This window comes from Chelmon rostratus, chromosome 13 (assembly GCF_017976325.1).
Source record: "Chelmon rostratus isolate fCheRos1 chromosome 13, fCheRos1.pri, whole genome shotgun sequence".
Classification (NCBI taxonomy): domain Eukaryota; kingdom Metazoa; phylum Chordata; class Actinopteri; order Chaetodontiformes; family Chaetodontidae; genus Chelmon; species Chelmon rostratus.
In genome coordinates, this window is record NC_055670.1 from 6,912,543 (window position 1) to 6,984,086 (window position 71,544).

Sequence of the window (71,544 nt, forward strand, 5' to 3'; positions counted from 1 at the left end):
TTTTTTTATACCACCAGACTATTATTATAGTATCAGGAGATGTATTACTTAGCACACTATTTAAATGTTATCTTGCCTTTACTTCCTCTGCATTTTTGTTTCAACCTTTTCACTTTGGATACTGTAAAACTGTGACAAACTTTATAAGCCAGTTGTATTTTATTAAGACCTATTTTGAGTCCTTATTGAAGGATTTGCGACATTGTGTCTGCCTTTGCTATTTAATAAACCAAGCCCAGAGTTGGTTTGTGCTTTGAGGATCTTCCACCGGCAGTGCAGGAATGGTCATCAATCATTTACCTAAAAAGTGAAAGTATCAATACTATACCTTAAAAGTAAATGTCCTTCTTCATACAATTCACTGAAGTAAAGGTACACAAAGTATTAGAAGTAAATACCTGCTATGCAGAATGGCTCATTCCAGAATGTTGTATATATATATACACATCATTTTGTGTATAGATAAAAAATAGACAGCGACCTTTCCACTGCTTTCATATCATTTGAACTCATACTTGAACTTCAGTCAGCCAGATGTATTAGCAATAAATTTTCTTCTGCTTTAGGGTTGTGGTGGGTTCAGGATTTCAATATATAACAACACATTTTCTACACTGATTTTAATCTGTTACCTTAACTGTGATGAAGTAGCTCCTACTACTCCTATAAGGAATAATCATTGAAAGTAATTTTTATGTGAATTCCAAGTTCCATCTTCTCAGCTGTGAGGATTTGGTGATAAATGTTCCCTTATGTGGTTGTAAACTGAATATCTTTGGGTTTTAGCTGTCACTGTCACTTTTAGGAAACTTTGATGGTTGTTTTTCTATATTTTTGACATATAGACTTAACGATTAACTGAGAAAATAAATCATCAGATTAATCGGTAATGAAAATGACCATAGTTGCAAATGTACAAAAATATGTAGTGGAGTGGTACACAATATTTCACACAGAATGCAGTGGAGTATAAAGTAGTATAAAATGAAAGGACTTGTGTCAGGTAGGCCCTCGATTACCTGAAAATGACACTGAAATACAGCACCAAGGTAAATGCACTTTAGTCAGGTGTGTGTTTGGTTGTTAATCCTGGATCAAACCTGTAGACCTCACCAAGTGATGCTCTGAGCTTCATCTCCAAAACATGACATCACTCTGAAAGGACTGGTCCTGTGTGTGAGTGTGTGTGTGTGTGTGAGATTGAGGGAGTGAGGGGCGTTCAAGACTGCAAATCACAGACTGACTGCACGGCTGCTGTTGCAAAGGGCGTGGGCATTGTTTGTCTTTTTTAGTGTGTGTGTGCGCGTTTTTTTCCAATTCCATCAAGCTTTCAGCAGCTACATGGATGCTCCGGGGGAAGAGGGTGTGCTCTCCACCTCGCGGCTGCGTGTGAGCATCGTCACCTGCAAGGAAACGACGAATTACGGATGAAGAAACAGTCTGTCGGCTTTTACCTGCCCTGCCTGAACGTTTGACACTCGAACGCACCATCTGCGACAGATAGTTCCGACCAAATGCGATAAAACAAAGAAACAGACAACTATCTATTGTTCTCCAGCCTCGGCTCGGCCGCTGCCTTTGCTCTCCTATGGCTCGCAGCAGCGGGACGCATTCAGGGGAACAGTGAGGTAATCGCCGCCGGTTGGACTCAGATATGGCAGTGAGCGCATCAGAGCCGCTCTGTCAGCCGTGCGATTACCATGAAGCTTTCAAAGGTGAGTCCCAGCATCACACACTCGTCTTTATGTCAGGCGGTGGCAGCGTTATGTTGAAATCTCTCTGGTGTTTGAATTAAACGGCATCTTGGGAGCAGCGCGCCCCTAACCGCTCCCCTTCAGTCCGCTCCTGAACCTCCATCCTCCCGTGGACCTGTAGCATGATGCCTCATAGGCTGGAGGGGTGTGTTTCTGAAGGTGTGATGGGGGGGAAAGGGGGCAAGTGTCGGACAGGCCTATTGATTGGGCTGCTGTGTGGTCAGTGGAGTTACAGGTGAAGAGACCGCTGATGCCTGTCCAGCTGAGTCCAGAGCAGGTGGGGGTGGAGATGTTGTGTCTTTGCGGGCAACTGGACCTCCTCATCAGGGCGCAGATGCAGCAGGTAGGGTGACCTCAGCGCTGCATGCGTCACTTCCACCACCTGACCTCACCTTTATCTCCTCCACTGTCTCCCCAGTCTCTGTCAGTTCATGGCTGTCAAGTGAAATCTAAGTAAAGTGTCATATGAAAAGCTAATCAGGCCCTTCCTGTGGCTCCATCTATATCAGCTTATGCACCATACACACCCTTTAATCAGCACTGGGTGTGCAGTAATCACATCAGATAATGTGGGCCATAAATCTTGTTGTGTGACGATGACAAGAAATGCACTTCACAGTGGGCTGACGCGCGAATGATTGTCCACACAACTGCAATTAGGGACTTGCACGTGCATTTTCCAGCATCTTTCATTTGTGACTCAGTAGTTTCTTCTTTAGTTTTAAACAGCATTAACTTTTCTTGACATTTGTATGATGATTTACATCATAGTGCGTAAATGGAAACTCATAAAAAAAGTCACACTTCAGCACAACAAATTGAGGGAACACCTCAACTTGTTGCCCTTTAATTTTGAGGGTTTTGAAATCAAACATCCAGATGATTCACATCGAGGCGAAACACCCTTATTATTATTTATTCCTGTTATTTTTCTGCTTATTAAATTGTGAGCAACGGGCATCTGCAAACATCTGCATGTTTTGGGCTCTGCCTTCCTCAGCATGAGTCAAAGTCCCACTTGTCTGCATCTATTTCCATCTTTGAGACGTCCTTGCGAGCCTGTCCCATATTGTAACTCTGAGGTTAAGACAGCACGCGAAGGCAGCATTAGACCTGAAAGCATCGCCATCCTAGACATATGTCAATATCCCAATAAACTGTTAATACTTGTGCAGTCTGTCCTGCTGTTCATAAGCATCACTACGCATAGACGCTCCTCCTTTTATTCATAGTTTCTCTGTCACAGTTCCAGGAGCAGTTAGGACAAGGCTGCAGCCCAGAGGAGTCAGACACTTTCCAGGCCCAAGGTCAGTGTGACGAAGCATCAAAGTGTTTATTTTGATTTGGATAAGCTTCTCCATGTTCCACTTTTTTTTTTTTTTTGCTCCTGTACTCTTAAAGGATCAGAGATTCTTGACCAGATGCTGCAGTGCCTTGAACATCTACCAAAGCCTATGCCACAGCTGGAGGTATTGCATACTAACACAGAGCATTCACTTCACACATGTCCCTAAAGAGCTTAAACTAAGATAATGCAACTGCTACATTTTGTACCAGAGGTCAGTGGGTTTGTGTGTTTCCTCAGGACTACCTGGACATGGTGGGTCTGTCAGCGATGTTTCCTCGTGTAGAGGTGTTCCTCATTCAAGGCAGCCCAGTGGACATGCTGGAGAGGCCGCCAATGGACGGTAAGAGATCCAGCAGAGGAGGATCTAAATTTATCCCCAGCCAGGAGGAGGAAGCATCTTTCAATCCGTCATTGTTTTCTTGAAGACAGACCAGGCATAGATTTAGAAATACATTCAAAAAGCTTCTTTCTCATTTAAAAACATGCACATTGTACCATCCAGCACAGACACCACTATTTTTTAAAGGCAAATATTGTACTTTTTACTCCACTTGACAGCTATAGTTCCTAGTTACTTTGCAGATTAAGATTTGACATAAAATTGTCTTATAGAACATGATGCATTGTTATACAGTAGATTAAATTACACTGTAGCTTATTAAGTATTTAGCACTGCCTCCATCTTGACTTTCCCGGATATTAAATGTGCTTTACATATTAATGCATTAATATTAACAAGTGAATAATATGTAATGAAACACTCACAGGAGCTATTATTCTGCACTATGAGTACTTTGGATACTTCCTCTGATAACACTTCAGTACATTTACTGAAGTAAGATTTTGAATTGAGGGCTTTCATTTATAATGAACTATGTTTACACTGTGATATTTCTTACTTTTACTCAAGGAGCTAAATTTCCTTCCACCATTAGTTATAGCATAGCTATAAGTACGTGTTCCCTCTCCACTTTGATTTTCCATGTAGACGCCTTATAGTTGAAACAATACACTGACAAAGAAGAGGGCTGAAAGAGCACAGTTAATGCAAGCTGATGCTTCTTCTGCAGAATACTTCTTCCACATTGCCAGGCTGAACCAGCTCCTGGTGCTGAGTCAACAGCTAGAAGAAGATATCAGGCACCTTGGAAGTCATAAATACATCGCCCACCAGCTCTCCGTTATATATGTGAGGAGAATAAACACCATGCATCACTTTTTTTCAGCTGTTCTTCTATTATGCATCGGCGTCTATGTATTCATTCCACTGTAAGTCGTGTGCTTTCTATCACCGCAGCAAGTCATCAGCTCTTTCAGAGGAATTCAGGCTTTCTCTGAAATAAAGAAAGATATTGAGGCCAACTTCAAACAGATGAAACAGTGTCTGGCGGTAGAGGAGGGCTCCAGGCATGAACCTCAGCTGGCTGCTCAGTACATCAACTGGTGAGTTAAAATCAAATGTTAAGTTGGCAGAGACGATGACTAATGCGGCAGCGATCTGATAACAATCATACGCTGTTCTCTGCGCAGGATATTAGAAATAACTCAAAGCTTAACCTCAGTGGTGTTGTCACTGCCGGAGGAGTTGACAGAAGACCTTCACCAGGCCGTGAGCTTCATATCACAGTTCCTGTCCTGACTCTCCCTGACTAACACGTTCTGTGTCCGTGAATCCTGATGTCCAGACGTGTCTCCAGGTGTCCAGGTGTCTCCTGCTTCTAAATGAACTGATGTTATGACTGAAAAGGTGCTACACAACTTGATCCAGCTGATTGATGGTGGGATTGGATAGCCTACTTAATTTATGAATCATGTAGGTTTTTATATTGTCCTCCTGAGTGTGGAACATATTAGTACCTGTGGAAAGTCGGTTGTTTGGACATGAATGTACGTTTGTTGAAACCCACCTTGCACTACTGTTCTAATTTTTCTTTTTTTTTAGCCTAAGGTGGAATAATAAAATTGAATGCAATAGGGAAATGTTTGCTTTCTCCTTGTTATGGGATTGTGTTTGTTCTCACTTCAGACATGTTTGGTAGAGGTGACCTGAGAGCAGACCTGCAGGGCAGACTTTTTGACTTGTCATGGCAGGTAAAGCACAGGAGCAACTATGAGCAAAGGCTCATGTGCCCTCATTATGTGTGCATGGGCACAGCTATCCAGCGAGCTAAACACACCCTCTATACAGGCTGATTATGCTTAATAAAGGAACAAGAAAAATTGATTCATTGAAGTATAGGCTTGGAGTCAAATGCAACTTTGTCCCGCAACAATATATTGCTTAGTTTGTGTTATTGTGTGACTTTGTGAAATCCAAACGAACCCTTTAAAACACAGAAGTCACAGAATAACACAAAGAAATGAACTGATGGAGGCAGTGGTAGGACACAGCACTTTTTGATGGCAGTTCATCTCTGCCTTTGCTTGGCTGGCAACCAAACCCAGCCTGTGGTTGAAAGCAGTACATTTATCCAAGTACTGAACTACTACAAATGAAACACTTTTACTTTACTTGAGTATTTCCTTTTTCTGATGCTGTATTATCCGTGTATTTCAGTGCATCTCAGAGGGAAATATTGTACTTCAGTACATTTATCTGTCAGGTGGAGTTACTATAAATATGACCTACTATAGTTACTTTTAGATTAAGATTGCACAAGATGAACATATAAACAGTTACAAATATACAGTATCATGCCTCATGAATAAACAGCCCACAAACATATAGAGCAGATAAATGATCTCTACCTCAAACAACAACATTTATGTACTGCAGTATCACTGAACCCACCCTTGCCTTTAAAACTGCTTGTCTACGATGAGTAAATAACGCCCCCTGCTGTTCAACAGCTGCAAAGCAATAGGCCAGACAGCTCCCTTATGAATTAACAACTCCTAGTGTGGTTAATTAAAATACACCAGAGATACAAACGCGGCTAGCTAAGGCATTTTACACTATTTTTACACTTGTTTGCATACTGCTGTGCGTTGCATGTTACTTGTTGGTGCTGTTTTAAAGCCTGTCGCACAGTGTACTGATCACGTCACCGCTGAGCTCGTCTGTCGCGCGTCTGAAGCGCCTCCACACACGTTTGTTGACAGTGCTGAGGTATGCACAAAACCCGACCGGACGCCGACTGTCTGTCACAGCCACCAGGGGCGGGACGGCAGCGTGAGCGACGTTTGAGACAAACCAATCACACGTCTTCATTTTGGTTCGTCCGCCAATCGGGACCCGGTTAGGCTGTCCGGCTACTTGACTATGAGAGCTGAGGAGGAGACGCAGAGTGTTTCTGGAAATGTTGGACTTTTATTTATGACAGCCCGCGGATTTAACGTTATACACCATTGCGTGCAAGAAGGATGAATCCACGTGAAGAGGGTAAGTCTGAAGAGTTTACCTGTCAGTCAGTTTGAATCTCTGTCACACACCGCGGGACGACTTCAGGAAATGATCTCTGCTGCTTTTGTTTTTAGAAACAAATGTGTTGGCTAGAGCAGAGTTTCTTTCCAGCTGTTCCTCTGCTGTTCAAGTGTCCTGAAGCCAAGCAGCTGCTCTGCCGAAGTGTCCTTGAGCAACCCTTTAAAACCCCTCCCGGCTCCTCCCTGTGGAGGGGCCGCAGAGGAGACCACTCACATGCCCCCATGAGATAGGAGACAGAGTCCTTCCTGGCCAGACACTCACCATCATGGCAGCCTCCTGTCTCCATGGAGATGTGGAGTCACTGTGATGGCACAGGGTCTGAGCCCCCGCCTGTTCTAACTCACTGACTCCCTGTGTTTCCAGATGCAGACCCACACACCTGAGCCCTGTGTGAAGACCTGAGGAGGAGATGATACCAGAGCCCGCAGCCACAGCCGCGTCCAGGCCCTCGCAGCACAAGTAAGAGTGTGTGTGCACCTGTGTGCTGACTTCACCTCCTGTTCGTGCCGTCTCATTCCATGTTTTCGACTCCCCAGGAAGAACTCTCACGATGAGGCGAACTCGTCAGGGACGGCCAGCCACTCGGAGGATGAGTCGGGGAATGAGAATAGACAGAAGAGCGTGGTAGGTGCTTTTCCTGTGGCGTTTAGTGTGCAGGCTGCCCTCCAGAAACGGTCCAGAAAGGCCTGATAGCAGCACTTGTTCTTAGTAAGGTACATTAATTTATCGTTCTCCAACACAGGGTTGTATTCCCTGTATGCTACTGAAAAAACTAAAATGATATAAATGAGTGAATAAATAATAAGTTATAGTAATAAACTATTGTATATGGTATAGTGCTCTGCAGTGGTGGACTGGATGTTTAAAGACATCACCTTGGGTTCTGGGAAATTTTTAAGAGTTTTATCGCTACTTCCTGACATTTTAAAGGCAACACACTTATTTGAAAAATTGAGAAAATAACTGACACATCAGTTGATCATGATAGTTACTGTTACATTTTCAAATTTATTAATATAAAAGTCTCTCACTGATGAAGCCAAATCTTCCATTTAATCACTGATAATAGATGAGAAAGAGACGCCATGTGTTGAAAGCTGTTTCACTAAATGTTGCTAGCTTGTTAGCGCCCAGGTGGAGGAGACAAGCGTGTGGTGCCTGATTGGCCCTCGCAGTTTGCCATTCACGAATTTGTTCAGGATGCAGCACTCTGGTGTAAACTCACATAGATGTGAATCACTCCAAGCGCCCGTCTTTACCGTCCTATCCGTCACACCTTCAGCGCCCGCAGAGACGAAGGAAGAGGGCGCACGAGGGCTCGGAGAATGTCACGAGCGCGAGTGCCAAAGCTTCCCGCGGCAGCGTCAGCAGAGCGGGAGGCAGCCACGGTAAACAGAGGCACGTGGAGGCCGTCACCCTGTTCGAGGTGGTCACCATGGGCAGGGGTGCCATGCAGGTACGACTCGCCCACCCTCACTGTGAAGTGTTTTTCTCATGTGAGAGACAGAACACATCAGTTCAGCTTTGATTTATAATAAAGGAGTCACGATCGATCATTCACAGGAAACACACTAATTGACTCTTGTGTGATGTCTGCGCAGGCGGTGATTGATGATTGGGTCGAGGCTTATGCGACGGATAGAGACACTTCTCTCCTCGATCTCATCAGCTTCTTCATCCAGTGCTCAGGGTGCAAAGGCAAGCAGACACCCCCGTGACACACACACACACACACACACACACACACACACACACAGAATACACACAGTCAGGTCTGCATTTCCCTCCTGTCTTTTCCAGGTGTGGTCACAGCAGAGATGTGTCACAGCAAAGAGGACAGCGAAGTCATGAGTAAGATGGTGGAGGAGCTGGACGAGGTAACACGAGTCCCCCCCCCCCCCCCGCGTCTCTCATCTGTTTTAACACTCTGAACTGAAAGTGTGTGACGGTGTGTGTTCCAGGTCGCCGGTCTGCAGTATAAGAAGTTTCTGGCCTTTCCGTGGATCCTCACAGTCACGTGGCCCATGGATACAGTCAGTAGAGCCTCCCTGCTTAAAGGATTTACATCTTTCACCTTCCTGTATCAGCGGGTCTCATTCATTCTTAAATCACCACCATTTCTTCAATCAGGTTTTTAACAGTGATGAAAATATCATTATTATATACAATACAAATTATTGTATTGTTATGATTCTTCCTTCATTCACATATTTTCTGTACATGTTGATGCACGTCCTTGCATGTGACACTGCTCTGTATTTGATGAGCACAACCACCCCATGAGGTTCATCTGTTATTCTATTTCATCCTGCTGTATTTTATTGTCTCTTGTGCCTCTTTGCTTCTTTAGTTTGTACACTGTAGCGCTTACAGAACACAGTTTCTCTCCCCTGTTCAGCACTGCATATGAAGATGACCAGCTTCTTTCTTTTTTCCCTGCACTGAACTGATATCCTGTTGGTTTTTAACTCCTGAGCGATCCCTCCTTGAGTCATGTCCCGTCCCAACACACTCCCTCACATCAGGAAAGTGAAAGTGCCTGGAAGCGACTCTCCAGCCTTCAAATCATTGCTGCCCTTCAGCGTGTCTCCTCTCCCTCTCTCCTCTCTGCTGCAGGATAGCGTGGAGTATCCCCTGATACAGTCTGGACCGTATGGCCGCTGGTTCCACTCCGAGTTCTGTGACTTTGTGTCGGTGCTGGTGGCTCAGTGTCAGCACGGCGTCATATTTGACAGCTACCTGATGAGCACCCTCATCTCGCTGCTCACCGAGCTGTCCAACTCCTATGTGCGGGCCTTCAGACACACCTGCACGCTGGCAGGTAAGGAATAGGTGACCGACAGGCACGCAGACACATGGACACAGTCAACAAACTAATCTGTGCTTTTTGTTTTTTGGTCTGGACGTCCCTGCTAAGCGGTGAAGCTGCTGAGCGCTCTGGTGGGCATGGCTCTGAGCCTGAGCGTCAGTATTGAAAACAGCCAGAAACTGTATGAGGTGCAGAAGACAAAGACCATGAGACAGAAGAGCACACTGCAGCTGGAGAGAATACAGAAGAAGATCACGGAGGTAAGACCAGCGTCACTTTGGCTGTGTGGAGAGGAAGTCGGTGTGAATGAGTCGTATCTGACTCGTGTGGCTTCTGCTCGCCTTTCCTCGTGCTCTTCCAGCTGCAGGAGAAGAGGGCGGAGATCGAGAGCATGATGGACGTCATCTTCAAAGGAGTGTTTCTGAAAAGATATCGGTGAGTGTTTCTTGCTCTTGTGTGGCTTTAATACATGCATTAGAGCTCATGTAGCTGATTTTGTGCGTGTGTGTCTGTGCAGCGACGTTCTTCCAGAGATCCGCTCTATCTGTATGGAGGAGTTGGGTTTGTGGATGAAGCTCTACAGTTCTGCATTTCTCAATGACAGCTACCTCAAATACATGGGCTGGATGATGTACGACAAGGTAACATGAAACATGTAATGGGGCGTAATGTGATGCAGAAATAATCCCAAAAGCCTGAAAACAAGCTGGACACTGTACACTCTGCGTTGCCTCTGCACTGACGTGTGTATCCTCTTTCAGGTACCAGATGTGCGTCTCAAGTGTGTGTTAGGTCTACAGGGTTTGTATGGAGACCCTCTGCTCCTCCCTAAACTAGACCTGTTCACCAGCCGCTTCAAGGTAAACACTTCTGCTTAAAGCTGCACTAATGCACAATGGCCAGTAGGGGGCAGACAAACACCAGCCGCTTCAAGGTAAACACTTCTGCTTAAAGCTGCACTAATGCACAATGGCCAGTAGGGGGCAGACAAACACCAAAACAAGCTGAAAGGTTCACAGCAATCAATGGTCCAAGCAAAAATGTCCTGTTTGCACATTCAGCAGACACAGAACAACAATAGCTCATCTGGATTAATGTTTCTGACCACCTGACAAATGGAAGACCAGTATTTACTCTCTTTTTACTCTGTTCATCTCCAATAATTCCTGATGTAAATGTCTGGCTCTTTATCTGCTATATGTTGACTTCAGGTTACTCAAAGCGATTCTAATCTTGCATGTGTGTTTTTTTGTAATGACCATGTATCAAATGACAATGTGAAAACAATGTGACAATGTTAAAGGCTCACAACCTTTAAGCACCAGCTCTGGCTCACGACCTTACTGCTTTGGTTCACTCTATCTGCACTCTCAGCATCTTCTCCAGCCACAGCAGTCAGCTGTTTTCAGTGAAAAAGCTCTAAAAACCCACTGTACACTACCTGCTCAGCACCAGACAGCAGACAGACACACTTAGAGACTAGCATGTGAACATAGTGCAGCATTTAGAGGCAGCCTCAGGAGAGGAAAATGGTAGAGACCAAAATGGAGCCAAGAGAGAGTGAATATTGGACATTCATCAGGTGGCCAAAAACGCCACTCTAAATGAATCATAATGTCGTTCTGTGTCTGCTGGATGTGTAAAAAAACAACTGTTTGATTTGCCATATCAACTATATGTCAGTGTTGTGTTCACAACATGTCTTTTTCTGCTGGAAAGGAGGTTGATGAGAATGGACCAGACAATAAAACCGAAACAAATAGGCTAAAAAGCTCTGCAGAGATGCAGAGTTTGTTGGCATTATGTTACTAACCAGAATATGAATAGTGCACATTTAGACGGACGTGGTTGTATGAGTGTGCACTGACGCATGTTTACTGTTTGTGTTCCAGGACCGGATGATCTCCATGACCCTGGATAAGGACAGTGAAGTGGCAGTGCAGACCATGAAGCTGCTGGTTCTCATCTCAAAGTGAGTCACCAGCCTGTTTTTTCATTTTCTGATCATCCTTGATGTTTTCGTGCGACTCTTCTTTTGCGTCAAACTATTTGTGACTCCTCAGAACATCTGATGATGTGCTCAGTCCAGACGACTACAAGCTGCTCCTCCAGTTTGTTTACTCTTCACAGCGCCCTCTTGCGGCCACTGCGGGGGAGCTGCTCTTCTCAAGGTACGCTGATCTCCATCGCTTGAACAAACAAACAGAAAAACAATCAGAACAGTTAATTAGTGTTTGCCTGGTTATTGTTGGTTTCTGTCAGGCTTCTCAACACTGTAGCCCCTGCATCTGATGCTCAAGATGAAATGAATGAGGAGGAGGAGGCACATAAACAACAAGTGTTTGTCAGACTGAAGGCTCTCCTGCAGTTCTACCAGGAGTCTGAGGTGAAAACACTCTGGCTGCTTCAATTCAAGGCTCTTGTTTTAGCGAAGCAAATGATCTGGACTTACTTTATGTCCAGTTGATGACGCCGTGTGTCGTCTTCCATAACACAGACGGACTAACGCCTTGTCTGTCCGACACTTTTAGCTACACAAGCATGTGGTGTACCTGGTGGACAGTCTATGGGACTGTGGTGGAGCCCTGCTGAAGGACTGGCCCACACTCACATCTGTACTGCTGCAGGACCCTTCCTCACACACTCCAGGTAAATGTGTCCCTAAACATCTCAGACCCCCTATATAATGTTACCTTACAACAATGCCTAGCTTTGCCAGCTAGCACTGGCTAGCGACAGCAGGTAAATGCTCATTCTAACATTAGCTGCCGTGTAACTTGTGTGTGTGCGTGCGTGTGTGTGTGCAGGTCTTACTCAGGCAGAGCAAGCTGTGCTTGTAGAGGTCCTGGTGGCGTCGGTGCGTCAGGCCTCCGAGGGACCAGCGCTGGCAGGAAGGAGCGGAGCAAAGAAGGTCAGTGGAGATCTGTCCTCGTGTAGGAGACAGTTCTGTATCGCTGTACGTCTGATGTGATGGTGCTGACATCCTGACATGTTGAATCACGTTTTAATAAATGAGTCTCTGTGCCTGCATGTTTCAGGTGATGAGTGCCAGGGAGAAGAAGATTCTCACTGATGACTGCAATAAGCTCACTGAACACCTCCTCATGGTGCTTCCTAAGTTACTGTCCAAGGTATTTACACCAGACATACCGTAAGTGTCCGTATGTCAGTCAGTTTGATTAAGAAGACCCACACCTCTGTGCTGAACAATTCGATTCTGAGCATTTTTTGTTGATGTTTTTGTCTGTTCAGTTCTCAAGTAGTTGTGACATTGTCGCCTCCCTGATGAAGATTCCTCAGTATTTCCTCACAGAGTGTCCCGAAGCTGAAAACGCACAGGTCTGCATCCCAACCTTCCAACATGCACAAACACTGTCATGAAGAATTGAAAGAGAAATGAGTTGGGTCACACAGGTCCTTCATCTTTAACCAGCTTTGTCACTATTAGCTCTGTTTGGCCTCAAGGCTGCACTGGGCAAAATTTACTGGGCAAGATTACCCACTGATCTACAAATTTAATAAGATTATTCATAATGTAGTCTTTAAAATACTGAAAACACTGATAAACACCAAATGAACCAAATGTGACGCCTTGAAGTTGTTTTTTTTGTTAAATCTCTGTATTTTTAATGAATAACTTACCTAAAATTATTAGTCAGTCGCCAACATCAACTAATTATTTAGTGCTGTCAGGACAGTGTAGATAGATCTTAACTGTTATGAGCTGTTTAGTTGTCCCTGTCCACACATCTTGAGTTGTCTTGTCCTCCTCCTCTTCCTCAGGCGGTGTCCAGCCTGATGGCAGAGATGGGAGCTGTTTTGGAGCTCCACTCCGGCCCTGCTGTTCTGGAGGCTGCAGCCCGCACCTACCTCAGTCTGTGTGGGGAGGAGGCGGCCGGGTGCTCCGTGGCCCGGGCTGCCAGAGACTCTCTGGTCCAGCACTGGGTGGACCAACTGACTGCACTGCTGGGGGACTCACTCAAGGTGAGGGGCACCGCAACACTGTATGTATACCCCTTAAGAAAAGATTAAGGGGTCGCCAAATATTTCTATTAGACAAGCTCTTTTTTTGTGTTTTTTTTTTATTAAATACTGCATACTTTCACCTCTCCATGCCTCTAAAACTCCTTCAAATTAAAGAATCAGACAAGAAAAATCACTCTTTCGTGGAACTGCTCACAGCTGATGTCCACACTAATGCCACAACCTGTGATGAGGGTCGCTAGTAGACACTTTCTTTATACTGAGGTCACAAGTCAAGAGGGCTGTTGGTATACGAGCATGCCAAACACCCATGTCTGCAAAGAATAAAGAGCCTAACCTGACAAGATGACTTTTTTTTTTTGCTGTTTCTCTGTTGTAGGGTGACGGATTTCCTGCTGACAAGGAGAAAACTGGAGAAATTTTAGCCACACTGAAGAAACTCAGAGCTTTCCACAAGTAAGAGCAGTTCACAGTGAAGTTTGAGCCCACAGTCTACTGCCAGTGATATCAATTTATTGGTTGTACATATCGGTTTCTCTTCATATGCCGTTAGCTGTCACGACCTCTTCCGATGGAACCTGTTTGAGCTGTTGTCTCCTCTCCTGTCAGCGGAGAGCAGCCAGGGAGGAGCACCGCCTGAGGTACCAGCACTGAAAACCAAGCGTCTTCGAAATCAAGCCTGGACAAGTCTTGTGCATCCACTGTCTTTCTATTAGAAGTGTCCTCAGTCTTTCTCTTGTTCATTTTTGTCTGAAGGTGCTGCTGGAGGTGCTGCAGTGTCTGTGTTACGCCATGCTCTGGTCCCTCAGCACGAGTAGTGAAACGCTGACCTCCAGAGTGAGTGACTGTGCATTTCAGCCAGCACGAGTATATAGATTTAGAAAGAGGACAAGAAGATGTTCACATATTGTAGGTTTTCTTTGTGCTATCATTGACGAACTGAACAAGACATTTGAACACATCACAGAGGGCTTTGGAGCAAATGTCTGACTCTGTAGCCAATTACTCGATCAATCAATAAAATCATCAGTCGATTTGTAGATTATGAAAATAACTGTTAGGTGCAGCCCTACAGGGAAGGGATGAAAAAAGTGTTCAGTAAACAGAAAGGTGGATGACCGAGATGATGCACAATCAGATGAAGAGGAGATGAACAAAGCAGTATCATGTGTGTCAGTATGCAAAGTGCAGCAACAGACAGTATTTCTGCGGAATTTCTGCAGTTTTAGCGTCCCTGTTACCCTCTGAAAGCCTGCATGTTAATTAAATGTGTGTGTGTTCAGGAGAAAGCTGTGGCCCAGAGACTCCAGCTGCGTCTCTTCTGTGAGAGGGGTCATCGCTGTCTCTCCCACTCTGACCCTGGCGTGCGGCAGCAGGTGAGCCGGACAGGAAGCATAAACTGATGCTTTATCAGCGATGGCACCATTAACTCTTCCTTCTACTCCCTCTGACTTCCTCTCATTGTTCCATATCAGGCTTTTCTGGGCATCTGTGATGTTCTGACGGCTCACTCCTACCAGCTGCACGTGTGGGATCCCACCTCCTTCGGTCCACTGCTCTACACTCCCAGTCCCAAACTCCAGAGGGCGCTGTTGACCTTCGTATGCGTGCACGTTTTCGTCGGAGCGGACTGCGACAGCCAGTGCAGCGGTGAGAGCTCAGCCTGTTTGCAAGAGTATTTCCCTGGGTGGGAATTTGTTTTGCTTACTGTTACTTCACCCGGGTGTTTGAGCTTCACCGTGTAGAATGATTCATGTGCAGAGTTTGACACTGGGAGGCTGTTTTCACGTTCGTCTGCTGAAGGGGGAAAAGTTTCTCTGTGCTCGCGTTAAACCTGACTTCAACACCAGGATGAATGAGCAGGATTTTGTGACATCACAACTAGGTTGGAGACAGTGGTGGTTCAGTATGTAACTTACACAGGTGTGATGTGGAAACCATGAAACCTCTCGAGACATCTCGAGTCCAGCAGTTAAACTTAAAATGAAAGGAAAAATATTTACATATTTGTAGATTTGTCAGTTAGGGTAGTATTCCTCTATGCACATGTAGTATTTCTGTCTGCAGTGTAGCTTTAAGAATAACTTTAGTTTGTTATATAACATTTCTGTTTAATTTAGGGTAAGTTTTTAAGATATTAGTGGCCTTTTTATTGGACAATAGAGAGCAGAGGTGACAAGAAACAAGGGTGGAGAGAAAGACAATAACATGAAATAAAGGCCCAGTGGTGTAAGAGGGTCTCAGAATCATTACAAGAAAAAATAACAATATAAAAATACTACATTGCAAGTAAAACTGCTGCATTCAAAATCCTACTAAGGCACAGGAGTATCAGCGGCAAAATGTCCTGAAGTACTCATAATGCAGAAAAATGACCCCTGTGACTGATGTGTCAGTGTAAAAGTAGGAGGAATACTTCTGCACTATGGAAAGGAAGGAACTGTAGTCCAGCCAAAGTGTCACAAGATGAATCTGAGGGGTGTAAAGGGAAAAACAAAGTGGCGATACACACATTTTTCAGCCTTTTCTCTAATCTCTGCTTTCTCCCGATGGGTAAGTTGACCTCTCTGAGCGTCGAACCGTTATTTAAATGAAGCCATGTGAGAAGTTTAGAGGGGAAATGTCTCTTTGGTGAAACTGCTGACAACTCACAGACATCTGAAACACGACAAGGGGCCCCGAAACGGCACTTTTTGGAAAGGGCCACGAAAGGCCAAACCGTGTGGGAACCACCGGTTTAATTCTCAACAGTGCATTTTATTTTATGCGCTTATCACATTCTGCTCATGTAAAATCTGTATCTGAAAAGTAAAACAGTAACAACATCTGTTAAATAGATATAGTGGAGTGGAAGTATAAAGGTGCATAAAATGAAAATACTAAAGTCAAGTTTAAGTACTGAAGTACTGTCGTGGAGTAAATGCACTCAGTGGTGGCTGCTGGAAAGCATCGGTGTGTTGGACAGAGCGGCGAGCACACCGCAGCGCCGCACAGCAGATGGCACTCTCACTCTGCCGCGGCGCAGCGTCTCCTCTCGGGCCCTCGGCGCTCCGAGCGAAGCGGTGATTGAGTGCAGCAGCTCGCCGCGGTCAAAACATGCAGATATTAAATGCGCGGCCACACGTTTGGCTTAATAACTGACTGCAGAGCTGCCCGCTGACTGTAAATGGGGTCTGATTTCCAGCCCGACCTGACAATTGACCCTCAATTACAAAGGAAGCCTTGTTAATATCGTCAGACTGAGACTGGCTCCGCTAATTTGTCTGAAAGGATGCTGGACTTTGTTATGCAAAGTGCTGCAGCTTGTAAACTAATGACGGCAGTGTGTTCCTGTCTGTTGTAAAATGAGAGAAACTTGACTGACACGCTGGAAACACATAGTCTCCTCTTTGTAAAGTCCTGCAGGTAAACTTATGAATTCATTCATGGCCGTCTATGAGTAAAACATTTTATTACCTTTACAATAGCTTCTACTTTCACAGACATATTGCATCCAAATATGGGCTAGTCCAGAGAAGTCAATAGCTGTCCTGGTGGGAATCCCTTAAATGTTCAACCAAATACAATACAGGATTATTGGTTTTTGAACATGTAATAAAAAGCTATTGTTTTATTGGATTTGCCTGGTAATGGTTTTGTTATATAGACAGTGTTTTCTATTAGCTGCTGGATCAGAGATCACTCGGAGGGCAAGGGCACTGAGTTAAATCATAAAATCAGGGCAATCTCTTTCCGTGAGAAAATTCCATTAACTCTGGCTCACCTCCGAGCCTATTTTATTAGCCTTGTGAAAGATTGAAGCCACATGGTGTCACAACCATAACTCTAGTCTTATGTTATCTTTGATTTCCACCTGCTAAAGCCATTGTCCTGAAACTAACTAAAACACTCTTTCCCGCCTCTGCTTTGTTCTTTTCTTTCCGTTATATGATTTCTCATGATTAATCGCTCTTCTCGCTTCACCCCCTTCCCCTTCCCTCGCTCTCGACCACTTCACCTCCAACCACACACTTCGACTCCATCTGGCTCCCGCAGTCAGTGAAAACTCTGAGCGGCTGGAGGACCTTCACAAGCGAAGAAATGTGCTCGCGGCCTACTGCAAACTGATAGTTCATGGAGTGCTGGAGATGAGCATGGCAGCTGAGGTCTTCATGTACTACATGAAGGTAAAGGTTAGCTCCTTAAAGGCAAAGGTCGACATTTTGGGAGATATGCATATTCGCTTTCTTGCCAAAAGTTAGATGAGAAGATTGATACCGCTCTCATCTGTGCGATATGAAGCTGCAGCTTAGCTTAGCTTAGCACAAAGACTGGGAATGGGGGGAAACGGCTAGCCTCGCTCTGTCCAAAGGTCACCTGTGGAGGTGCGTTCAGCCTTGCGTCACTTGTGCAACATCGGTGGCTGAACAGCCAATAAACTCACTGCACAGGTGTTGGGTGTAGCTAGCTAGCAACGGACTCACCGGCTGTGTGTCGCTCGTTGTAGAGCTGTATCAGCACCGAAAAGGTCAGACTGAATCCATTATCATTCCGGTAGAGGGGAAAAAGCACTCTGGCTTTTTTTTTTTTGATTTCTTTAAAGCAATCACTGTCACCCTGGGCGGCGCTAAGCCAAGGATCCATCGACAGTGCCCTTGCAAAACAGCGTCGGGAGAACTTGTTTTGTTGCATGTTTGCGTGTGGGGAGGTGAGCCCTGGCATTAAAATGCCTAACTCTCTGCAAACCAAACAAAGCAGGCCTGCCTGATCCAAATCGTCGTTAAAACGTACTGTCTTCAGCGGGTAGGGTGGGGGTAGGGTTGTTGCTGTTTCATGCAGTGACGCGATGGGTCATCTTGTTGTTCTAGAGCATCTTTGCTTATACCGACATCCTGCTTCCTGTCAGTCAGACTGGAGAGTGTCTAAATGCATCTTTCCACTAACTCTGTGTGCAATCATCTCTAAATTAAAGCTCCAAGGCTCACATTTCATTTGGTTGAGACGTGCAAAAGCCAAAGTTTTAAAAGGAAATGTTGTGTTTTGTGTTTTTACAAGGACTTCTGTGTTGACTATTTCTTGGTTGGGGGAGACTCCAGAAAGTAACCTGACCAAGAAATAGGCCGTCACAAAACCACAACTTGTAGTTTTCACACCTCTTGTACAGATTGATTGATTTTGTTACCTTTGGACAGAGCCAGGCAAGCTGTTTCTCTTGTTTGTACTCTTTATGCTAAGCTAAGCTAACCGGCTGCTGGCTGTAGCTTCACATGTGACGGACAGGTGTGAGAGCGCCATCGATCTTCTCGTCTGACTCTCGGCAAAAAACTGAAAAAGCCTATTTTCCAAACTGTTTCTTCGATGCTGGCATTAACGACAGATCTGTGCTTTCTCCCTCTTTCTCCTCAGTACTATAACGACTTTGGCGACATCATCAAGGAGACGATGTACAGGACCAGACAGACAGATAAGATAGAGAGCGCTCGTACTCTGGTGCTCTGTTTGCAGCAGGTATGGTCGCTCCGCACGCACCCTAAACGCAAGCTTCGGCCGCGCTCTGGCGTTGGCGAGCTGAGTGATGCTGATGCGCTTTTTCTCTGCTCTGCCCAGCTGTTTATTCGTCTAAAGCGAGAGCAGGAGAGTGGCGGTCGGGCTCACCCTGGAGTCCAGACCTTCACCAGCATCAAAGAGCTCGCCAGGCGGTTCGCCCTCACCTTCGGGGACCTTGTCAAGTTTCGCGAGTGCGTCGTCATGATCCACAGGTCAGCACGGGCTCTTTCCTCTTTACCTGGATTCGTCTTTTTGCTATTTTTTTTTGTTGCGCCTGAAGTTTGTGTGCATGTGTTAATGTATGCAGGAACGGCATCGAGTTTGTGTTCCAGGAGTTTAGTCAGACCCCAGACACACCTACGCCACTGTACCTCTCCTACCTGACCATCCTCAGCGAGTTCTCCAGCAAACTGCTCAAACCGGACAAGAAAACAGTGTAAGTGCTGCACGCAACATTCACAAACAGGCTTTCTGACATTCTGAACTCGGCTTTCTGAAAGTCTCGTCTTGTCTGTGCAGGTTCTCCTACCTGCAGAAGCACACGGCAGAGCACATTATTGACCTCAGGGAGGAGTGCTGGCAGCCACTTATCTACTATCGTGCCTCCCTATTGGCTGTAGCTGAAGGGGAGGACGCCGTGTCCTACGTTAGCTCCGACAGGAAGCCCTACCTGCCCAATCGCCCTCCCTTCCCCAAACAAAAACTGGATGGTAAGACGCTACACAACAAAATCAAGCACCGAACTGTCATGTTTCACATCTTTTTTTGTTTTTATAGGAAGCAAATCCCCCTGCCCGTTCAGCCCCACTGACCCTAGAGTCAGTAAAGTTCACAGGTCGAGCTTCAGTCCAAGGTGAGGCTCAGGAACACTTATTTACATTGTCATTCATTTTAGAAAACTGTGAATCTGTTTCACCTCGCTCATATTCACCACGGTAACCTCATCTAACTCCTCAGCTATCAGGAGAAGGCAGCTGATATGGATCCTTTTTCTCTCCCCGTGGAACCTCCCGCAAGAAGACTGAGCATGGAGGCATCTGTCCTCAGCACGGGCAACGAGGCGGACGACGACACCGTGGAGGTCGAAGTGTAAGAGTCCGGAGGTCGGGGAGAATCGGTGCTTCTGTCTGGATGTCTGGATGTCTGGAATGGACATCACAAACTTTGAGAGAAACGTTTTCCTTTTTTTTCCCACGTCTGTTCTCTTCTACATACATGCCAGTGCTTTTTATTTTTTTATAACAGGTCTGTTAATACAGCTTTGTTGAAAATGCAGTATATCATTGTTTGAAAGGATAAGTCTGTCGTATTCCGTTTTTCTTATTGACAACAAATCCCATGAAAAGACCAAGACCAACGGATATTGACTGTAATTATCCTACAATTCCATATGCAGCCAAAGCCTCGTCTCCTATTCCTCTGCGACTTAAACCTCAAAGGTTGCCCAGAAAGTATTAATAAACAGATCAGTGAGGCACAAGATTTTCCTACATCACAAAAAACATTGGTGCTGTAGTTTAATTTGAATCAGTCCCACATTATCTGTCCTGCTGCTGTAAATACTGACAACACCAAAAAATGTATTCATTTGCATCTGAAAGTAGTCCCCAACAAATGCACTTTTACTGCTCTATGGGTCATATTTGCTAAAAACTAAGAACTGTATACTTGTGATCAGTTTTTAAAGATTTAACATTTTCATTAGAATCCAACAGGTTTGGTGCCTCATGAAGGGCAGTCAGAATTTGTGAACGGTGACAAAGAATATATAGAATAACACTAGACTTATTTAAATAATGTCAGAATAATCTCAAGTATATTTTATTCACAGACAACTCTCATTTGAGGACCAAGTATACCAGTATCTGTAAAGCTGGTTTCCTCACATGCGTGTCGATCATGTACTTGAATACAAGTGACACTAAAGGATCCATCTTTTAAGTTTAGTGTTGGATCACACTCAGGTCCAAGATGTGCAATTATCTCTAATCTCTTGCTTCATTGTCCTTCCTGCCACTTTATTGTCGCTCCTTATAGGAAATAGTTGGGTTATCGTTTGCCAAAAACTACTTCTGTATTGCTGTAAATTCATTTAAATAAACAGTCCAAACAAGTACATTTCCCCTCGCTGTAATCGTTTTTTCCACATGATGATTCCTATAAATACATTTAAACCATGTTCCACTTAATAACCATGAAGACATTTTAAAGTAGTTCATTGCTGTTCAACAACTGTATTTATGTTAGCATGCAGCTGTATGGTGACATTCTGGAAACATCCCTGTGTTCCTGCGGTATTCAGCTGACGGTCAGCAATGCAAACATATCAAAACCAGTTTCAACTGAATGGATGAAATTAAACCGCAGTCTGTTGACTTTACTTTTCCATTAACCTTTATTATTAATTTAAAGAAAAGCAAAACATTTTAAAATTGGTTCCTTTTGTTCTGTCAAAGTACATTCAAATTAAGTACTTAATAACATAGAAAAAAGAATTTGTCTAAAACACTTGCCCAAATCATTTACAACACAGCAATCACCAAATAAATATTTACAGTTATTTATAAATTCATCTCTAATAATTTATATCTCACACATACATGAAATCTAAGTCATAATGAATGCAGACCTGTACAATCTATGAGTGTGGCAGTCTGAACTGTGTGCTCTGTGTGTACAGCAGGCTCAACGGTGGCTTGTTTGGCATTTACAGTAACTTCTCATCTCAACAAACAACCATTAATGCATTTACAGTCGTACAGAAAACATTCAGCTGTGATCACTGGAATGTAACATTAGCCAATGACTTCAGAAGATTATTAGTTCAAAACCTGAATCAAATCAACATGGTTTCTTTCTAGCACTCCGACGAGCTCCGGTGTGTGAAGAATGTGATTTAGCGCATGTGAATGTGATTACACCGTGGTGATGTTAAGATGAAAAACACTCGCCCCAAACATTACTTGTACAAAGCATTGCATGCAAAACTTAACTTTTCCTTTGTCAATATGTGGGGATGGAGCAAAGGTCTCAGTGTGCTGCTTGTGACATCATGAAGTCAGCTGTGGTGTGACAACTGAGGGTACATAATAAAACATCTGGTAGAGTAGAGAATTGTGAAGAACCACCCGCTCTGACCACTTCACATTTCCTGTTAGTCAAATGTGTGATCCTGTATCCATTTCTCCAGCACATCTGACCCCACCAGTGCTCTGACGGTGTCTTCTGGTTTTGCCTTCACGCCCTGTTTATTCATGTGTGTCCTGTCACGCAGGTTGGGAACCGGGCCTGAACCTGCGAGTCCCGGACTCGGTGCGATTCATCGACTAACGCTGCTGGTTGACTTGTGTCTGGGAGCGCGCAGCGCTCAGCAGGTCGAGGGTCATTCAAAGTCATCTTCATATTCATATTCGTCCAGGTCCAGGTTGCAGTGCGGACTGGGGATCTCAAAGAAGTGTCTCTTTGTCAGACCCAGCTCACTGGAGATGTGTTGCCCTAACGGGCTCAAAGGATTCTCATACCTGAACAGACACACAGAGAGTAAGACCACTCAGAAAGGTGTCACTCAAAGAAAAATAATGAGAAAATAAAATTGATAGTGAACATTTGGGAAATTTGCTTTCTTCCTGAGAGTTAGAGAAGATAAATACACCTGTCAAGTTTGTGTGATAAATATGAAACTACCAACAGACGCTGGTTGTGTTAGCTTGGCACTGGCTTTGTCCAAAGGTAACACAAGGCCAGAACCTCTAAAGCTCACTGATTATGTATCTAGCTTGTTTCCACTGTTGCCTGGCAACCTCATAGTAACAACAATACTGCAGGAATTTACTGTGCCTGGCCAAGAAATAGTCTGGTACATTACCCCGTGAAAGCATGACCTGTCATCTTTGCACTTTACACATTTTTCTACAGATTGAACAAATGATACAAGGTGTTAATAAGAGCGCTTTAAAGGTGCTGGTAGAGAAATTGTGTTACCTTTGGACAGAGCCAAGCCAATAGTTTCCCATTTCATTCAATTTAAGCTAAGTTAATTAGCTGCTGGCAGTAGCTTCATATTTTGTCGTGAAAGTGTCTAATTCTCGGCAAGAAAGCAAATAAGTATAATCCCCCAAATATCAACTATTCCTCCAAACAGACGGGAGATTTTCAACAAACCAGTGCAACTGGAAAGGACGAAGGAGAAAGACATAAAGGCCTGGACAGAGAAGGTGCAGGAGCAGAGGTTGGAATTAAACTGTCTGGTTCAAAAACAGACTCCCAGCTCTAACACACGGCTAAATACTCACGATACTTAGCTGCCTGACAAAACAACTATCTGCTGTCACCCGCACGGTCATACTGGTGGGTGAGGATAGAAGCTAGGAGTGGGTTTAGGACTAGACTCGTCCAGAGAGAAGGATGAGGAGAAGGTGAACACTTCGGCTCTGTTCAGACTGCAAGCAAATTGGATTTGTTTCTCAAATCAGGTATTCAAGACACTGTCTGCTCTGTTTATTGCAAGTGATCAGATTGGATTTGTGTGTCCAGACATCACCAACCTAGTAATGACAGTCGGTCGTTGTAACTACAACGTACACTGGCAACACGGCTTTTAAATGCGGAAGCATGAGAAATGGAGATCCATCATCTCGCCCTACAAACTATCATGCTGTCCCAGAGCAGAAGACTGTTGTTCTCTGTGTTGTCCTCCATACTGCTCTGCTAGTAGCAGCATGGGTTCTGCTCAGCGGCATTCCCATCACTCTTGATTTGATGTTGTCACTCTGGATTTGACATCGTCGTGTTGTGGGTTTGCAAAAAAAATCACTTCCATCTTATATCTGATTTGAGCGGCCAGAGCATCTGGACTGAGACGCATCTGTAGGAATCCCACTGGAATCACATTTCAAACCACCTCCAAACATGGCTTGGATCCAATTTGCAAAAATCGTATTTTGTGTGTTTTTTCTGTCCAGGCTTTATAAAATCAGTCTGGACACAATCTGGATCTGCCACAGAAAAAATGAATTTTGGCTGACAGTCTGAACAAGGCCTTTGTCTCTGCTGGTACCCTGAGTGTCTTACCTGCTCTGGTTTGCAGCCTGTCTTTAGAAGTCTGTGGTGTTCCTAAAACCACCACACAACATACCTGTCAACAGCCTCGTCTATCACTGCCTCACTCTTACATAGTGCTCAGTCTTAGCTGATCTTACAGCTACTTTAAAACCGATGTAAGCTACGTTTGAGTGCATGAACTTTGAATAAAAATAAATAAATACTGTGCAACAGAATGTCTATAAAATGTCATCAATTACACCTGTGCTTTTCTTTCAGTGACTTAAAGATAGTCTATTTATGCTCTCAAATTGATAACATTGGTAATACAGCACTCTTAATAATAATAATAGTAATATTTGTAATTACAATAGCTGACACAATAATAAAGGCCTGTTTTATCACAAACATCTAAAAATTCACTGAGCAATTCTGCACAGAAACAACAAAGGAATAAAAAAACATGTTGCTGTAACTGAAGAATAAGATACATTAATCAAGCAACAAACTCCTATTCACTACAAATCATACGACTAACCTTTAAAAGCAGCTTGAACTGCACTGTACACTTCGAGCAGGAATAGCCAATCAGACACAAGGAAATTAATTCTGCTGCTGGTACACAGGGTACACCAGAGAGTTTCATCACTGCAGTCATCAAGCTCTTTTAAATGAAGGCCTTAAGGTTGCGAGTGAGAGTCCAAGTGAAGGATCTTTTACTTAAGTCACAAGTTACACTTTCAGTCGTTTCCTGGTATCGAAGAGACTTTGAGTAAAGTCACACTTACACGTCGTTACACTGATCGTTGGCGGCCTCCTCAGCCACTAGGATGTCGTACTCCTCTGCAGCATATTTCTCCCAGTCTGACACCTCCTGGCCGTCTGGCTCCATCTCCTGAAAAACATTACAGGTCATGTTATCCGCTTGACCTCTGACAGGTTGGGATGTTACCTCACATCTGGTGACATCAGCTTAACCTTACCCTTACAACAGAGAAGGGGTCCTTCTGCTCGTGGTCCAGGTACTTCTCAATGTTGAAGAATGTGTCGAAGAAGATGTGAGACAGCTTGCACCTTTTAAGGTCCCGCAGAGTGATCTTACCTGCAAGGGATAAAATAGGCATTTCACACAGCTTCTGTACACAAATAGTACAGATGATTTGAGGCGCGGGTGTTCTTAAACTAACAGGTACAAGGCAGTTAGCCTGACTTTTCATTCCAATCTAGCTTTCTTAATTGGCCTAAGACTTAGCTGATTACAAAAATGTTGAGTTTTCAGTACTAACACTCGACCTAGCTCATCCTGTAGGGGTTAAGGATGTGATCTTTTGCCTACTGATCAAACTATGGCTGGACCACAATATTTCAAATTAAGGCTGCTACTAATTTTTGCTTTCATCATCTATTGATCTGTCAGTTATTTTTTGAATGAATCATCTAGTATCTAAAATATATATTTTTAAAAGTGTCTCAAACAGCCAACCTGTCTAGCCCCCAAAAGTCAAAGATATTCAATTTATAAAAAGGTGAAATCAGAAAAACTGCACATTCTCAGGTTTCAGAATTTGTTTCCAGCAAATGTTATATAAAATTATTGATCACCTATCAAAAAGATCATTAATTTCAAACCTATATGTCAAATTTGAATGAACTGAAAGGCTGATTTTAAACATTATACTCATGTTGTCAGCCCAACCTTCTCATGCAGCTGCTTATGAAGCTCAGGTGATGCCTGAAATGCACTGATGTGACTTTTCATTTTCAGTTCTTCGTAGCAATCAAAAATGTTAGCTTCTGCTTTTGAAAAAGCAGGAATGGGACTTCTGGGTTGTGAGAGAATTGAAGTTCTGTATTTCTCAACAGTGGCATTTAAGACATTTTCCATGGGTTGTTTATGAAAACTCCAACAGGCTCATTTGATCTGCATATTACTTCAAGCTCCTTGTCATCAAATGTAGCATCTCTATACAGCTAGTGCACAAGTTTCTATGCCTGTAGCACAGCCCAAAAATGTTCTGAAGACTGCCACATTTAATGTGAAATTTTAACAGACCTTTCAGTCTGTTCAGATTGAAAGAGTTGTGCTCTCAGGAGGAGGCATAACCGAAGTCAAGAAGTTGTTACATCTCATATTACATGTTATGTTCCACAGCTCCACTAGTACAGCATACCACAGGGTCAAGTAAGGGTCACATTCCTGCTGTGGCTATCAATACTAAACATGCATACCCTCAGCATGGACTAGTGTCTTGTAATTGGCATCGTGGTGGAGCTAAGTGCTAGAGGGAATTTGTTGACGGTGTGGATGTCACAAACAGCTGGCAGCAGGCAGTCCAGGTCAGTCAGTCAGTGTCTCATCTGTAAATGTTCCCTCAGCTAATGATCAATGACCCGACCTGAAACTGCGTATGTATGAAACTGACTGTCACCGTTCAAAAAAATGGGACCTGTCAGACTCTCTTGTGTGTGAACTTCTGAGAGTGTGTATGAACTGGTCTGACCTTCCACCTCAGGCTTGACAAGGTCAAGCATTTGGCAGAGGCAGTCCTCAAAGGGAAGGGGCTCAATAGCCATGGTCTCCAGCTTCTGACACTGCTCCTCGTAGAAATACTCCAGCTCGTACATGCTTAGCACCCCATCCCCATCCAGGTCCATACAGCGGAACCAGTACTCTATACTGGACACAGTGAAAGGGAAGAAGCAGCAAGCGGGGGGTCATATGAGTAAAGATATAAAGGTTGAAAAGACACACATGATGCATTCAGTGTGGCTGTGAGTAAACATACCTGGTGTCTGTCTTCTTGTCCTCCTCAGAGATGAGGAACCACACAAAATCAGCATAACTCAGCCGCCCTTCCTTATATACCCGTCTGTCTCTGAGGGAATAAACCACACAAATGAAGTAAAAACATGGAATATGTATTAAAAAAATAAAAAAAAAATAAAAATGATATGGTAAGCATCCTTTAAACCTATTGCATTTTCACTTACCTTGTTACTGTGCCTGAGAATATTCTCTCAATCATCTTAAGGGAGATGGCTGGAAAGAAATACAGCAAAGAGATGACTTATAATCCAGACTGTTGGGAAAAAAGGGTTTCTCTTATACAACAGCTCTCTCAGTTAATGTACAACTTTTTCACAACACATGCAATCCATTCTCACAGACTGTAAATCCAGACAGGCTAGTGTAGCCCTTTTTTATCTTGACAATACTATAAATCCTCTGGTCATCATTTTGACCATACGGTGCTAGAAATTGTTCCAGACATGGCGTCATTTGAGCAGAGTATATTTGCTGCTCTCTTATTGATCTTGTGTCTCATTTCCCCTGCCTCACTCACAGACCATCAACCAAGAACATGTGGTGCCGAGTGTGTGGGGAGGAAGCGTCAAAGACAAGTCTTTCCCCCCCTGAGTAAGTGTTTGTGTGTGAGCTGTAAACCTGGACCAAATAACATTAACAAATGCTTTTTATTGTTACATGTAGTTTCAGTCTACTGACAGTGCCAATGAGTGCCAGGAAAAAGGAAAGTTAATTCAGTGTGCATCTGTTGTGTTCTGACAAGCTATCAGTACTTGTCTTTTGTCATTTGTTGTCTGAACTGTGTATGTGATTATAGTATTTCAAAATGTTTCCAAATCTTGATCTAGTCTGGTGTGCTTTCTTGAAGACAGTGAGTTGTTCTTGTGCACCTTGGTCATTGTGCTGTGCCAGGTCCTTCTGGTCTATGTAGAGGTCATGGTCAGTGTCCAGCTCCCAGAACTTGCAGTAGATCACATAGAAATGTTCATAGGAGAAGAATTCTGTCAGCTGGTTCACGTCCTCTTCCTGCTCCAGCAACGCCACGTTCTGAGACAGAGGAGAAAAAAAAGAGTCAACTTTTCAATGTCATTTCTTTTATTAATTATCAATATACTGTTAATATTAGCCCAACTTATTCTATAGTTTACACAGACTCCCTTGTTCAGTCTACTATACTTGGTGTGGTTCAATTAGGAGTTATAACAACATTACAAGTGCCCTCACTCTAGATAATCTGATTAAAAACTACTATTTAATCTATTAACTCTGACCGTGCAACTAATGATAAATGCTCACACACAACATTTTTAAGACAACTTAATGACTTAAAGTCTGGTGTATTCGAAACATTAGATGTTCAAAGTACAAGCATTGTAATTGTGGCGTCATATACCTGAAGAAAGTTACTTTTCCTGAGCTCAGCGCATGTTATTTTTCCAGTCCATGACCGATTCACATTGTAGAATATCCGCTGAACCACCTGAAAAACAGTAAGTATTTAGTAGATAGTATTGTCATATATAACTAACTAATGCATGTGCAAAACATAGTCAATGCAGTGGTATTTTAATGTTTCACTACTTGCAATGCTGCAGTTATAATGCACTGTTACTCGTGTTATGGTAGCATACCGTGGTGATGTATCGTGAGTGAAAGTCCGGTGCCTCCTTTAGAAAGGCCAGGCCTGCGTGTGAGTTCACCACATCCTGAAAACATAAAGTACAGTCGGCTCACTTTGTCTCTACTGCATATTGGCCTCATTTCCATAACCAGCCCCACAAAACTGACAAACACAAATGCAAAAGAACAACTCCATGACACACTGTGTGTACTACAATAACAAATACATATGTTCAGTTAAATTCTGCAGTTACTTTTGGAGACGAGTTTAATGGCGAACCACATGTGTCTTTCTTTTTTTGGTAGACAGACCACATGACATTCAGAGTAGGCACATAAATGCATACTTACTCAAACGTCAGAGGTTGTCAGTGTCTATCGACATCATTCTGTCATGCCGTATGCTTTATAAATTGTGCTATGTAAAGAAAAGGCTCCAGGCCTTGTTGGGAGAGGTCATCAAATTTAAATGTTTCTTTGAAGTCAGAAAACACTGGGTCGACCAGTTTTTGGATGAGCTTAAGCTTTTCTGATTTGACAGCAAAGTGGTGAGCAGGCCAGACAAAAGACGTTTGCTAGTGACTGCTTAACCTTCTCTCCTTCCTCATGCCATAAAGTCACAGGGGGTGTACTGCATTTCAATGAACTATAGCTATATTCTTGTCATGAAACTCCCCCATGTCTTTTCTTTATTCTACCCCCTTCCCTTCTGCTGGGGGAAAGAATTGTTGACATAAATGCGAAGGTGGCAATGAAATTAAAAGGCCTTATTTCAGGGCAGCCGTCGTGCCTCTTTGACTCTTACTGTGAGAAATTAAATCATAGAGAAACACATAAATCACCGGGCACAGGAAACAGGCGGGGACAGTCAAATCTACTCCAGTGCAATCCGCCTTTCATTCATCAAAACAGTCAAAGGCGATTCGCTGAGCGGGACCATACAAATTAACCAGCGTGTGCCACAAGGCATCTCTGCTGGTATGCTAACGGGTGTTCAGTGCAGCCCGGCCGCTCCTGCCAGAATGAAAATGAATCAGGTGTAGGGTGGGGCTAGTGTGCCGCACAAACAGCTTGTCATGGGGAATGAGAATACAAAAAGCCATCACAGCAGGTCCACATGGTAAGACTGACCAAACAGTCAGTTGGACTAAATTTATGAAAAAATGTGATAAATCTGCATCAATGTTTCACAATGAGTGTATTACCATTTCCATCTCTACGTGTCTGCTGAGCTTGAGTCCTGCACCAGTGGAACCTCCCTTTAGTAAACTCCCCTCCACTATATTACTGGCTTACGGTAACATCCCTATATTTGTCCTCCACCACATGAAATAGCACTGCCTCAGCAGGGAAGTCCAAAAATTAAGTCCAGTTCGCACCACCCAAGCCAATGCAATTTTGCCATCCCGCCATCCCGCAATGCCAAGTCCAGCCCTCTCCCTGGGTGTGCTGCAGCCAGTACCTGCAGGAATGGAATAAAGTCGTCTTGTTCCAGGTAATTACAGCCAGGCTTGGCCAAGAGGTGCACAAATTTAGAAGCGTCATCGTGACAGGTCTGCAGAGTTCTGGAGAAGAAAAGAGAGAACAGATGGTTGCAAGGTTACTCCCCCTTTCGCTCTTATGTTCTTTCTATCCTTTTTATCATTCTTTTAAGAGCACAAGCTTGAAATTGTTCCCCTCAAAAAGTGCAAGTGTGGGTATAATACATTCTGAAATTAGGATTCTGAATCGTGGTCTGGTGATTGGAAGTGTTAAGTCTTATGGTAGCAACGGCGAAATAATGCAAGTGTCTACTGTGGCCTCTCATCTAAGAATGGCTCAGTCATGAGCTCAAGTCAAAGGCCAGGTCTGTCCAGTTCTCTGGAGCCTCACACATTAATACAAGAGCACGCCTATTGCATACAACATCATTCAGCACACAGCTAAGTGTGCAGCCGGCATTACAAAAGCCCTATGGTATTCCTTTCAATTTCACGCAGAAAGACACTGAATGGATGTTTTCGTTCAAATACTGTATATGCCCCGCAACTATTCTCTGGTGGTCATTTGTGGGGCCTTTGTGGTGAAAAATTTCTGTTTACAAATGAAAAGGAAAATGTCATGATGGCAGAGAGTTGCATGCAGAGTCTGTAATCTCAGCAAGTGGTCATCATTGTTCTGAGGAGATTGTATGAGCCTTTTGGCTGCGAGTATACCAGTGGTCCAGTGAGAATAAGAGGAGCTATTGTCTTACTTTCTCCACATAGCCACGAACTTGTGAACGGACACGAAGCCGGTCCTGTCTCCTCCAGCTGAATAGAACAATGGCATTTTCCAGTAAAGAGGGCACTCGCAGGCCTAGGGAGACAAAGACGAAGGAGGGATGGGACAGTGTGTGGTGAATTAAATTAAATTAAATAAGCTCTTAAACTTCCAAGATACACATGTGATCTTTAATTCTGAAAAGAACAGCACAACGACACAACACTATTGGGTTGATAAGCAGTGTTGCATCACTTTAAAACTTCCCTAAGGAAACCAAGCTGTCATTTCTCTGTTCCCTCAGGTTCCCCTCAGGCCATTTCTCACATTCCTCGGGGAGATGGAGGTAATATTTTCCGAGAGGTTTAAAATCAGCAAATATTCGTAAAGTAAGGAACAAAATGGCACCAACAAAAATAATCTGCTGGGTGGTAGCTGAACCCCCGTGCTACAAATCACATTCTCACCTTGGCAACCTGCCCCATGTCCTCAATGGTGGCCCTTTCATTTGGGAATTGGGAAAATATTTTCTCAATTTTGGAAATGAGGCTGTCAATGTTGAGGTTGGCTTGGGGCCGACCCTGTGGGAAGTGAAACTTCGGAATGCTTTCGCTCAGCGCTGTGGTGACGGGCTCCTCCGTCCTCACCTGGGCCTGAGGCAAACACAGAAATAAACTGTTAGCCACTGAAGCTAGCAAGCGCTAACACCTCACAGCTCAAACATACCAGCATGTGCCAAGGCTGGCCTTAACACATACTCTACATTGCTAGCACTATACATCTCAGCAAACCCCAACGTCCATCAGGGAAGAATTGCAACAAGTCAACAATAAAAATTATTATTCATTTATCTGTAACAGATACACCTGTGATAGACATTCCCCTACTAGAATGCCACTCTGTAATAGATTCAGATCAAGATGCATCAACTGACATTAATATGTGTAGAATGGTTTGACTACAATCATTTTAGTCTGTTGCTGGAAACCATGCACGTCAGCAATGTTAGCCACTTGTTAAATGTCAGCTGTTTATCAAATAATGCCGAAAAGAGTCTGGAATTGAAGGGCTATATACAACTATTATATTATTATATTATATATAACATAAATATTTGTCATTACAGGAAATTTTCAGCACATCTGGAGGTAGATGCTAATGATTTTAATTAGTGCCCACCGAATCAAGCCCTTAAATTTGGTGGCCAGTATAGTTTTGGAGGCCAAAATGTAAAAACAATACACACATGGATTTTAAAATTAATGTATTGAATGTACTACATGACAGACTGGAGTCACAAAACCAACAACATGGTGTAGAGCAATATTTTATTTATTTTTGTAACGTGTGTGTACGTAGACCTTTTAGACATGTTCATGTTGAAATAATATACAAGCAATATATTGGTTGCATTGGTTTGCCCTCTTATGGGTATAATGTACAAAAAACAGATATTAGAATAGTTTGGAATAAAACATCGCAGCCAATTCTGACAGCCCTAGTGGGAGGTAACAAAAAGAGCAACGCAAGCAAATTTCTTTGTTGTTGGCTGCAAGAACCAAGACAAAAGCCTTCATCTACTCACAAAATCCAAGGAAGACCCAGTGGATTAACAATGGAAATGTCCCCACAACAACAACTGGAAAACTCTTGGGCTACAGGTGTATGTGCTTATCATTTTACTTCAGACTGCTTGGAGGGCCAATACAAAGCAAGATTTGCACAAAACTGAAGCTCCAGGATTGACTGATACCAACTTGCAACTTGGTTTTGCCATTTTTATTTTGCTTTTGCTTTTTATTTTTGCTTTTTGCAGGTTAGTCTGTATAATCGGTGTTCGCAAGTTCCACAGCTAATGTAGCTTGTAGCATCTGTTGTAGACCCACACACTGGAGCAATGTCGGCGTATTTAATATTGATGGACAGTCAAGAGAAACTGTATAAAAGTTAAGCCTCAGTTGAAGCCAATTAAATAACTAGACTAGTCTCTTGGAGGTGGGAAACTGTTTTTCATTTTGTTTATTGTGTGTCTCACATTGCCAGACCTAACACTATGTCCACACTTCATACTGCAATACAAGCTTAGCTGGTTTTGTTGCAACAGGAAAGCCACAAACGCTGATATGTGTGTCTGTTGCTGCGGTATGTTAATATACTTGATAGACATGCCCCCAGGTACACTGACTTTTGAAATTACATAATATACTGTGGGTTTTCTGCCAAATAAAAGCTGTTACAATGCCTTATCTTACCGTTTGTCTCATTGTCACATAACACTAATTAATTTACATTATGCGGCTGGTTACTCCTTCCCAAACACATGTAGGCCTATACCTCCTTTTCATTCCAATTTGGAGCCACTAAGCATAGCAGTTTATTCATCTTTTTTTCCATTCTTAAGCTTTACATTGTTAACAGAGTGAAAACAGGTGGAAACATGTTTTGAGGGGAGTATCCCTTTCATTTTTGTGATACAGTGATATAATGCCCTCACTGTAAAAAATAAACAAAAAAAACAGTGATATAAATTTTATGTCATATCACCCACTTCTAACTGTGACAAGTCAATTAATTAAAAAACATTTACAGAATGAAAGTATATACTTATTTAAATTGAAAACTCAAGTTTTTTGTGCATATATAGTGCATATTCTCTCACAGTCTCTTAGTTCACAGTCACTAATCATTAGCATCAAGTTTTGTTCACTGTCTTTGTATAATGAATAGGGATGTTTGTGGAACCGTAACATTGCTTTGGCGAAGTATGGGGATTTCGTTAAATTTAACCTTTGTTTAAACAATCTCATTGAGACATGCAGTCCAATTTTAAAGAGAGACCTGACAAAATTGGGGAATATTTGGTGGCCACAGACTAATCTTTTGTGGCTATGGGCATGCCTACTGTTGAACCCTCAGACTAAAATTTGTCCAATTCTCAGTTGACACTCAGTTCAGAAAAACACAAGAAGCTTGGATTTAATTTATAAATCAAACTGTCACTAATGATACAAGTTAATATATTTGTTAATTATATGCTCAGAAAATACTGACTGGATTTTAACATATCCCTCTTCATGACTGTATATTTCTGGAGACAATACTATCAAACAAATCATTCAATTGGCCTTTTCACAGCAGACATGTTGACAGCATGAGGGAAATGCATGTTACAAATAACATTAATTAATGGCTGATTCAAGTGTCAAATACTGGCATTATTCAGTCATTCATTACACCTGTGTTTGACTGCTATGGTATATCAATGGAATATTAATTAAAAAGACCAAGATTTTCTCTAGTGGACAGCCACAGTAAGGGCCTAGACAACTGCAATGTCAAAATGCATAAATGTGTGGAAGAAGAGTGAGGAAGCCACCTTGGCAAGGTTTAAACAATGCACTTGATTACAGGCACACAGTAGTTGTCAGTGATAGCCCTGGAAACAGTAGCAGGGCTGGCATGTGACGTGCGTGTTTGAATGCAGGGTTTGAGGTACAGTAGGAGTTTAGGGTCATTACTGGATACAAGGCTGAGCTTGATTGTGATTTTTTTTTTAAATCTACTGTGTGTACCTGACCAACTCAGTTCTTCTCAGTTCTCTTCTTCTCAATTCTAACACCAATAGAATAGTCACTCCAAAGTGCTACACCTCTCATTAACACAGACACTTTCGGAGCTTGGTCATCTGTGTGTCTCCTTTTAACTACAGCTGCCTAGGACCCAAAATAATAGCATTGTGTGTGAGGGCTTTGTAGCATATGCTATTAAGCTCTATAGTCATGACTAAACCATTATGCATAGGCGAAATACTGTGAAGAGATGATTTGCTTTGATAGAATCTCCACTGGGTGTCTAGCTGAGGACCATGCTGTAGAAGACATGAACCAGTGAAGATATTTTCATGAACAGAAGTTAGTTACATTAGGGCCAAATGTGCCATGATACACATATTAGCCTGTTACTAAAATCAGCTTGAGCAGAGCTCGCTTCACTCTCAATCGTCAGCTCATACCCAAAGATTATTTACAAGACTCAAGAATTTGCTAACTGGATCAGTCTCCAAGGTCTTTAATAATCACATAAACAGACCCACACAGTCCTCACTTTGGAGATAAAAATACCATCTTGTTTGCTTAGGGTCAAACACATTCCACTCCCATTATTCTCACCTCTTGCTGGATTTGACAGAACCTACATATATCAGTTCAACAACAACAAAAAAAAACTTTAACTGACATTGACCAAAACCTCAAAATTGCACAGGGGAACATAAGGGGTCTAAATCAAACCATGCCTATTTCTACATGTATATGTGAAATTGTTTCTCTGTATTCTGTCAGTGGTATTCTGCTCTGTTTAACCTGATAGATGATAAATGCTGCTGATCCTCTGCTCTTCTCTGTCATATGTGTTGGTGTCAGCCATGGCTATAAAAGGACATAAACATCTCCTGTTGCCCTGCCCCACACTGTCCCCTCTCTCTTGCTTCATGCTAACCACTAGCAGAGCTGTTGAGCACAACCGCTAAGCCCCATGACATTTTGCACATTCACAATGATGTGGTCTGAAAGGGGACAGTAAAGCAGCTGAGCACAACATACCACACAAGATGAAACATCATCCAATAACCAAGGCTCACATCTCTTATCGGTCTGCACAAATGAAGAATATTGTCTCCCCAAACAACTGCAAGAGCAATTCACTAGCTGAGGTGGATATGACTGTGCAACAATCACATTTCACATGGCACAGCAGCGTGTGTAAGCTATTTGATGAAAGTTTTAAATATGCGCAGTGAACGTGATGCAACTGCTCACTTGTCCTCACCTGTCCAAGGTGCAACAGGCTCCAACAAAACCTGCAGTATAGATCCACTTTGTGGAGCATAACTGGTAACAGTGAGGAATAGCTACAATTAGTGTAGTTTAACAGTCCCCTGCAACATATCATATTTGTAAGGTAATGTAAATAACCAGGATATGGAGCGCACAGAAACAGGTACACATTAATAAACCCTGCCCACTGGCTGACAGGCCAGCAAAGCCAGTGTGGTAGAGGGTGTACTTATACCAACACCTGCCTGTCCTTGTTGGAAGGCTCTGAGCCTCTTCTTGAACCGAGAGGGCAGGACAAAGTCACAGCCGCGTGCCAGCAGAGCCAACTCCTTCCTCAGGTCTGGGTCCTGACGCAGAGACAGCTCCCTCATCCTCATCCTTGCTCCAGACAGGACGGGGAACACATATACACAAACAAAACACTCAATCCAGTGTTATCCTCTTGATGGTACAAATCACTCAGTACCAGACAGCACCGTAAGCAAAAGGCAGTTGCAGCAGTGGAAGTCCTCTGTGTCTGTGTCCCTGTGATTGTCCTCTGTCAGAGTGAGAGCCTCTTAATGCAAGAGAGCAGCTGCTACTGTGACTCTCTCTCCCATTCCAGATCTGGTCGCACAATCTCAGCTCTGCCTGCTGCTCTGTCCCAGTCACTACATAACATGCACATACACACACACACTGCACAGGGTCAGGGAGCCCTTGCCTCAAAGCTGCTGGGGAGATAAGAAGTGACGGGGTGTGTGTGTGTGTGAGAGAGTCACTTAGTGTATGTGCGGGAAGGGAGGGGTGTGTGCAATGGATCTGCCCTTTCCAGTTTGCATTCCTCAGTGCTCATGGAAGGTTATGTAAAGAGACAGACCTGTTGTTGCAGATTGCAGCAGCCACAGTAGCCAGTTGAGGGATGCACCTCAATATCGCTGCTCATGCCTTCTGAAAAGCTCAAACACTACAAACACTTCAGGGACATTTTGCTTGTGCTCTGTTCCATACAAACTGGACTGGCCCTGCTTTGGACAGTACATACAGACACTAAGGTTATAATTCAAAATAAAACCCCTGAGAAGATGGAATATAATGAAAGACACATGCTACTTCTGCTAAATCTGCCTACATCAGTTACTAAATCTGCCTTAAAGTATAAATCACAAGAACAGCAGACAGACAAAACAAACTCAATGAGATATTGGCAAATGATGAAAACAACCAAGGTATGATGACTTAATGACAGATAACAAATATGTAGGTCAAACCACCAGATGACACCCATACAACAGTAAGACATAATATACATATAATCAACTGTCCTGCATCCCATCTTACGGTGGTCTTTGTTTTGCCGTCGCTTTGCAAGCTTGGGCTGCCAGCCATTCCATGTTATTATAGTTGATGGGCAATAGATGGGGAGGGGGGATGGGGAGAAATGTCAAATTCAAAGAATGATGACCAAACCAGTTTGTGCCTATTAAAAGCACCAGCAAGCACAGTTTGGGCAATCCAAGAAACTAGATCTGGAGAAACAAGGGAGTATCTTTAGTCCTCAAACAAACATCCGCTTCCGGTTCCTAGAGCGAAGGCAATTACATCAATTCTCCATGAATATGCTGATCTAACAGCTCTGGGGTTGCCTTGACTGAACACAGGGGAAGCCCAACACATATAATCATACTGATGTGAATGTTAATTAAACAGAAATGGTATAGAGATGTCCACATCAGTAGACTACATAAATAAACCTATATTTGTTCATGTTATTGTCATTTTACACAGAAAGTGAAAGCACACCCTTAGTATTTTTAGATGACAAGATCACAAAGTACACAGTTTTCCACTGGTTTCTGCTCAAACCCAGTTCCTGTTATCCTCCATACAGGACACTGCACATGCTTGATAAGCTGTTTGTACATGCTCATCAATTCAAACCAAATATGGAAAGGAAAGCACCAAGGCCAAAATAAAACCTGGTAGATCAGATGAAACTGTCAACTCACATGGAATAGTGTTCTCTCTGTTTTTGTGTTTGAGCAAACAAAAGCTAAAGTATGTTTCATAGACAGAGGTATCGCAACGCAGCAGGGATAATGATGTGTTGCTTTACATATGAGGTGGTTTAAAAATCCAGGCACACATGGTGTGAACAGCAAAAACACAGATGCAAAAACACAGGTTCTGAATGTAACTTTCCTACTTCTTACTTTCCAGCATGAAGCGTGTGCCTTTTACATAACTAGAAAGGACAAGCTCCAGCAAGCAATATCACCAACTTTATCATCTTAGGGCCACTACAGGCACGTTGTCCAAACAACATCATATTCTGAGGTAACTATCAGTCAGACAGGCTGCTAAAGTACTATATCCACATGCTTATGGGTCACTGTGACAAACAGAAAAAACATGAGAACTCAGGCTGACCCCACAATATGTCTGATCTGTGGACTGCTAAATTTGATCTGTACAGAAACATGCGTCTGTCCAGCCATGTCCACTTCATTACATAAGAAATGAGATTATGAAACATACTGTCTGGAGTTACCATCTCCCAGCAGTCAAATTATTATTTACAGGTTCTTGAGGCTTCGTAGAGCTTCTATCAAAATGGTATTCAACACTGTTGCTCTAAAACTGTGAGAGAACATGCAGGGCAAACAGGCAGCCACAGCAGAGAGAAAATAGACCGCAGAAGGGTGGGGTAAAACTGATCAAAAATCCCCAGAGGGCTTCTGCAAACTGTCAATACAAGCATACATGGTGTCCCACAAATACTATGTTCAGCTGGCTTCAGTATCTGCACTACTAGCGACCACTGAACCAGTAACATGTTCCACAGTGAATCCACAGAGAGGTGAATGAAAACCATCTAATGACTGTGGGGTAGAGCCACAACTGGTTCACAACATGGGTACAGAATCAATGCTGCTGTGAAATCCACAAAGCTCCAGCTCAATCCACCACAATCACATGTCTGAGACAGGGATTTGGGATTCGTGTGAATGTGGGCCAAAAATAGGCCTGATTGACTGACAACATGGTGGGCTAAAGGAAGGCCAACAGAACATCAAGAAGAACATCATGTGTGCAGATCAGTTGATCGCATAAAAGTTCTCATGGAGGTTTACTGAAAAATCTATGTGGTGTATGTGGCACAGGAAATGGAGCAAAGGTCAGTGTTACATAATTACTATGTAAACTACCAGTTTATACTTTATAGCAATTAGTTTTTAGAGACATCAGCCTTAGTTAGTTACTAATTTAACCATTTCATTATTGCACTTTCCATGTTGTGTACACACACACACAGGTCAGTTGAGACTAATGACAAAGCTTGGGTAAGGAAATCTAAAATATATCACTTTTCAGAAATTAAAACAAAACAAAACTGGGATTTAGCTCAAATCAGAAAAAATAAACCCAAAAAAACACAGAGGTTGCCATCATGCCAAGAAATATTATTAAAATGCATAGGTTAATAGAACCTCATATTCCTTTGTGGTATCTCATAGTAGGTCTAGACCAGCTGAATCATAGCAACACCCAAAGTTTGCCATCATACTCTTTACATTTACAAATAACCAAGACTCCAAAATAAAAGGACTCTTGCGGGAAACAGTTTAACACCTGGTTCTCTCTGACAGGTCAGGCAACTGATAACGTGACCCTAGACCCCTGCTTCAAATAGCTTCAATGTTGCTGAGCCCAACCAAGCATGTTATAAAAATACATCTTGAGAAATAACCTATGATCCTAAAAGCAGACACTGACAAGAGAAGAAAAAGTAAGCCTCAAAGCACATTTAGCTCTACTGTTCTATATTACTAAAACTACTGAGTGTCTCTGTGTGTGACCTACTGCACTCACAATACAGAGGAAAGTTTAGGTGTTGAGCAACACAGCAGAAATGAATGGCAGGCCTTCATGGGAAGCTGATATTTACTGTACATAGTGTAAATAAAAGATTTAGGACCACATATTCTGACAATGAGCAGCATCTATTACAAGTCTTTTCAGAGTAAATTACACAGGATGACTGTGCTGCCACACCTCATCTAACTGGCAGAGTTCTTGGTATCTAATGCCAACAGAAGGGAACCAAGGCTATCTATATCAGTGTCTGATGTCAAAGTCAGACCAGCTGTTCCAGTATGCATCAGCGTTGACATAAATTGAATTTTTGAGTAATCCTTCGAAGAATGTGTCTGTATGCAGGAATTCATTTTGTTGTCTTAAAATAGAAGTATTACTTTATACAAGCTCCCAATCCCCTTAATAGTGAGGCCACATGCCATGACACATCACAGCAGAAGACACAAACTGTCCAGCAATTGCTTTATATTATTGTGGGTTGAGAGGGTTGAATCAGGGGCCAAAGGTCACTTGGAGGAAAGCGACATGGATGTGAGTATCAAAAAGTTTAGACTCACCTGTCACACCTCTTACTGTTAAACCAATCACTCTTGTGAAAAACTACAAACTGAAACCATGAAACCCACAAAGGAGACTGAGGAGGCTTTTCTCTTTTTGTATCCTCTCCCTCTTGTGTTCTGGCTGTTTCAGAAAAGAAAAATGTCCATCTGGTGACAAAAAGGCCTTTTTGTCCTCACCTAGACCTGAGAAACTGTAGTGTAGAGAAGACCGAACACTGTAATCGAGGTTTAATATTGATGTGTTTTAGTTATGAAGGTCTAAATATCTGATTATATAAATTAAGTGAACTGGTGCTCTTTATTTTTAGAATGAGACACCTTTGTAGCAAATCATATTCTGGATCTGTCTTATATTGATTTGTGGTGAATTGCAGACCCCTGCAGGCTCGGCATGGTTATATGCATAACACAGTAATAAAAAAAAAAAATCACATCATCTTCAAGACACTTTTTTTTCTTGCTGTGACTGTAACATTAGGACAAGCTCTCCAGCCCTGGTGTTTCACTAAACACATGTTGCACCAGTGACCACGCCTCCTCATACTTGTCTTTAGCATGTCAACAACATGTAGAAGGCCGAGTTTCTAAGAGCATGTGCCCCCAGCTGTCTGGCTGTCTCACTGTCATCACACTCACTATGTTCACTATTGACTTCCCATCTTGACAGAATGGCAGTCCTTGAGCAAGCATACAAAACATTTGGCGCCTTTTAAGTGCTTTGTGCTTCTTGATTTCTTCTTCAATTGAAGCATCCAAAGCAAAAATTCTATTTACCTCTGGAGTATAAGATGTGCAACACACATGCTGAAAGGAGTAACCAGAGTGCCAGGGATAGGCTAGGTTCAGACACTCCCACCTCTCATACCACACTAATTCGTGGGTGAGGCCTGAACATTTGGAAAGTATTTGACTAATAATCACTACATATGCCTACAGACATGGAGGCTCCACTATGATAGTCCAGATTGGACAGCCCTTCAATGCCTTTGATCCTTTAGGCTACTCAGCAGCCTCTTGTGGCCAGCCTGGGAAAATAGACATCCCAGAGCACAAATTAGGGCCAAACCTGAGAAATTGGAAATTATAATCTATGAGCAGTCAGGGTGGATTAAATAAACTGAATAAATCTTCTGTGTATATGGTTTGAAAAATGTCCAACTCCGGGGACTACTGTCCTTTGACAACAACTGTTTTGCTACCAACATGACAGATGCCACAATCACAAGGAAAGTCTAGGAACTGAACACTAAAGGGAAAAAGAGATCAACAACATCCATTTACAACTGGATATTTATGCTGTCTGGTGAGGTGCAACTTTTGGTTTTACAACTGGTGCAGGATCCACTTGTTAGCACACCCATGAAAGGAGAATTCACATCAACATAATCTGAAACAGCGGTTACATTTTTAGTTGTTTTTTTTGTTTTTTTTTTTTTACACATACTTGACCTGTGATAATAATAAAAAGTGCTACCAATACATTAATGTTGGCTGCATGCTACTCAAGTGTCCCAGTGCTTTTTATACTGTAACATGTTAAAAACAGCGATAGGGCTCACTAAGACTATGACCTTGCAACACACCCTTAAGTCACGGGTACCTCAGGTGGTCCCAGAAAGAAGGCTGAAACTGCAAGACACATCTTGTTTTCTAGGTTATTAACAGCAACCTTAGATGAAAGGCCTGTGGCATGATGTCTCAAGAAACTTTAAATCTTGTTTACCCCTGTTAAAGTGTTTCATAGCAGTCTGTATAGAAGAGTCACAAATGATGGGCATAGGTGATGAGCTGCATGCTTCGAAAAAGAAATCTGGTAGACAACCATTTAAATGTTTTTCAGTCTTTTAAATAGCTGTTTCTGTTCATAATTTACCTTTTTTGTGCTGACAGACCTCCGTAACACTCTGCCATTGGGTCCAGTCACTCTGGTATTACTGCTACTGCCAGATGGCAGGGTACTGGAAGATGGTGGGCTGGAGGGAGTGCTGAGGGGAGCGGTCTTCTTCTCTGCCAGGTTCTTTTGGGATGCCACATTGTTGTTCTCATTGAAGGTCAACAACCTTTTGTCCTGGGTGCTGCCACTGCTCAGATCAATGTGTTGTCCGCTTTTGATTAGGTCAAGATAATCTTTGAGTAGTGACTGGGTTGCAGGATCACTCAACCAGTTGAGAAAGAGCTCATCCACCTTCATTTTAAGAACTGGCTGGAGGACTTGTGGTGACGGCATTTGGCAGAATATGAATTACTGGCTTCTCTGACAAATGTACCTGTGCAGAAATAATAGTAACGTTACAATACACCACTCTGGTTCAGTATTTTCAGCACAACCATACTGAATAAGGCGACAATACACAAGCGAGGAGTAAACCGAGTCACTCCAAATGCAGTGGGTGATAGAAAATAACTCTTGCAATGGCTTGGTGTCAGCCGTCATTTATATGTGTACACACCAAACACCCACCGAGGTTATTGAATTTTAGCGCGAACCGTCAATGACTTAGCTCGCAGGCAAAAGTAAACGTAGTAAACCCGTATTGACCCTGGTAACGTTAGCTATTTTTAACTCCATTGTCGGAAATACAGCTGCTTAAAGTCAGTCTTTACTTGGCTAGCGTCACTTAAAGCTGTCAGGCTACTTAGGAAAGAGAAGTCAGGGTGTACAAAGTTGGTAAAGTCTGTGTTAGGTTGAAACTAGGAGCAGCAGGCAACAACAGTTTGTTAGCTACGGTAGCATTAGCAAGCTAACGTTAGCTGGCTAACTAAGGTACCAACCTTTGAGTGAATGGACGGTAATGCCAAATGCGTTGATATGACTCTACATAACGTCCAACCCAAGCGAAGCTGTTGCACGCGTGTCTGTTTACCTATGAATTACTAAAGCAATGCTGTAGCTCCGGTGTTTACTACGACGGGCAATGGCAGAGCTGACAGCGGTAACTTCTCAGGCTCGCGTTCCCCCGGTAACCACAAAGTGCTAACGCGAGATCTTAGGCAGGGTGAAAGTTCATCCCACCTTTCGTTCATTTCCCCTGCAGAAAAATTGCTCTCACTGCAACGCCCACCTGTTGAGAGTCCGCTTCACTGCTTGCTGCTGTGTTCAAATATATGTATCCTCTGGATCATTGCTTGTAGCGGACGGTATCATGCTGCACTTTCCCTCATTATAAGCCCCAGTACTCAGTAGTTGAAGAAGTATTGAGAGCGTTTACGTGAGTACAGTAGCAATACTGCGGTTTAAAACAGGCCTACTCTGTTTCAAGTCCTGCATCCGAAATCTTCTTTAAGTAAAAATAGGTAAGTATTATCAGAAAAATGCTTTAACAGTATGTAAATTGTAGAATTTTGCGTCAGACAATCAACATAGTTAAATTATTAACATTATGGATCAGTATTATTGATGCTTTATCACGTAACACGAATGCTGTAGTTCCTGGAGGTATAATTCACTTTTACTTTAAACTTTAAATACTGTTGAACGATTATTAAATCGTTCAGTATTTAAAGTTCACATCAATCTGTCATGTTTTGCAAAACCTCTTTGTATTTCATGATTAACCGTAATCTGTAAAGTAAGGTTTTTGCAAAATTGAGACACATGCATGTCACCATGTTTACCACAATTATATTTATACATTGTGACCATCACATTTCTAATTACATCTACAATCTTTTTATTTATTTATTTATGATTGCTTGTTTTCTACAGTGTACACTACAAATTTGAACTGGTCATTATTTCAGTATTTCCAGGAAAGTAGTTCTGTGTGTTAAGTTTGGCCTCCAATGAGCTTGATCCTGACTCTCTTTGCATGAATAACGATGATTCAGTACATCTGCACCTGATTCCTCTCTCCTTTCTCTTCTCGTACCCTTACTCATCGAAGCAGCTGGGCTGAGCACCTGGTGTGTGTGGAGCTGCACATCCTTTTTGATTACTGTAGGGAGGAGTGTTTTCAGCAGGATGGGATTTTGCGACATGCATCTCAAATCCAAAAATACAGATTCAACCACCACCATATTAATTTAATGCATGTTTTCGAGTTAAAGAAACACATTTTCGGTTGCACTTGAGTGGTTAACATGTAAAAAAATGACTCGAACAGATGTCATGACCGCAGGGTCGGGCATTAATGGTACAATAACAATATCACTTGGAATTATTTTCACCCACGCAAGCATTGCAACCAAAAACAACAACTTAATTACTCAATGTCTCTGTGACTGCAGTGTTGCTGGGTAATTATTCTTATTATGCAGGCAACATAACAAATGTTGTCTAGACTAATCTGTCCCTTTTGGCAATGAAAAATAATAGCCCTAAACAAAACATTTCAAATATGTTTTTTTCCAGTCAAGATATTTTTTTTTTTGCGTGTTTCATTTATTATGCAATTATTTATCACTAATGCCCCTGTTTCGTTTTTTTGTTAGCATTATTTCTGAGACATGACATTACTGCATGTGGTCCTGCATGCATTTTTTAAGAGAATTTTGAACCAAAGAATGAAAATGGTAGTTCTAGATGAAGACTATCACACAGTTGCATGTTAACTTACCAAAAATTAACTGTCATGGACGTGATAGTCGTATGTTATATTGCTCTGTATTTTCAGCATGAAGGGCCTTAGGGACACCTATCACCCCAAACCTCTGTCTCATTAATGACCACATTCAAAGTGCCTGTAGCCTTTTTGTTTGAGCAAATTAATGTCGGTTGCACGGTAGTGAAAATTATTGACTGAATTCTCCTGATTGCTTCCCTTGATAACGCCAGTAAATCAAATCTGAAACATTCAAAGTTTGTCTGAGGCGCAGCATGTAATGAGAAGCCTCTTTGTTCTTTAGAACAGCGTGTGTTTTAGAAACATGTGTTTTAGAGCCTAATCAATATCAGAAATGAGAAGAGAAAAAGTGAAGGTCTTGAAACTTTAAACTTTGCAACTTTTCAAAGTGTAATTACAGTGTACAAATAGGATTTTACCCAAAGCAGTGTGCATGTTGTTTTTTCACGCCTTGAAGGACATTTCAAAGGTTTGGCCGAGGCTGAAACCACAGGGGGACAGCTGGTTAGCGTAGGAAAGTGTTAGTGAGGAGTTCATGTGTGCAGTTCTCCCTAACTGCTGTCAGCTATGCTATATGGGTGCTCTGTGAAGTTGGCGATAAGCAATCTGCTCTAATAAGGAGAGTGAATAAAGTTGAAAGTGTTGTGTTGTAGCTACGCGCTGTAGAGACTTATTTGGGCTGTGCCACAGTCTGTGTGCAGCAGAATAGACAATAGACCGCGGTTATTTTCAGGTTTTAAGTTTGTCTCACGGAGTAGACACAACTGTATTCTCCTATATTGTATGGAGATATGATTATATCATCATTATTCCAGATTGATTTTTTAATCAACTGAAGTGCAACATAAATTAACAACATTCTTAAAGGTGGCACCTAATTTACCTGTACCTTTTGGCTGATCCAAGTCTGATAACAAAATTCATTTAAACATAGATGGATTGTTGAAATACTACTTTGGCAAGCACTTCTCCCTATTACTCATTCCGAATACATTGTAACATTCAAACTAAATGTGATACTCACAGATGGTTGTCATTGCAAAGGTTGCAGGTCCTCTGATTCCACTCCAAGCCTGTAAATCTTCAAGTGATCTCTGGGATTCTGGTGTTGCCAATTTTAATGTTTCAAATAGCCTCTCTGTAATTTGGATTTTCACCCGCCAGGTGCTTTTCCAGTTAACACTGCTGTTCAAATTGAACATAAAAGTCAATGTCGACATGCGTTTGAGCTGCCCTTGCCACTTCTGTCTCTTCTGTGGAACAAAAGGTCAGTGTAAATTTGTTTTTTTGGGGGAATTATTTTGGGATTCACATCTTTGTGCTGAATATACAGCTGTATGTGACACTATGCAGTCGGAGAACTTATTCCAGTGTGGAAAAAGCAGAAAATGGCCAAGTTGTGATTATAATGAAAAGCATCAGAATAGGTTATATGAAAATAGGTATATATAAAACGTTCTGCGAGTAATCCATGCTTTCCTCCTAAATCAACCTGCCACATAGTCTCGAGTAAACTGTTACTTTTAAACCGAGGTAGGATAAGCATTTTGGTGCATTTACAGAGGGATTATACTTCTTTAAATGAAACACAAAGACAGAAATAGGAATTATACAGCAACATCGGCATGTCCTGTATTCTGAGGTGCATTTATACCTCATCGTTTTGAAAGTTTGTCAACTATTCAAATGAGTCCCCACAGCAGTGTTTTCCTCACCAACCACACAAGTCAAATTTCCTTCCATTATTAAAATATCTGTGCTGGAAATGTGCACATGTAAAAGTAATATCGATGCAGACGTCACCTCTCATGAGTGGGCATTTAAGGCTGCATGCACGTTGTCATCTTCCCCAGTCTTCTCCTCTCACCCAGGCTGTGCAGAGGAAAGTCTGCACAGCAAGTATTCTGTCCAGAAAACAATTTAAAGCCAGTTGTTAATGTCTATTTGAAATATCAAATTTTCACACTGTTAACTTGATGAGTACATCTGAATTTTTAAATACATGTTGCTCTTTGCTTTAAACCTTTTTTTTCAGTTCTTTATTTACAGGATAAATGAGAGCATTACAGAATTGCTTTCCCTCTCAATTACATAGAGGATCAAATATACAACATACACACAGCATGATTTGATACCCTTCCCTTCTCATTATCCTTATCCTTTTTTTAAAATAGTATTTTACTTTAGTACTTTAAACCTTTAATGTCTTGAAACTGTTTTACCTGAATCATTGATGGTTACCAATAAAAACCATGCAAGAAAATGTCATTATTGAATATATCCAAAAGCTATTTTTGAAAGTGGGCCAATTTAACAAAATACTAATACTTGTAATTGTTTATAAAAAAAATGTTTATATAGTGTTAGTTGTAATTGTCATATATATATGAGGAAACAAAAGCAAAATTGTCACAAAGACATGGCTCAGAAATAGAATAGAATGAATAGATAAAAATGAGTTAAAACAGACCAATACAGCAATAACAAAAAACATGTGAGATTCATCAGTTTGTGTTTTAGAAAGAAAGTCTGTTTTTGATGTTGGTGGGAAGCACACTCCGAACAGAAGAATCTCCATGCACAACAGTTCTTATCATACAATTTGTTCTTGGATCCGACGCTACCAGATGAACATGTGCCCGTGACAAAAATTGTCTTATTCCATAAGACAGTCTGCATGAATAACAGAGGACCTGATTTCTGTTTAGCCCCCACAGTTAGCCAAGATAATTGTACATGCATCTCACACACATTGGCACGGAGGGAACAATGAAGAACTAATCTGGCTGTTTTTGAAGTTTTTTTGGAGATATTTTTCAGCAGCACTTGACAAGATGACTGGGCAGCGCTGCAGGTGTGACAGAGCAAGCGACCTGACAACATCCATCACAGCAGAGGGCGGAGCATATGCAGAACATTTCCTTGAAGTGGCGACGTCCTTTCCCATCTTGGAGACGCTTGACATTTCAAACACTAATATTCCTTTTTGTAAGTAGCATTAGCTACAGAACCATCTGAAAAAGACGTCCCCAAAGCAAACATTTTATATTTTCCACCTTGAAATTACACTCACGTTCCAGTGTGTAGCAAGAAATCTAAATTTCAAACAATCTTACATTCTCTCAGGCCTTTAAAATATTATGTTTAAGAATGTTTCCGCTTTGTCGCACAAAATAAAAAGGCATTACATGCTGTTGCCTGGTGCAGACTGATTGAAATTTTCAGACATCGTGTTATAAACCTGAGCTGCTTGAGCCACCACGAAGGTCCTGAAATGCCACTTTAGGTTCCTTCTCCAGCACCCGTTGTGCATACTGCACACTGCAACGTAAGTTAAGAGGCGGGATACATTTGTAGATATTGCTCTGTCTGTCTGATTTCCTATAATAGCCAGACATTGTTGAAATAACTGTTAGCATGAAGTAACAATTTTACAAGAATGTAGCTGGTCTAGTGATATTTTTGACCAGAGATTTGCTTTGATCTTGGTCTGAAACATTCTCTGTTTGATATGGCTTTCAAATGAACTGTGGTATGAACCTCACTTCCCGCCTCCCAAAATGGCATCGGGTAGTGATGAGCCTTCTCATAACTCTTTCATGGATACACTGTAAACACGCTACACTGTTTTTATTCCTTAAGAAAATCACAGACAGAGAATCAAACTGTCTTCAGTCAACATTTAGATTCCTAATACGCCGCGCGAAATGGAGCCGCAGAGGAGGAGACTTCTTTCATTAGACACTTCACTAGCGCTCTGAAGTTCGCTCCTTCCATCTGAGATGACTTTAAAAGAGAAACAATGCCTCTGCCTATTGGGGTCTTTGGAGATTTTCTCTCTCATCACATATTAATGAAAGAGGTGGCATGTATGGAGTTGGAGAGCTTAAGCAGGAAAACCTGGCTGTGAGCGTGCCAAAAGAGAGCTGCCTTTATTTTTATGCAGATATATGACAGGCTCCTATGTGGTGTATATGTGTGGCATATGTTGTTTCTGCATATTTTCCTCACACTAGTATTGATACACATGCAGTAGAATAAGTAAAATAATATGGAATGTGTCAAAGCTGCCTGTAGAGGGCACACTTCACCTGGGATGCTTCAGGGCTACACCTTTACCACTCTCTCTCTCTTCCTTCACACACACACACACACACACACCAACAATATTCATTTGAGTATAATCATCTCACATCAGGGCACAGAGACACGTATGAATTAGAGGTGAGTTCATGCCAGTTATTCTGATGAATGTACTGCACATCACTTTTCCTCATTGGCCTCCATTTCTCCTTTAATGAGACAGGCCCATCAAGATGGAGCGGGAGCTTTTTGATATCCTCAGAGGGGCACGGCGCGCAGAAACATTAATGCTTATAATTCATAGCAAATCAAGAAAGATTTCGTTGGAACAGAGGATCACACCAATTACCAGTTGTTTATTGTTTGCTATTGTTGTGTTTACTGCAGTCTAATCATATTTGGAGGTCAGCCACAGCACTACATCAGCTCCAAGTGGAAAAGCTCTTTTGAAGCCTTTCATTTCGTTGTGCCATATTAGCTGCACGGAGCAGCCCTAGACAACATGCTGCCTTTGCTTTCAAGATAAAAAGGAACAAGCATTACATCACTTTCTAAATAACTTCATGAATTAAGAAAATTGCACGTAAATTGGTCACCTAGAAAAAAAAGAACGACCAGCCCATTAAGAAAAATGTGTTTCATCTATTAATTTGCCTCGAGATAATAATCGTGCACATAATGGCTTGAACATGGGAACAAGAGTTTGCGTTCGATTCCGGGCGAATGTTGTTGGCTGCTTATGTTTGGCCAGACAAAGCTCTCCTTTTTTCCTTCTTGCCCCTCCTATGGAATACCAGATCCATGGCATGAAAGCAAGAAAATCATGGAAATCAGCAAGGCCTTATTATACCAAGGTCATTACAGCTGGCTTTTATCCTCCTCTGTACTTATAGGAGGTAAGGGAATCCTATTCTCCATCACCCAAGGCCTCACCTTTGAACACACACACACACACACGCTCACACCAGGGCCAGCATTTGCTCATACACACACACACACACGCTCACACACGCACACAAACACACATCGCTTTCTCTTTCATTTGGCCTCCTTGAATTTCATCATTCGTTTTTACATAACATTAGTGTGGCATGTTAGTGGTCGGCGTGCCTGCATGTAGAGGGCGGCTGTTACTTCGGGAAAAGACTGAATAATACACGGGAAAAGGGCAGGGGGAGACTCGAAGGGAGTCGGCAACAGCACAGATGATTGCCGCCATATATAGGAAACCGTTTGAGTATACATGAAGTGAGATGAATAGATCATAGAGGTTTCGGGATTTTGCATCGCTGGACTACAGGGTAGACCAGAATGTAGGTGAGCTTTTAGGCAATACTGAAGGGTAAAAGTTCCTTGATTGAGATTCGGTTTTTTACAGTAACACACATTAAAATGATTGAATAAAGCCATAAAGGTTTGATTTCTATAGTCATGTTTCATCTCCTTACATCCACAGTCAAGCAATTTGTAAATCAAGAAGGTAATAGCAACAGAACATGAGCTCAGTGACTGAAGTGTCTCACTATTTTCTACCTAATAGCAGTAACTCTTGAAGGAATTTGGAAAGTATTAACAGCAGATTTTGGTTTTGTAAAAGACCTGCACAGGGATCAGAAACAAAGCGTTCAAGGTTCCCATTTTACATATTTCCTGAGATGGATTGGTATAATAATACCTTAAGTTACTGTAATTAGGCCATTACTTTCAAAGTAACCCAATCACACGATTTGGAGGGAAAAAAAAACCTCTCCACATTTAAAGTTAATATTTTTAATGAGCATCACAAGACAGTTGAGTCTTACTCAGTGGCTCCATCAAAAACGGAATAACTGTGATCTTGAGGGGAAGCAAAGTGTTCTGTTAATGTGCGCCAAAGATGGTCTCTTCTGTCTGCCTCAGCGGCTGTGTCTGATTTGAAACTCTCCATTGATCTGATACCACCAAGAACTGGCCTGCATATTAAACCGATGCTGTGATACAGCTCCTCGGAGATGAATTGTGTGTGTGTGTGTGTGTGTGTGTGTGTGTCAGTGCGCAGGCTCATGGCTGTAGTCCAGGTTCAGGGTACTGCGAATAAGAAAGTCCAAGAAAATGTATTTGGAGTTATGTGCTGTCCATTGATAGTCATACAAACTGTAATATCCCTCAGAAGTCCAGCTCAGCGCCTGCCAACACACGTTGGCCTTCACTTCTGATGCTGACATCATTTTATCTTTAGGAGGAGTCTGGGGTTTCTGTCCCAAATCCTTGATCTGGTTCACCTTACAGGATGAGCCTTACCGTCTTCCAGAATGAACAGACTCATTTTCTTGTCCAAGGCACACTGGCTGTCTCCCTGTCTTTAGATAATGAAGCCTCTGGTTGTTGAAACCCGTCCACCACGCTTTCAAAATGTCTAAAGCCACAACATCAACAATGTCCTCATCTGGTCTGCATGGGAACTGACAACAGGCCAGCAGATATCCGGTTTCATGCGAGTACACATGTGAGCACATAAACACACGAGGAGGTTTTTCGATAGCCGCGTTTCACACAGTATAAAACAATCTTCTGCCGTCTCTCTGTTTCGGTGTCTGGGTGTATTATGAGCACAGAAAGGGCGCGCACTTCTCAGATTAGGACTGGCAGAGGGGCTCGGGAGACAGCGTCGGAAAAAGGATGAACATTAGGCACCTGATCGGACAGGATCAATGAAAAGCAATTAGATGATAAGTCTGCGGGAGCAGTGCACGGCTGCAGGGGCCGGGACCTTTGCAGCGGCGAGGAGAGCGAGGGGATGAACTGTAAAAATGTGTCAGATATTTTTTAGATCCACACATGAGGTGAAGGAATCTACGAAGCTGTGATGACATGCATGCTGTACAGTATTTATGTGTGTTTGTCTGCCTGTGCGTCTGTCTCCTTGTGTGATTTGCACGTGGCTTATGTGTTTTGCCTAACATCTATTGTCATAATGATGTGTGATTATTAAGGGAGCAGGGTTTTCACAGCAGGGAAAAAAGGGGCTGAGCCGACAACAGGTTGGGCCTCCCTTTGTGTCTTTGTTTGAACGCTCAGCAAATACATATTCATGCTCCCAATATGCACACAATAGCACACATTTGTTTAGAATCTTTGTTTATTTGGGTTGCATACATTAACGAAAGCACTCCCCCCCCCCCCCTCCTGCGATTGTAATGCAAACAGGAGCAAATGGCAATAGGAAAGACAGGTTTCACGTCAAAGAGGTGGACGCAGGTTAAGCTCTTGCAGCAGGCTAGCTATTAGGCTAAACATGCTATGTTCTGTGTGGGCTGAAAAGACAAGTTCTGACCATTAGCGTACCTCCTGTGCCTTTTTCCAGAGTACAAACCGCACGCGTTTTTCTTCCTATTTGTGGGTGTAATGATGACACACAAGAAATAACTTGCTCCTTAATGCAGGCTTTGTTACTTTATTGTCATTTTTGTTCCCCCTGTATATCTGTTCCAGCTAAAACGGCCCTCGTTTGTGGCCCTTACAGCCAAACGAAGGTGGAAATACAGTGCACAGGCCACAGTGGAGTGCCTTTCCCCTTTCCCCGGATTCATGCATCTGCTCCTTTCCGACACTAGATGGCTGTCTGTGCTATGTATGCCTTGTATCAGCACCGGTGCAGCCTCCTCGTGCTGCTTTCATTGGCCCTGGAAATGCAAGGCTGAGCAAAAGATTTTTGTTAATAATGCTTTGAGACACTTGGGTTATGAAAACACACAGCTACACAGACGTAGCACCCAACATCATGTTTTGATGTTTGAATTTGCCAACCCTTCATTTTTTTAGGAAGTCACGAACAATGGATTAAATATACTGTCATCAGAAAAGTCAGGTACAGATGCACACTCACTGAGGTGAAAGTGCATTTGAGTAGATTTAAAAATAAACTCTATGCAATGTCAATTTTAATATATATCTCACAAATCCAGATTTTTTTTTTCTCGAGTGGAGCAGGAAAGGCTTCAATTAAACTGACAGATTTCAAAACAAGTCAAAGGTTCTATTAAAGCCGAACACATTAGCATTATCATATAATTATTCTGACTGCAGCACCATTTCTAGGACTTTCTTTTCTATTAGTGAGTCCACTGTGTGTGTGTTTTGTGTAAGGGGCTATTTGTAGTTTCATTATGTGCAGTAAATGCGACCACATAGAGCACTTGGTTGCAGTATTGACTTTGAAGATTGCCTTTCTTCTTCTTCTTTAGAGGCCGTCCGTCTCTTTAGCCTGAAGCTCCCAAACCGCACAGCCGGCCAGTTCGTGGTGGCCTTTTATTATGATGTCAGCACTTCGCTTAAAGAGCATTCAATATCTCCAGGACGACCGCTGGTGGAACATCAATAGAATAATACAGACGCACAGTGGACGGCTATTCCTCATAGCCGGTCAGTTCATTTGCTCATTGATTTATTGGTAGCTGACAGCGTAATGGAATTAAGTAGCAGTGATTATCACGAACGAACAGGTTGTTTGTTTGGTTTGCCTGCATCTGTTCGCTGTGGTATAACAAGTTTCAACGCTGGCTGTGTGGAGGTGGACGAACACACATGCACGCCGATACGAGCATGTGCGTTCAAATCTGCAAACGCTCTCACGCGAGCACATAAAACAAGTCTTTCTGGATTATTTGAACAATATGAGAAGATAGAAGATCCTGAGGCTAAAAACTAAGTAGTACAAGGAGTGGAGGAAAGAAAGCAGCAAAACAAATGAGAAAAGCAGTGGAGTAGAGGAGAAGGCTATTAGGCCCAGTCTCATTTGCAGGCCTATTAAAAGATGGTGATCTAGAAAACAAGCAAAGCTTTGTGAGACAGTTGTACCGAAATCACCCACATAAATCAGGGTGTGATTACTCCAGGAGCTGGAGTTATTGCGTGCTAACATTGCTGCGTTCACTCTTGAACGTTATTAACACTCTTAATAGTCAGCGACAGCTTGTAACAAGAAGCCTTGCGTAACCCCGATCTCTCTTTTACAATTCCAACAACTGGAAGAACAGCAGGAAACTAAAAAAAAAAAAAAAAAAATAATAATAATAATTAGATTCATTCATTCAACTGGTCTGTTTCATCTTGCTGTTGTCACCATGATGCTACAATGAAAATCCTCCAAGATTTAGGGAAGTTTGATGATTCAGTGCTGAATGCTTTGTCTGGCGTGTATGTGTACACGTGCGCGTTCACACCTCCACATCTTGATCTACGACTGCATCCCCGGCTCTGTAATTCATGCAAAATGAAATGAAAACCTTCTTAGCAATATGCAGATTTCTTTATGCAAAGCAGCATTACCTATGGTGCGCGGACGGCAGCTAATGCCTTTGATCAGTCTCTCTGACATTCTCTAACTACTGAGAAGAAAAGAACTTAAAAATTGTAAAGGCTCTTAATTGAAGTGAACATAAAAGAAGATACATGGTGTTAATTGGTATACGCTAAGAATAATCTAGACCTTGGAGACCACTGTCCCTTACCGGCCCCCCTGCCAAAGTGTCAGGATTTACATCTTTAATTCAAGATTTCCCCACATTAATTACCTCGCAGGCAGTGAAATGCGGATCACTTCATTTTAAAGTATAATAAACATCCAAATAGTCCCCCCCCCCTCGCTCATCCATGAATATCAATTTTTGTTAGTGTGCAAAAGCCTGGTTCTCCTGTTCTTAAGGAGGTTGTGCAGAAAGAAGCGGGTCGTGAATGTGGTCCAGGAAGAATTTTGTAGTAATTGAGATACAGTTATTGAAGTGATCAACACTGGACAACAACCTAATAATAATTTTTAAGAAAAAAAATCTAAAAAAAAAAACCACTCAAAAAAGGAGAATTAAAGCTCAAATAATACGCACGAGGCCGCTGAAAGATGCTGCATTTGCTGTTTTTTTATTCAGGTGTTAGAGTTAATGAAAATACACAACCTGTTTAATGACCAAATGCAACAACTAAAGCAGGTTTAGACTGATACCTGTTTCAGAACAGCATATTTGGCATGCCATAGTTTTGGCATGACAACTAATTTGTATGTATGTGTGATTGTGTGTGTTTCTGTGTGTGTGTGTGTGTGTGTGATTGTGTGTGTGTGTGTGTGTGTGTGTGTGTGTGCGTGTGTGCGCGGGGATCTGCTTTGCAGTGAAGTAAAGCAATTTGAACACCGGGCCCTAGTATGACCTTTGATTATGAGAGGAATACAGCAGTGCTCATATCCCAGGCCTCTCCGCTCCCTCTCAACATGATGAATGGGACACCCTGAGCTGCAGGACAAAACAACCATTTGAGGATCCAGGGTGACACACTCACACACACACCGCACACACACGTGCATGCATGTGCACACACATAGAAATGCTGACAGACAAATGACACACTGATGGAAAGTGAAACACTTTTAAGTCCTTAAATGCCACCACCACCAGCAGTTGCACACACACACTCACACACACACACATGCACAGAGTCTGTAATATTACAACACCTACACTTATCTCCTTCTGTTTAAAGCACATTTAACACTGTACTGCCCTTGAAAATAACCAGCTAAGCTGAGGCTTTTATCTTGTGAGCAGGTTCATGTATGGATTTATTAGTAGAAAATAGAAACACCCATTATGGCTTATTGGAACAGTTTCAAACATACCCCAGTGTGGTTAATATTATGCAGTTTATTAAGCAACAATAAGCAATTTATGTAAACACAGTTCAAACGAGCGCTGCTCCTGTACACCTTAAAATCCTCCTTTTTTGAAGTGGTTTTATTTTGGGGTTTCATTGTAATTTATTGGCTCAAAGTGCGCGATACAGTGTTAAAACTGATTTGATATGGAAACCTGCAGGGACATATTAATTAAAATAGCAATCTAATTAGCATTCCACTGTGACCTAAAAGTTGAATATTATTAGAGCTGCAACCGTCGGCTGTGATGAAAAGAGCTTACATGACAGTGAAATTGAAATTCAAAGAGCTGGAGATAATGTACACACAGATCAAAAGAACAAACGGTGGGGAGAAAAATAACACACCACGAAGTTTTACATTTCCTCACAAGGGGGAAAACCAGCGGGCGCGCACACCCCCGCCCACACGCACGCACCGGCGCACGGGAACGCACGCTCGCGCTCAGTAGCAGGTAGTTTTGGTGTAATTTAATCCAAAAATCTGCCAGACAAATATCGCCGCTGTGACGATGAGTTAACAAAAGGAATGTAATGGAGGCTGAACGCACTTTACTGCTTTTTATTTGCAGAACAGAGTCGGACAAAATTTGCTGCTCATATGAATCTTTCTCCTCGGTGTGTAATTGATTGTAAATGTTGCATTGTGTTGAGTAGTGTTAGAATGTCCTGATGAAAACATGACTGTGTTAAGCAGAAGTCGATAAAATAAAAATAGATATTATCAGTAAAACATACTTTAAGTATCAAAAGTCCAGGTGCTCATAATGCAGAATCCCCCTCAGAGTGGTGTATTATTATGTATGTTATTTTATTGACTGATTTATTGATTCATTAATGAGTAAGCAGCACTTTAATGTTGCAGCTGGTCGAGTCTGGGGGCGAATTCTATCTACTTAATGTGTTTCGTGGTATTTTAATCTACAACAGCGCATCATTTTTCAGAAGATCATCATAAGTTTTGTGTGAGACATCTAAATCTGCAAACTTGTAACTAAATCACTCACAATAAATGTACACACGCTGTTTTCCAATATTTACTGACTTTTTTTTTTTCAAATTATCTTTATCATAGGTTAACAAACTTTTTATGCACCACTTTGTCCCGTGTTGAAATCCAGTGGCCGGCACTTCGTGCTCATATTGAAGATCAGCTTTCCTGCACTGCAGCTGGAGCAAGCAGAGCAGAAGGTCGGCATTGCTTCCATTGGTGATACTCCACTTGAGCTGACATGTTTCATTGTATCACCAAACAAGCTAGTACTCACAGTCTCTGAGTCTCTAAGTGTCTGGTTAGCCTATATCAACTGCCCCAGCATGCCCCGATGTACATTAAACCCTATACAGGTCATGACAATCAAAAGAGTCCTCCCAGGGGTCAGAGCACTCCAGTCCGCTCTGTGTTACTTTTGTTTAACCTTGAGGGTTTCTGTGCTTCTTCTGCATCCCTTCAGGGAGACTTGCATATTCCTGCATAGCCTTGTGCATGAGCTGAGTTTCCTGTTTCCTGGGGAAGGTCCTCTACGCATCTCCTACCGCTCTACAAGTGGGTGTGTTAACATGTGTCCCTGCAGTGGGCCGACGCGCCAGCCAGCCAGTGATAATTATTCATTAGTATTCATTAGTGTGAGGTGCTGGCCGGTGCGGGGCTCATGTTGAATCAGTGTTTTGACGAGGCCTCGGCCCGGCGCGGGTCAGCGAAGAGCCAGTAATTAGGCCCACCAGTCAGGAGGCATTTTCCGAAGCACAACACGTGAGGTTGAGAGAGAGGAGATGCAACCAGGAGAGCGGCCTGCAGAGAGAGAGAGAGGAGGGAGGCTGAGAGAGGGTGTGTGCGTTTTTGCAAAAGAAAAGCCAACCTTGGTCTCCTTGCTTCCCTGTGTGGGTGCCACTGAGTACCTTAACCTCTCTCCATCACTCACTCCGTCAGTGGTAAAAAAGCTTGGTAACCTTGGTTGTCCACTTTGTTTGTCTTGTGCCCTTTCTCTTATTCTGCTTCCCCTGCTCCTCTTTGAAGCTTTTTTGTTGAAATTTGAAATGACCCTTGACTGTCTCCTCTCATCTCATCTCCTTTCCTTTCCTTTCCTTTCCTCTCCTCTCCTCTCATCTCCTCTCCTCTCCTCTCCTCTCCTCTCCTTTCCTTTCCTTTCCTTTCCTTTCCTTTCCTCTCCTCTCCTCTCCTCTCCTCTCCTCTCCTCTCCTCTCCTTTCCTTTCCTCTCCTGTCCTCTCCTCTCCATATGCATATATGTGCTTGTTTCTTTCACTTAATGTGCCTGCCTTTGTTGCGTGTGTTTATTTATGGGGCTTTGCATGTCGCATGCTCGATAATAACAGCAGTTATTATCACTTACAGACATAATTGGGTAACGGTTAACATGACAGAGTGGTCGCCTCAGAGGAATGCTGTTAGTATTGTAAATGCGACTGAGGCCTAACTGAGTTAATCTAATTGGAAGATAATTACACTGGCTGGAACAAAGCTGGACCAGATTTATCAAACCGCTTCCTGCCCCCGTGAGCCATTAATGGAAGAGATCTGCAAGCCTCATAAGGTTAAAGGCGTCCGGAGCACCTCAAAGCTGGCAGCGCCACAGCTGTCGGTACATATCTGACAGAGAAAGGGGGTTTGACATTGACTGACAGCAATTGAGAAAACAAGGGGTCAAGTGCTGAGCTGTTGTGAGACAGAGAGGAAGGCGCGAACCCCCCCAGATCCAAATCCCTGTGGAGGGCGTCAGAATCCGAGGAGATGATCGTGTCCTGCCACCATGTAACGTCAGTTTACCTTGAATTAAAACAAAAGAACATAAGACATCGGCAGCCTGTCTCTCTGCTTCTCTCTCTGCTTCTTGCTATGTTCTTGATTTTCTCCTTCTCGTTCACTCATGTGCAAGCGTGGATACACGTGGGAGGGGGGGTGAGGGAGTGCCTTGCATAGCCTCTCTGTATCCTGACATGATTCCAGATTAGACAAATTCCCTAAACTACAAGCGGATGGCATGACACCCTCCTCTTCCCCAACAACCCCCCCCTCCCTCACTGCTCCCCTCTTCTACCCCCTCTACCTCTCCCCTTGGTCTCCGGTGTGCACATTTCTCTCCTTCAGATTTATGACATCGGCATATAGGGGCACTTGACAGCTCTCAGATTGGCGCTGTAGAAGAGGGAGATCCCAAAGTGAGATGGGTTAGCTGGGTAAATCTATCAGGGGTCCGTCCGGGAGGAGCAGGAGGAGGAGGGAGAAGGATGAAGAGTGTGTGTGTGTGTGTGTGTGTGTGTGTGTGTGGGGGGGTGGGGGTTGGTTGGGGGGGCCAAGGGATAGGTGGAGAAGGGGAGAGGAGAGCGAGGGAGAGAGGCTTGGTGGGGCCCCGCTGAGCACATAAGCTTCCATGCTGAGCACAACCGTGGCTGGCTGACAGTTGTGCTCAGCCTTCACTGTAATAATGAATAAAAGGAAACTCCCTGCAGATTACACATCTTCCGTGTTTTGACATTGACCTTAATACATAATTTAACCACAAAGCCTGAAGAGTGTGTAACGAGATAAGAGAGGACCAGAGGATAGAAAAAAGATGCCCGAGCTAAAACATACAGGCCAAAAAAAAAGCTGTAATGGCTCTAATACGATCAAGCATGAGAGGACTCTTGCCACCAGTAATGTTTTTTCTTAACAGGATGGGGAAAATTTGGGCGAGAGGACTGGAAGATAGAAGGTAGCAGAAGTGGAAATCATGGTTGTGTGTGTGTGTGTGTGTGTGTGTGTGTGTGTGTGTGTGTGTGTGTGTGTGTGTGTGTGCGCGCGTGAGATTTTCCTGCTTATCAAATTCCCAGTGGGAAGACAAGGTAGAGCTGCTAAACCTCAATAGAATAGTGATGTGCCAGCCCTGGCTGCTGTGTGTGTGTGTGTGTGTGTGTGTGTGTGTGTGTGTGTGTGTGCCACTTCTCCCCTGTTTGTGTACTTCGCCCCTGCTGTGTGTGTGTGTGTCAAAGTGTAGACCGGCTGATACCTGAAAGAGGTATTTGTCATGTCACTGTCAGTGTCACCGCTCCGTTTGTGAGTGTGTGTGTGTGTGTGTGTGTGTGTTTGAGTGTTTTCCTCGGGGCTTGTGAGCGTTGTGATGTTTTGAGTGACTGTTTAGAGTGGTGTTTGCTGAGCCAGCACTCCCCGCCACAGGTTATGTCACTCCAGCTGAGGTCACAGTGTCACACACACACACTGTCAGGAAATGCTTTCTTTAGCCAAATAACTCAAGGAGAAAACCAGCAGGCCTGCAGAGGTGAGTGGAATATGTCCACTGCATCCGCAAGTAAAGCTCAAAGCCACCGTTTCACAACAGAATTACATTTTTCTTATTAACCAACACTTTATTTTCATCTAGTTTGTGCATTTGGTGCGTTCATTCGCGCTTTTTTCTAATGGGAAATGTTGCTGCACACGACTCATGCATTAACAATCATTACTACCCAATTAAGGAGATGATTACGTCACCGGTGGCCTGCTAGGTGCTGTGAAACACAGATGCAGATATTAAATATGAATTACAGAGGCCGTATCTGCCCCCCTCCTCCCCCCCTCCCTCGCTTCCTCTTAACTCCTCTCAAACCCTTTCGTCTTTGGGCTCTACAAAGACAGACTGCTCTGTAATTGAAGCAGCGTGTCAAAGCCGTCTTCCTGTCCGCATGTAACCCTCTGATTCACGCTCTTCTCATTAGTGTCATAATTACCGGTGGTTGAAAAGCGAGGGTCTGAGCGAGCCCCTTGGCGAGCGCTAAGGTGAGAGTGCGGGCCTGTGGTGCTCTCCGTTTGGGGGGGGGGTTGAGGCTGACCTCCAACCCAGTAGGGGGCAGCAGAGATGTGCTGTATGGTGTCCACAGCTCTACAGAGGAGGTCTTTTTAAAGGCTACATGCTGCCTTGCATGGTAACAAGCTGTTGTGAAGGGAAAGCTGACTGGTTGATAAATGAAACATAAGGAATTGCTGGATGGAATTGATGAGCTCTGCTACTTTTTCCTCACATTTTCTGTTTCTTCTATCATCCATCCCTCCATGCATGTGCCCCCTTTTCTTCATTTTGTGAGTAAGATTCACACACCTGTCAGTATGTCCCCAGGCCTTGGCCTCAGCCTGTGTCTCTGGGCTCTTTGAGCTCTTCAGGGGATTTGCTTGGCTGCAGCTTAACCAGCCCTGAACAGCCTCCATACTGGTCCAGCTGGGTTGGGTTGTGTGTGTGTGTGTGTGTGTGTGGACTTGCCATCATGGCTCAGTTACCACACAGAGCTGCAGCTATGACTGTGGTGGCAGTAGTACTTTGGTGCTTTGCCATCAGGCCTCCCTCCAAGGGCTGTGTCAAGACACAGAGTCTTACTGCGTGTGTGTGTGTGTGTGTGTGTGTGTGTGCATGCATGTGCGTGCGTGCGTGCGTGTGTGTTGGGCGATGCAGGGCGGTGCTCTACTTCTGCAGCAGTAATCTAATGAGCCTGTAAACACACTAATTTGACATCATTAATTGGAGGGAGATCAGAGATCCGAGAGGGGTGTGTGTACTGCGTGTGTGTGGTAGCGGTTGGAGGGTTCTCCCATCAGAGAGGGTTCTCCCAGATCAAAGATTTAGAGTGTGAAATCCTTGATTATGCGACAGAGAGACACATTAGAGGCAGTTTTCTGCCAAGCTGGGAGAGCAGCAGTGTTTGGTCAGTGCCAGCAGCAGGCCTTGATTTCACCAATGAGAAACGCTGAAGCAATGCACACAAAGCTGCCCTCTGTTTTGTCAATTTTAACGATGAGTGGACAAATCAAAGTTGGAAGACAGGGAGTTTTATCTTGTCCCATTTTATTGATTTTCAAGTATTGTAGCAATTTTAAACACACGAAGCTATATTTTGGACGCGTAGTGTCAATCAAAGCATCTGCTGGTGCTTTTGAAAAAAAGTTTGACTCGTCTTTGTAACTGTCACAGAGTGTGATCCATTGGCTCTAATTGTGCTGCCATACTGCTTCAGTCACATTTGTCAGCTGGATCTAAGCTGGGGGGAAACAGAGGTGCACTGCTGGAGTTGCTAGCTAGTAGTCCTCTGCTCTGACTGTAACCCAGTCCAGTCCTTAATGATCTATCTGTCTACCACCCGCACAATGGCCCACACCGCAGTTCGCTTTCATTTACAGAGTGCCAGTCTCTGAACTCCCCTCATCAACCCTTTGTTCCTGGCTGTTTCATGTTTTTTGGGGGAGTTGAATGGCATAGCTGTGTATGGGATACTTTTGAGTGAGTGGTTGAGAGAGACAGCTAGTGCAGGAATTTTCCAGTGCAATACATTATGAAGATTTCACTTTCTGCCTTTGATTCTGCACTGACAGTTGTCCTTCAGCCCTCCTTTAAAGTCTCACTTTCAATCCCTAATGGCTGTCATGTCGCTGCGCTCTCTGGACTCTTACTCAAAGTGTCATTGGCATAATGGTCGGCAGCCGTTGGCCTCTTTTGATCATCCATGCTGTGTGCGAGAGCAACTGGAGCCGAAACAGTGAGGTGTCTGAGGTGTGTGTGTGTGTGTGTGTGCGCGAGTGTGTGTGTGTGTGCACTGCTTGCACCTCTGCTGCCACTCCCAGGCAAAGCTCCACGACCGGAAATCTAAAATTCACTTTCAAATAGTTTTCCTCCTGTTCTTGGTGCCTAATAGCCAAGCAGTGGAAAGTGTGTGTGTATGTGTGTGTGCGTGTGTGTGTGTGTGCGTGCGCACGTGTGTGTGTGTCTGTGTGTACTCATTAAAGGGATAACGCAGGTTTCTACTGTATCAGCATCTCAGGCTCAACCCAGTTTGGCACTCCCTCAACGGTTATGCATACTCCAACAAAGGGATGAAGGGCCGCAAGGGAGCGAGAGAGAGACCAGTAGAGTGTGAAAACGTATGTGTGTGTATGTGCTTGTGTGTGTGAGACGGTGAACAGAGGCCTTGGACAGACAGTGCCAAACTGCACTCAAGTTCAAACACCCCGGCCTGCGTTCAAATGTATCAAGCCAGTCCAAGATAAATTCTCACTCACCAGGCCAGAAAGAACACATCTAAGCAAGATGATCAGGGCCAGAAAACATCCGGAGGAGCTCTGATACATTCCAACAGAGACGTGCATGTAATAGAAGCCAGCGTGTATTCACTGAATGACATTTAGTTCAAACGTCCTGGGCTGAAACCTTGTGTGTGGATCCAAGTCGTGTCACTCTTCCAGGACCAGCGTCCTCTCATTTCCTGCCTGGTTCTCCTGCCCGCCCCACAGCAACTTGGGCCCCTGTCCAGGTGTTAGCCAGGCTGGGTCCAGAGCCCAGGGAGCCGGTGCTATCGATGTCCAGAGAGGTGCCGCAGGGCTGCTGCGCAATGAGACAAGAGCAGTTAGTCTGCTTTCATAACATCCACTCAGAATGTGGTTGTCTAATTTGACAAAAGTGCCATATATTGTATTCATATAGAGGTGGAGAAACATCTTCTCTTGCATTGCTAATTATTCCATGATCCATTCTCTTGCCCCTGTGTGGCCTTTCTCCTGAAGCCATCATTCCTTTTGTTCTGTTCATGCTTGGTTTTCCTCCCAGCATTTTGCTCGCATGCTTTGTTCCCTCTTAAAAGTGTAAGATAATATTGAATTATACAAAGCTCACTGCCTCCTACAGTCTGAACTTTGAACTCACTATATTTGATGCGTGCACACAGCAGCAGTGCGTACAATCGTAGTCCTACATTTAATATAATGTTTCTACTGTGGTAGCTCTATTGAACTTTTTCTCCCTCTTTTTTTTTTGCCTAGTTTCCGCAGAAAACTTCTGCACTTCTGAGTTAATCGATTTGTCTTTGGACTTATTTATTTAATACACGCACTCGCACACATACATGCAGCCCTCCCCTCCCCTTTATCCACAGAGGGATCCAGATCAGAGCACTCGGCCAAGATCGTGTGTGATGTAAAGTTCTGGAGAATAAAAGATGTCTCTTCCAATAACATATTTCCTGCATGTATCGAAAGACGTGTCAATTTCAGTTACACCTGGCGCAGCAGTTGGAAAACAGAGAGTTCTTCGCTTCTAAAAGACAATGCCATACCAGTCACTCCCCACCTGAATGACTGATACATTAAACATGCAGAAAGCAGCGGGAGGACACTAGGGAAGGAGCGTTCAAAGACAAAAACAACGCATCCAAAAACAAAAAAAGAAAAGAAAAGAAAAATACGTTGCTCACTACAGTGCAATGCAGCGCAGCTGTCTGGTGCTGCAAACTTACACCAACATTAAATCCTAGTCTTTCTAGGAACAGAGTATTTTACTGTACAGACAATTATGAAAAAATGAGCCATTCCTAAGTGGTTTGTGAATTACAGGTTATTATCTAGCTGCCACACAAATCTATTTCTGTATATCTGTAATATTCCAGCAATGTTCAGCATTGCAAAAGTGAGCATTTTCCATACTCCGAAAGCTCTTCCAGAGAGGCAGCTGATCACACAGGCTTTAGTAAGAGAAGCTGAGGAGCATCTCAGCCCTCTTGTTCCCTGACAGGACTGTCAGAGTACATGTGAGCCTATAGGCCAGACGTGCTAAAATCCGCAGTCCTCACTGCGCTCATGAAATGCTGACACAGCTGCCCTAGGCCTGGCCTGTTGTAGAAAATTAATTCAGGCAAGTCAGAGGACACCTCAGTCAGTGAGACAGACAGACAGAAGGGGTCCTGTTAGGCAGGCAGTGCTAAGAGGTGCAGAGTCTCTGGTCTTTGTGCGCTGCTGGACACATTAAGACTCCATTAAGGAGGGCTGACACACAAGGCGATGGCTGTCTCTATTCTGACTGAGCAAGCAACTTACCAGAAGTCTTCTGCTCTCTCTCAGTTACTCTACCAGCAATATTTAACTCAAAATAAATGTCATCTTTACCAGGAAACCAGTGTAAGTCACGGTGTTTATAACATTAGTATTTATTTGGTCAAAAGTATAATTGCCAAAAGGAAGAAAAGGAAGGTTTATTCATTTTTCAGCAGCGACAGCGCCCCCTACATTAGTTGCTGCAATGGCATAGACAAAAAGTGTTAATTTTTCATTACATTAGCAAGCTAAGCTAAGAGAACTAGCTTCCAACTTCCAAGCTAGTTAGCCTACCTTACTGGCTAGGAGCACATCTCTTAAATTGGTACATTGAAAAGGAAGGAGACGACTCTCAAATGTCAACAGCTGGAGGCTTGAATCTTAGGGGTTGTTTTCACGGAAATGTCCAAACCGTCTTTTGAAAAGTATGTAAAAGTAAAAAAAAAATATGCACAATTCCTGCTGTATCATTTTAGTTTATTTTTTATTGCACAAAAAGTGAGGGCATATTAGATTTTCTTGATCACACCTAGAATAAGAGGATCAGTACTTTATTTCCGCCTTCATGTGATGAAAACCCGCTAATTGCTTGCAGATTCTTCACACCGCTTTTCCTCCATATGACTGCAGTGAATGTGTCTTGCAGGAACTAATTTTATCTAAGGATGAAGATGTGATTTTTTTTTTTAACCAGCTAACAGCTTCTGTTGCTAGATCTACATTCAGATTGGAATCTTAATCTTTAGTCTTTAGTTGGGCCTTGGGGAATCCTTGTTAATAGATCCTCTTGCTCCGGGCCTCTGGCTTAATCCTTGCCATTTACCACTTCCTATGCTAGTTCGCTAAATACTCTCAATTAGGTGGCTGGCGGGGCATTTTGTATCACTCCATCCTCTGACCCTTCCTCCTTTTTTTGATAATTTTTTGGCTTGACCTTGGTTCTTATAGAAATGGCCATAATGGGACCTTGGCGCTTCATCTTCAGCATCTCTCTGGATATAATGCTAACTTCATAGTGAAATGATAATTGACTCCCAGCATCAATTAGCATTCCGCATGTAGAGGGGTAACGAGGAGCCAATTACAAGAAAATATACATAATCAATTATTTATTCGCTCTTAATTACAGTGAGTTTTACCCTGTTACAGCGTCGGCAGTTCAATTAATGACCTTCAGCTATCTTCATTTGAAATTGCCATGGAGCGGAGGAATTTACCCAATACCCCACAGTGAAACAAAGCAGCAGAAACACACACAAACACACACACACGCACACTTGCACAAACTCAGAAAAAGAAACTGAACAAGGGACAGTGAGAGAGAGGAGGAAGAGCAAGAAAGAGATGTAGTGAAAGAGAGCGAGAGAGAAGAAAGAGAGGGAGCAGAGGAGGGAAGGGACTGGCACTGTCTGTCAGTCAGATGCCCAGAGCTGCGGTGTACACGGTGTCACCCACACGACCGAGCCGTCTGTCGAGGCCACCTGCCTCATTATGGGAAATGTATGCATCTGGGGCAGGCTCTGGCTGGCTCATCCTCAGCATGGGCAGAGAAAATGGCACGCTGGCAACTATTACTGCATTATGTTAGCAAGCTTTACACCCTGCATGCATACATACCGCACTGAGAGAGAGAAAAGTAGCGAGCCAAGACTTTTACTGAATGGGCTGGAAAATTTTAGCGAGTGGCTTGGTGTATGTGTGGGTCTCTCACATGAGTTCAGACTGGGATAAGACTGGTGCCATTGTTGGACAGGCGGTTTATTGCATATGGCACAGTGATGCATAAAAATATAATACATGATGAGTAGAATATAGGGTAACTGATGTCTCGTTCTTGTATATTCAAACAGTGTAAAAGGTGCGTGATGGTTGGGTGAGTTTGTGTGAGCTGTGTGAGAGACAGACTGAGAAGACAGCATGTCAGTAAGTGGACAGCTGAATGTTGTGGCTGCCTGGACCCTGTGTAAATGTCCTCCCCGTGGCCACAGAGTTCGACAGAAACCAACACGCACAAATGGAACAAACTGATCACAACAGAAAACTTTCTCCCTGTCCATCGCTGCTCCCCCCCTGCTCCCGCCTTCCGCCCATACCTGGCCTGAATACCATTAGACCTAATGGAGCGCGGTGTGAGGGACAGCCAATCATGATGGCGTCCCGTCAGTGACACCGACATGTATCTTGGTGCTCATTATCATCCTTGAACAGCGCCAATTTACATCTGATGCTCTGACTAATTCTGCTCCAGTGTTGTCAAGAGGCATAGGAAGTGGCCTGGCCGTGATGACAGCGCGGCTGTCAGGAGCCTGTGGATGGAGGATTCCTCGGGGCATGATTTAATGCCCATGTCAAGCCCCGCTGTCAGCCTCTCTCTCTCTCCCCGCTCCCTGCGCTCCTTCTCTCCATCCAGCCATTAGGATTCAGCCAGCGGAGAGATGGAGCGATGGAGCCGGCGATTGGCCTGCTTAGGATTCACACTCTGGGCAAGAAAAATAACACGCCCTGTTTCACAAGTGATTACCCTTTCCCTGTAAACTGCAATTAAGGCGAAAAAAGAAAAGCGGCAAAGAGGTGATGGAGAAACAAAACGTGTATGACCGCCAAGTGAAGAGGAAAACCTTGAGCGTTTTCCCTCGCTGGTTTGTGGCTGCTTGTTTGTCTAATTTCCGCAGACAACTTTTCTGTGGTGTTCTGCTGAGTTGTTTTGGTTTCTGTTTTGTTGTGTAACACCCACAGCTTTTCGTGGCCCCTCGCCCTCCCTCTTGTAGAATGATTAACATATTGCATGATGTCTCTGGATAGTTCCCCTTGCACTATGCAATCCTTTCTTGCTCTCTATATGTTTATTTTGGTCAGGATAGAACAGAATTTTAGCAGTTGTCTCGTTTTTGTGGAGCGCGGAACAGCCGTCTCGTCAAAGTTTATTCAGTGTGAATTTCCACAGTTCAAGACGTGCTGTGGAGTTCAGGGTAAAACTGTGCATGTGCCCGAGTTTTTGAGAATGAGACAGACGCTGTCTGCTTATCTGAAACAATAGCCAAACCTGAGACGCCTGACCTGTGTTGACCTCTGCTAAAGGTCAAAGGTGAGAAGGGCCACAGATGGCCAGAGACAGCTAGCAGGGACAGAGGGGACAGAGGGACAGGGTGCATATATTTCACAATGTCACAATAGGAGAGACTGGAGGTATATGAGTCTGAAACGTGGATCTGCAAAAATCTGCCTTTGGCCTCAATCTGTGTGACGGTATTCCTACAATATGTTGCTGCAATATGTTGCCCACCCCCGGTTTCTCTCCTCTCTAACAAGGCAGTGATGGATAACCAGAGATTTTGCTGCCTAATGTGCAGAGTGTAAGGACATATGGCACAGCCTGGGCTGTCCTTGTGAGCTCTCTTTAAACATGAGCAGCACAGCGCTGCACACAGCAGAACACTGCAACCGCCTCAAAATAGAGGCTGCTGAGGTTTTATGTGAGTCATCAGCCTTTAAGATCACAGTAGCAGAAATTAACCTGGCCGTTTCCCCTGCTTTAACTTTTAATGAACATTAATTAGATTCGGTTTGCCTTGTGCATGTTTTGGCTCAGCTTCATATCCTCTTCGGCCGCATTAGGCCGCGCTCGCAGGCGCTGGTTGCAGCTCTCACAACGCTTCAGCTGTATGAGGAGAAACAGATTCGGTTCACAGGATTAGCGCTGGAAACCAGTCAAAAAAACAAGGAATGTTTGCGTGTGATTTAGGTGATAGATGATAGGCATTTTCATGAAGTGTTTCTTTGGTTGACCCTTTTGCTGCAGCTCAGCAGTTGGCAGGCTGAAGGAGGCGGGCTGGGGAAGTGGGCTGGACTGGTTTGGGGCCTGGGCTGGTTAGCAGTGGCTCTGCTGATGAGTGTCTGGTCTAAACCTTTATTCCTAAATCCACCACAAAACTGTAAGTAATCTTAGGAGATGGTTCTAAAATCTATTTATGATATGTGACATTTCATATGAAAAAAGGATCATCTGAAGGCTAAAAATGAATAAATCAGTCTATAGTGGAACAGGTCAATGTTAAAAAGCCACAAGTAGCATTTTTATAAAATAAATGAAGAATTAATTATTGCTCATAGAAAATTAGGATATTGTGTATCTTTGCAGCAATACAGTTTTAAAACAACCTTAAATTTACATTCTTTAATTATATTATTGTGTCCAACACTGTTTATTTTTCCATTTGCCAACTCGATTATCTTGTACATGGCCAACATAGCCAGTCTCTTCCCATGATGAGAAAATGAGTGGAGATATTCAGCAAGGTAGAAAATGATGCAGGGAAAAAGGATAAATAAATGATAAAGATTTTTCCATCATTACTGCAATAACTGAGAAATACTTGTGATATGCTTTACTACACTAATCTCACCCTTTATTTACAGTGATCTGTAATAGTTCCACTAACCGTGTGAAGAAAGCAACATGTGTCTCTTAACTGAACGACTGCATCCTCTGCATTTTCACATAATCACTCGAAGGCTTCTGCTCGTCTGCAGCTGCCAGGCTATTTTAGGCTTTTGCACGAGCCATGTGTGCAAAAACAAAAAGGGTGATATGAAGCCATATGGTGAGTAATGAAAACTGCACCAAGAATTTAACCAAAAAACGCCTGACAAAGTGCACAAAAGTCAAATCAAAACATAAGATTGTGACAATTTAACTCCCCCCTGACCCCCTAGACACAGACCTGATACAACTTACTTAACAACAAATAAAGAAAAGTGTGGATATCACCAGTATTAAAGGCACCTTGTGGAGATTTTGACCATTTGTAGACACTCTGAAGCAATGTTTTTTATGAATGGGATCCTGTTTTGATCGACAGGTGGCAGTAACGTGCCCAGAAACCCTGTAATGCACAGCAAAGGCAGGGAAAAAGAAGACTGCAAGCACGTAAACATGTATGTAATCAATGCAGGATTTAAAGCACTTAAAAAAAATCAAGTTTGCACATGTTTTATGAGGAAATACATGCCTTCAACATGTTTGTCAGGTCTCAAGGATAAAGGCAATGCATTTTGGTGAGTAACACTTAATGTAAACCGAAACTTTGCTTGTTTACAGGAAAAAAGCTCCACAGGGAGCCTTTAAAATAGAAGAATAACACCACAAAATTCCCTCCAACAGATTGTGTTGACAATAATGTGCAGGTTTCACTAAAGTACGGAATAAGTATTTATTTATGAGAGAAGTGTTGAATTGCACTACATTACAATGTGCCGGGGCGTCTGCTTTCGTGGTTTCTCAGTGAATATGGGATGTTCATGTCCTTAAAGGACCAGTTCACCCAAATCACAGAAACCACACTTACCCCAAGTAGTATCCAGTCCTTTGAATAGTTACAGTGCTGTCACTCGTTTTGCTTGTGGTGCCTGAAATTTTTTCATTGCAAAATTCCGTTTACAAAATTCAAAACCAATGTTTCTTCCTGGTTAGAAACTAGCGAGCACGAGGGGTAATTGGAAAAAAATGATTGTGTTTTCTTGTAATTAGGGTGAGCTGACACTTTAATGTATTGTTAGCAGCACGTAAATAAGCGTTTGTGATAGACATAACACGTACAGTGTCACTGGGAAGAGTTGTTGTGGCAACGGGGCGCCAACTAACCCATGCAGTTATTATTTCCAGTTTGTGGTTAACTTCCTGTCTGAGGGTGGAGATTGATGGATACCCAGAGTGCTCCTGTGTGTCTTGAAGGGAACTATTGATCGCTGTTGCCGTTGGTTTCAGCCTCCATTTGTTGATCTGCCCATGAAAGCCCAACTGCATGGATCATAGAAATGACCCCAGCTCTTTTTAATGATGTTTGAGCCCTTAGAGAAAAAACCTGCTGCACTCACTAAGAGTCAGGCCAGACACGCTGCATTTGCTCTCCAGATGGACATGTTTGGTTTGTTTTCCATGAGTTTTAGTGGACGCCGGTGGGCAGCGACGCTAAGAAAGTGGGAAGTACTTATGCATTCACAGATGTATGAGCGCACAACAATTGCAGCAATTTTGGATAATGATGCTCTCTGAATTATGACACTACAGCTCTCCGCTCATTCGCTAAATTGTGTTTAGTGTCATTTTTATTGCAATTTTCATCAGCGCTTTTTTTCTTCGCTTTAAGAAGAGAAGGGATCATTAGCCCAGGACTGTTCAACCATGCACAGAGGAAAAATGCCATCAAAGTTGACACAGAAAATGTCCTTGTTCTCTAATTTATAAACAAAAAACACAGATTTTCCCTTTCATGTGGCTTCTTGGAGATAATTATGACAAGATGAAAGCAGTTAAATTCCTCCCTCTGTTCTCTGCTCTTCAGATGGTTCCCCCATTGTCAAAAATGGAGATGAGATTTCATGTGGCTGTCATTGCCTGTGTCCCTGTCTCGCTCTGTCTCCCTCTCCCTTGCTCTCCTGTCTCTTATCCTCCTCCTTCCTGTCTCTCTCTCCCTCTCCCTGTCTGTCTCGCTACCTCACTCTTCTTTGTCAGTTTTTATTGAACTCTGATATCCGAATCTGTAGTCTTTTCAGAACTGTCAATCAATCAGTCACTGTGTGTCTCAGAGGTTGCTGTCCCCTAATGGAAGAGAGTGATTAGCTTTTATCAGCTCACTGATTTTTGTGGTTTAAAGCTCTTGAGCACAATCAAAGGGACGAATAACTCTTCTTGCACGCATATGTTTCTGTGCACGCTCTCTGCCTAGCGCGCATGCACACACACACACACACACACACACACACACACACAGAGTGTTGATGGGATGTCTACAGACCCCTCCCTCCCTCACACACTCTGAAACGACGGGCTGGTGCATTGCGAGTGTGTCGTGCCACGCTGTGGTGTCTGCTTGTGTGTGTGTGTGTGTGTGTGTGTGTGTGTGTGTGTGCACCCTCCTGGGAGGTAATTACCAGAATAAATACAGTAGAGGCCACGGCTGCTAATTTATGCCTGATTGTTGACAGTCAGAGTATTGTTTAACATGCACAGAGAGGGCCCTTGGTGTTGCGTTTCATGATCCTGTGTGTGTGTGTGTGTGTGTGTGTGTGTGTGTGTGTGAGAGAGAGAGAGAGAGAGAGAGAGAGAAAGACAACAAATTTGCAAATCCTTGTTTTCAGTGATTGTCCTCTTACTCCTCTCCATGTCCGTGACCCTGCTAGTTAAGTAACCATGCGCACATTTTTACTGATTCTGTCTGAAGTGTGTGTGTGTGTGTGTGTGTGTGTGTGATCTGCATCTGCTGCCTTTTCTCACTGATAACAAACTTGCTGTTTTGTTTGTCCCACCTGTTCCAGGACACTTTGACACTCAAGGCTCGGTTTCAGGGTTGTGGTTAGGATTAGCTTCAGGGTGAAGTGTGGGTTAATCATTAATCATTAAAAATGCAAAAATTAAATTGAATGAACCTGGCTCAATTTGTGTTGCAATCAAATTACATGCAAGAGCATATATCTGGTTGTTTCGAACTTGAACTGGGCAACACTGTAGTTTACATGACAACCGTTGCCACTGAGACTCAAACTAGTCAAATCAAAATAGTATCAGAATCCG

At 43.1% G+C, this 71,544-nt stretch overlaps 3 protein-coding genes across 6 annotated transcripts in view; 2 read left to right on the top strand and 1 right to left on the bottom strand.

Annotated features, from left to right (window-relative positions):
- med14 (mediator complex subunit 14) overlaps nt 1–265 on the top strand; it is a 12,911-nt gene extending 12,646 nt beyond the window's left edge. For both annotated transcript variants that reach the window (XM_041950621.1, XM_041950622.1), the window contains one exon: nt 1–265. This exon is cut by the window's left edge and continues 477 nt beyond it. The gene's annotated coding sequence lies outside the window, so the exon portion shown is untranslated.
- A 6,082-nt stretch (nt 266–6,347) lies between these two features.
- On the top strand, nt 6,348–20,953 carry si:ch211-269e2.1 (cohesin subunit SA-2). The gene is made up of 32 exons (XM_041950846.1): nt 6,348–6,484; nt 6,890–6,985; nt 7,063–7,150; nt 7,809–7,982; nt 8,128–8,224; nt 8,327–8,403; nt 8,488–8,559; nt 9,143–9,347; nt 9,444–9,595; nt 9,697–9,770; nt 9,853–9,976; nt 10,097–10,195; nt 11,228–11,307; nt 11,399–11,506; nt 11,598–11,721; nt 11,867–11,984; nt 12,143–12,246; nt 12,374–12,466; nt 12,588–12,674; nt 13,119–13,319; nt 13,699–13,775; nt 13,873–13,960; nt 14,076–14,156; nt 14,603–14,695; nt 14,795–14,969; nt 17,355–17,485; nt 18,705–18,806; nt 18,906–19,057; nt 19,153–19,281; nt 19,365–19,555; nt 19,623–19,698; nt 19,803–20,953. The coding sequence occupies exons 2-32, from the start codon at nt 6,936–6,938 to the stop codon at nt 19,936–19,938; spliced, it is 3,558 nt and encodes a 1,185-aa protein (XP_041806780.1). The 5' UTR covers nt 6,348–6,484; nt 6,890–6,935; the 3' UTR covers nt 19,939–20,953.
- A 273-nt stretch (nt 20,954–21,226) lies between these two features.
- ppp2r3b (protein phosphatase 2, regulatory subunit B'', beta) lies at nt 21,227–42,756 on the bottom strand. Of its 3 annotated transcripts, XM_041950927.1 has the most exons (15): nt 42,578–42,756; nt 41,679–42,072; nt 31,020–31,205; nt 30,545–30,648; nt 29,774–29,876; nt 28,323–28,397; nt 28,085–28,171; nt 27,582–27,738; nt 26,877–26,925; nt 26,672–26,761; nt 26,387–26,562; nt 24,869–24,987; nt 24,674–24,780; nt 23,916–23,957; nt 22,231–22,366 (listed from the first exon to the last, which is right to left on the bottom strand). In XM_041950927.1, exons 2-14 carry the CDS (start codon nt 42,030–42,032, stop codon nt 23,939–23,941), a joined length of 1,626 nt encoding a protein of 541 aa, XP_041806861.1. In that variant the 5' UTR covers nt 42,033–42,072; nt 42,578–42,756; the 3' UTR covers nt 22,231–22,366; nt 23,916–23,938. The 3 variants fall into 3 exon arrangements, with proteins under 3 accessions (XP_041806860.1, XP_041806862.1, XP_041806861.1); XM_041950926.1 differs by lacking the exon at nt 23,916–23,957 and having other exon boundaries at nt 21,227–22,366; XM_041950928.1 differs by lacking the exons at nt 23,916–23,957; nt 41,679–42,072; nt 42,578–42,756 and adding an exon at nt 35,633–36,110 and having other exon boundaries at nt 21,227–22,366.
- Between the last annotated feature and the right edge of the window lie 28,788 nt (nt 42,757–71,544).

What these genes read in the sequence shown, in the direction of transcription:
- si:ch211-269e2.1 (XM_041950846.1), top strand. Translation starts at nt 6,936, where the DNA reads ATGATACCAGAGCCCGCAGCCACAGCCGCGTCCAGGCCCTCGCAGCAC. An exon ending in ACACACCTGCACGCTGGCAG is followed by an intron (nt 9,348 to 9,443) that starts GTAAGGAATAGG and finishes GTCCCTGCTAAG; the next exon opens with CGGTGAAGCTGCTGAGCGCT. An exon ending in AAACTCAGAGCTTTCCACAA is followed by an intron (nt 13,776 to 13,872) that starts GTAAGAGCAGTT and finishes ATATGCCGTTAG; the next exon opens with CTGTCACGACCTCTTCCGAT.
- ppp2r3b (XM_041950926.1), bottom strand. Translation starts at nt 42,032, where the DNA reads ATGCCGTCACCACAAGTCCTCCAGCCAGTTCTTAAAATGAAGGTGGAT. An exon ending in GGAAAAGTAACTTTCTTCAG is followed by an intron (nt 27,739 to 28,084) that starts GTATATGACGCC and finishes CCTCTGTCTCAG; the next exon opens with AACGTGGCGTTGCTGGAGCA. An exon ending in AACGATCAGTGTAACGACGT is followed by an intron (nt 22,367 to 24,673) that starts GTAAGTGTGACT and finishes GTGTCTGTTCAG; the next exon opens with GTATGAGAATCCTTTGAGCC.